Source organism: Chlorocebus sabaeus, chromosome 20, assembly GCF_047675955.1.
Source record: "Chlorocebus sabaeus isolate Y175 chromosome 20, mChlSab1.0.hap1, whole genome shotgun sequence".
Lineage (NCBI taxonomy): Eukaryota > Metazoa > Chordata > Mammalia > Primates > Cercopithecidae > Chlorocebus > Chlorocebus sabaeus.
The window spans coordinates 101,957,702-102,029,790 of record NC_132923.1 but is presented as its reverse complement, the minus strand read 5'-3'; the positions used below and the strand labels follow the sequence as shown (position 1 = coordinate 102,029,790).

Sequence of the window (72,089 nt, the reverse complement as noted above, 5' to 3'; positions counted from 1 at the left end):
GTTTTATCATCTTGGTCAGGCTGGTCTTGAACAACTGACTTCAAGTGATCCAACCACCTCAGCCTCCCAAAGTGCTGGGATTACAGGTGTGAGCTACTGCACCAGGATTGACCTTATCTTTTTTATTCAACCTCTTCACTTGGTTTTGTGATACTCTATTCCCCAAGTTTTCCTCATATCCCTTGGCTTATGAAGAAATATCCCATTTCTTCATAATCTCTTTCCGCGTTTCCATATCTATACCAGTTTTTTATCTATCAGTGTTCCTCAAGGTTTCTCTCTTTGGCCCTCTTTTCACCTCACTGTGCCATAATAGGGGTACACTTCTGTGGCTATAATCAACCCTATGGAATGACTCACAAAGCTATAACTCCTTCCCAGGCATTTCTTCTGAATTGTTTCTCCAGCTGCCTATTAAATATTTCCCTTCGGTTATTCCACGGCACCTCATCTCAATAGATCTAAAATTGAACCCATTATTTGCCCCAGGGCCCTGCCCCTTCAATTGCTCCTCCTCCTTGTTCCTATCTCATGGAATAATACTGCCATCCACCAAGTTTTCTGATCATCATAGTAAACCCCCTCAACTCCACATTCATCCACAGTGACTCTTTCTCTCAAATGTCTCTTTAATCTGTATGTATTTTTCCATTCCCACTTCCACCCTCCATGTTCAGGCCATCATCATCTATCCCGGCCCGCGGGATCGTCGAAGCAGGCCCTGGAGGAGGGAGTGGGAATTTGGGGAACAAGAGACACGAGAAATGGAGACAAGACAGTGCTCTGATCAAGTCTCGTTTAATGGCGGTAATGCAGTGCCTTATATACACTTGGAGAGGAAGGGGTTGGGCCAAGGTGGAAATGATCTCATTTCGGAGGGCATGGGCAGGCAGGTTTCGGTTTCAACGGTCGCACGTCATGTTGCGCCTGCGCTATAAAGTAACAACTTTCGCGCGGGCGGGAAAGATGGGTGAAGAAGAAGCAGGAAGAGCGCCATCTTGTGTGAGGTATTTAATACAGGGGAAAAGGACAAATCTAGGAAGGAGGTGAGAGGTGGAAATGAATAGCGCTCAGGCGTTTAATCGTCAATAATTACTTGCCATGGCCGGGGCGCGCAGCTCCGGACAATCATCTCTGATTTAGATTACAACAGTCTCTGAATTCATCTTCAGAAGTGTTCTCTGTGGCATAGTTTTTCTGCCCTCCCCACCCTAATCCCTAACAGAAACAGCCAGAGCAGTCTTTCTAAAATGCAAATCTGATCAAGTCACTTTCTCGATTAGAGCTCTCTTAGTCTTCCCACTACTCTTCCTACTTCCTAATGTGACTTATAAGGTTCAGTATGCTGTGGCCTCATCTGCCTCCAGCCTCAATTCCTTTTTTTTTTTTTTTAGATGGAGTCTCGCTCTGTCGCCCGGGCTGGAGTACAGTGATGCGATCTCGGTTCACTGCAAGCTCCGCCTCCCGGGTTCACGCCATTCTCCCACCTCAGCCTCCTGAGTAGCTGGGACTACAGGCGCCCGCCACCACGCCTGGCTAATTTTTTGTATATTTAGTAGAGACGGGGTTTCACCATGTTAGCCAGGATGGTCTCGATCTCCTGACCTCGTAATCCATCCGCCTCGGCCTCCCAAAGTGTTGGGATTACAGGCATGAACCACTGCACCTGGCCTCTTTTTTTTTTTTTTTTTTTGAGACAGAGTCTTGCTCTGTTGCCCAGTACAGCAATGTGATCTCGGCTCACTGCAACCTCCACCTCCTGGGTTCAAGTGATTCTTGTGCCTCAGCCTCCCAGGTAGCTGGGATTAGAGCATGTGCCACCACACCTGGCTAATTTCTGTATTTTTTGTAGAGATAGGGTTTCACCATGTTGGTCAGGAGTGTCTCTAACTCCTGCCCTCAAGTGATCTTCCCATCTCAGCTTCCCAAAGTGCTGGGATTACAGGTACACCCAGCCCAGCCTCAATTCTTGCAACTACTTCCACCTTGCATGATAGGTTACAATATGCCAAATTTAATTCCTCAAACACTTCAAGCTTTTTCCGGTTTCTAAGCCTTTAAATATGCTGCTTCTAGAATATCCTTCTCTTCACTTGGCTAAGTCCTACTCAGCCTTCTTGTGTCACTTTTTATGTCACTTTCTTCTGGAAGCCTTCCTTAACCTCCAAGCTCAGAATAAGTGGTCCTTGAATGGGCTTCCTAGCACACTGTGCTTCTACTCTCATAGTCTCATGTTGGCAATACCTATTTACATGTTCAAATACCCCTCTGGACCAGCTCCATGAGGGTATAAACTATATCTATCTTGGTTCTTCTTTTTTAAAAAATCCCCACCATCTAGTATAGTGATGGGAATTTAAAAATCCCCACTATCTAGCACACAGACAACACTCAACAGATGGATGTTAAATAATAATAATTACTGACATTTTTTTCAGTACTCTTCGCAGGGCAGCTATGCTTTCCATATATTATTCCATTTGATCTTCTCAGCAGCCCCATAAAGAAAGTACTATTGGCCAGGTGCGGTGGCTCATGCCTGTAATCCCAGCACTTTGGGAGGCTGAGGCAGGTGGATCACAAGGTCAGGAGATTGAGACCATACTGGTGAACACAGTGAAATCTAAAATACAAAAAATACAAAAAACTACTAAAAATACCAAAAAAATTAGCCGGGCGTGGTGGTGTGCACCTATAGTCCCAGCTACTCAGGAGGCTGAGGCAGGAGGATGGCCTGAACCCAGGAGGCAGAGCTTGCAGTGAGCTGAAATCACGCCACTGCACCCAGCCTGGGTGACAGAGCAAAAGACTCTGTCTCAAAAAAAAAAAAAAAAAAAAAAAAAAAAACCGACAGTGTATGTCAGGCAGAAGTGTAGAGCAAGACCTATACAGAAAGTTTCATTTGGCTTTGATAGCCAGCAAATAAAACTCAAAAAACCTTTCAAATGCTGTCCTGAGATGGGATGTTACACATAATTACAGTGCTTTTTAGTTTTTTCTTTAGCATAAAGAGCCTTGAAGAGAGAGAAGGGTTCTTCAAGGAGACAAACAGAATTATGACTCATTCTTACTCTCCCTATTGCAGATTGTTCCACTTATTGGCGATTAGCTGTGTGCTATCTGGTGAATTCTTTTTTTTTTTTTTTTTTTTTTTTTTTTTTTTTTTTTTTTTTTTTTTGAGACGGAGTCTTGGTCTGTCGCCCGCGCTGGAGTGCAGTGGCCGGATCTCAGCTCACTGCAAACTCCGCCTCCCGGGTTTACGCCATTCTCCTGCCTCAGCCTCCCGAGTAGCTGGGACTACAGGCACCTGCCACCTCGCCCGGCTAGTTTTTTGTATTTTTTAGTAGAGACGGGGTTTCACTGTGTTAGCCAGGATGGTCTCGATCTCCTGACCTCGTGATCCGCCCGTCTCGGCCTCCCAAAGTGCTGGGATTACAGGCTTGAGCCACCACGCCCGGCCTCTGGTGAATTCTTATATCTCTATTTTGCATCATTCTCCAGCTCTTGTTTTTTTCCCCCAGTAAATGTGTGGGGTGTTTCTTTCCATTATAAAGGTGGTACATTATTATGGTCAGGGATATCTATCTATCTATAGCTATGTAAGTATAGATATACAGATTTGTAAGTTAAAATGTAACAGAAAGAGAAATCCACCCTCAGTTTCATTGTCTCAAAGACACTTTAGATTTAATGTATTTCCCTCCCGCCCCCATCTTCTTTCTTTTTTACTTTTTTGAGACGGATCTCGCTCTGTCACCCAGGGTGGAGTGCGGTGGCATGATCTTGGCTCCCTGAAACCTCTGCCTCCAGGGTTCAAGAGATTCTCCTGCCCCAGTCTCCCGAGTAGCTGGGATTACAGGCACGTGCCACCACACCTGGTTAATTTTTGTATTTTTAGTAGAGACGGGGGTTTCACCAAGTTGACCAGGCTGATCTCGAACTCTTGACCTCAAGTGATCCGCCCACCTCAGCCTCCCAAAGTGCTGGGATTACAGACATGAGCCCACACGCCTGGCACCCGCCCCCATCTTCTTTCATGAGTTGTTTTTTCAAATGTATTTGACACTTTGGGAGGCTGAGACGGGTGAATCACCTGAGGTCAGGAATTTGAGACCAGCCTGGCCAACATGGTGAAGTTCCATCTCTACTAAAAATACAAAAACTAGCCGGGCATGATGCTGCATGCCTGCAATCCCAGCTACTCAGGAGGCTGAGGCAGGAGAATCTCTTGAACCCAGGAGACGGAGGTTGCAGCGAGCTGAGATCACACCACTGCATTCCAGACTGGGTGACAGAGCGAGACTCCATCTCAAAAAACAAAAACATAGAATAAATCAAATATTTGAAATTGTGCTACTTGTGCAATTCTCCATTCCAACACTTCTCACTCTGTGACAGCCATGTGCTTTGAATGGGACTGACACTACCTCCATCTAAGTCCGTGGTTGGGACCTGATTGGTACAATTCAGTAACAGTATCTCAACCTCCTTATCACACTTAATTGATTCAGAAGCAGCACAAGACCCCAGACAGGCCAGGTAGTCAAACCGTTGTGGAAAGAAATACCCTTGTTCTTCCTGGTTGTGAATGAGGAGGTATATATTCCATGATAACCACCTTACTACCACAAAGAAGCCAACTTGGGAATAAAGACAATCAAAGACGGCAGAGCTGAGAGAATTACAGAAAAATGCAGCCCAGCCCAGGTTGAGCCAAGTTTGGAGCTTGTCCTCTTTTCCTATTTTTCAATTAATGGGTCGATGTATTCCCTTTATTATTTAAATCTATTAAAGTTGAATTATATATTACTGGCAACCAAGCATGCTAAACAGATATACCCCCCACACACACACACGGGATAATCAAATGAAGAAATTTTAGCACTAGGCTGTTAAAAAGTAGATGAAGACTATTTTTGTGGATATAGAATACAAAGAATAAAAGGGTAGTATTAACTTCCATTAGTTCTCTACTAGTTGTGAACTCAAAAGAGTATACTCTTTCCCTTTTTTCTTTCTTTTTTTTTTTTTTTTTAGACGGAGTCTCACTCTGTCACCCAGGCTGGAGTGCATGGCGCGATCTCTGCTCACTGCACCCTCCACCTCCCAGGTTCAAGCGATTCTCCTGCCTCAGCCTCCTGAGTAGCTGGGAGTAGCTGGGACTACAAGCGCCCACTACCACACCCAGCGGATTTTTGTATTTTTAGTAGAGCTGGGGTTTTGCCATGTTGCCCAGACTAATCTCAAACTCCTGACCTCAAGTGATCCTCCCACCTAGGCCTCCCATAGTGCTGGGAGTACAGGCATGAGCCACTGCACCTACCCTCAAAAGAGTGTACTCTTAATGTCTGTGTATTCTCCTAAGAGTATGAATGTCACTGATGATGCATAAGATCCTGGGAACTCTTCTTGGATTATGATTTGGCTGCTACTTGGCCTCTCTCTTCAGATACTTATTCAAAAGAGATAAATCAAGGAACCAAGTTGGGTTCCAATGCTTCATTCTAAAGTAAAATAGGCCAGGCGTGGTGGCTAAAGCCTGTAATCCCAGCAATTTGGGAGGCCGAGGTGGGCAGATCACCTGAGGTCGGGAGTTCGAGACCAGCCTGACCAACATGGAGAAACCCCATCTCTACTAAAAATACAAAATTAGCCGGGTGTGGTGGCGCATGCCTGTAATCTCAGCTACTTGGGAGGCTGAGGCAGGAGAATCACTTGAACCCAGGAGGTGGAGGTTGCAGAGAGCCGAGATTGCGCCACAGCACTCCAGCCTCGGCAACAAGAGCGAAACTCCATCTGAAATAAATAAATAAAGTAAAATATACATTTTGGGGCAGACTCAGGTATGGAAGAAAGAATGTATTTCTTCCTTTTCTCATATTAAAATTAAATTAGAATCTGAGACCTTGTGCTGGTATACTGGCAGAAAATTTAATCTCAGTTGTTATTGGCATTCCTAAGAAGACTACCACTAGGGTTATGTACAGATCTCACAGTGAGTCTCACCACCAAAGCATCCCAGAGGCTCTGTAGCCATTGGCTCAATAGTCTAGCCTCTAGCCTGGTTACATCAAAGATGGCCATTGCTCCAACCTACATGTTATTATCAGGATCAGTGGCCTGGGGCATGAGCATCTTCATCAAGAACAGGACTCCGTGTGCTCAGGGTTCAGCCCTCTCCCCACCATGCTGTTAAAGAACATGGCACAGGTACCCTCAAATCACACAACCTATAGAACTTCACCCTCCTCCTACCGTTCTGAAATATTTTCTCCCTTAGTTTTCTCAAAAGTACTTGCCTATCTCCTCGGCCAACACACACATGCACACACACACACACACACAGACACACACACACACACACACACTCCCTCCCTCCTTGGATACTTTCATAATGTTTTCAGTCAGCTAAAATATTTGCAAAATTTAGGACCAGCTCTTGACTTCCATCAGCTTCTGCTTTTGGTCCTACCAAAACCCCTAAGACAAGGATGCAAGGGAGGAATGGTACACAGCAAACAACAAAAAATAATATTTCAAAACTTATGGCCAGGCACAGTGGCTCACACCTGTAACTCCAACACTTTGGGAGACCGAGGCAAGAGGATCACTTGAGGTCAGGAGTTCAAGACCAGCCTGGCCAACATGGTTGAAACCCTATCTCTACTAAAAATACAAACATTAGGCTGGGCTTGGTGGCTCAAACCTGTAATCCCAGCACTTTGGGAGGCCAAGGTGGGCGGATCACCTAAGGTCAGGAGTTCGAGACCAGCCTGGCCAACATGGTGAAACCCCATCTCTACTAAAAATACAAAAATTAGCTGGGTATGGCACGTGCCTGTAATCCCAGCTACTCAGGAGGCTGAGGTAGGAGAATCACTTGAACCCGGGAGGAGGAAGTTGCTGTGACCTGAGATCACACCACTGCATTCTAGCCTGGGAGACAGATCGAGACTCCATCCCCCCCGGCCCCCAGAAAAAAAATACAGAAATCAGCCGAGTGTGGTGGCGCTTGCCTGTAATCCCAGCTTCTCGGGAGGCTGAGGCAGGAGAATCAATCACTTGAACCCAGGAGGCGGAGGTTGTAGTGAGCCAAGATCACGCCACTGCACTCCAGCCTGGGAGACAGAGCAAAACTCCATCTCAAAACAACAACAACAACAAAACCGAAAACATACCTTGCCCCATGAACAAGCAGCTTATATCCAATGGAAGTCCTCACCTGAAACCAGGTTTCTATCTTTTTTATAGCATTTTTTCCCTCTCGCTCCTATCATCAGAAGCAGGGATGTATACTCACTACTCTAGTTCTCCTGTTTCGTGTAAAGGCGTTACACAAAAGTGCTAGGGCTTATCTCTCATTGATATTTTTTACTTGCAAGAACTATTCATTTATTGGAAACAGGAGCCTACATGTCTTATAGGGTCAACTGCTTTATCTTGCTTAGTGAAACAAACTCTATTAGTCTACAAACTAAAGCATACTTACTATCAGGAATCACTCATGAATATATATATATATACACACACACACACACATATATACAGTCATGCGTGGCTTAACAATAGGAATATGTTCTGAGAAATGTGTTGTTAGGTGATTTTGTCATTGCACGAACATCATAGAGGGTACCTACACAAACTTAGATGGTATAGCCTACTACACACCTAAGCTATACAGTATAGACTATTCTTCCTGGGCTACAAACCTATTACGGCATGTTATTGTAATGAATACTATAGACAATTATAACAAAATGGTAAGTTTTTGTGTATCTAAACATATCTAAACATGGAAAAGTTACAGTAAAAAATACAATGTTATAATCCCATGGGACCACCATTGTGTATGTAGTCTGTCCTTGATAAAAACGTCCTTATGCAGCATGTGACTGTTAGGATGACTGGCTGCAAATGACAGAAAACCAAGTGAAAGTAGGTTAAGTACAAGAGAGAATCTATTGGCTCACAGAAGTTAGAAGTTCACAGTTGTGCACTGTGGTTCACACCTGTAATCCCAGCACTTTGGGAGGCCTAGGCGGGCAGATCACCTGAAGTCAGGAGTTCAAAACCAGCCTGGCCAACATGGTGAAACCCCATCTCTACTAAAAATACAAAAATTAGGCCGGGCACGGTGGCTCACACCTGTAATCCCAGCCCTTTGGAAGGCCGAGGCGGGCAGATCACGAGGTCAGGATATCGAGACCATCCTGGCTAACATGGTGAAACCCTGTCTCTACTAAAAATTCAAAAAAAAAAAAAAAATTAGCAGGACATGGTGGTGGGTGCCTGTAGTCCCAGCTACTTGGGAGGCTGAGGCAGGAGAACGGTATGAACCCAGGAGGCAGATCTTGCAGTGAGCAGAGGTAGCACCACTGCACTCCAGCCTGGGTGACAGAGCAAGACTCCGTCTCAAAACAAACAAAAAAAATACAAAAGTTATCTGGGAGTGGCGGTGCACACCTGTAGTCTCAGCTACTTGGGAGGATGAGGAAGGAGAATCACTTGAACCTGTGAGGCAGATGTTGTAGTGAGCCAAGATCACGCCACTGCACTCCAGTCTGGTGACAGAGTGAGACTCCATCTCAAAAAAAAAAAAAAGTTAGACTTCACAAATGGCTAGATCAAGGGGATAAAAGGGTGGTTATCAAAAGTGTCATTATATGATCTAGACTAATGAATCTGAATACTCCATCTCCCAGGTATTGTGATTAGGTAAGTGGTAGTCACTATATGGTATCAACACCTTGTGGAAAATTTTTGCCCCTAAACTACTAGGACATACACCTCTTATCCAGTGAAAATATCCTTCAAGAATGGAAGTAAAATAAAGACAGTATCAGAGAATAATGAATATCCATTATTAGAGGATATTAGATTCCTCTAAAGTGGTAAAACATTGATTCCCAAGTGGACTATAAAAAGTTATCAGAGGATAATGGAATTCCTCCAATGAAGGGAACCTGATGAGGAAGAATAACAGAAATGGTAAATAGCTGGGTAAATATAATAGATTATTCCTCTTTTTAGTTTATATATATATATGTAAAGTATATATATCTAAATGTATATAAAAGTATATATACACACACATAAATACATATGTAAAAGTATGTGTGTATGTGTATATATATACAAAACTATAACAAAATATAACAAAATTATATAAAATTATAACAAAAATTATACAAAAATTATAACAAAATTATAACAAAAATTATAATACTATCTGATGGGGCTTGCAATTCTACTGTATAAGGTAATTATAACATAAAGTGTGGGGAAGGAGATAAAGGAACTTATATAGTGATAACATTTCTATACTCCCCCTAAAGTGGTAAAATACTGGTTCTTAAGTAGACTATAAAAAGTTAATATGTTTATTGTAATCCCTAAAACAAACACTAAAAAAAGATATACGGATATGTGAAAAACACAATAGATCAGCCAGGCATGATGGTGTACCCATGTACCCCTGTAATCCAAGATACTGAGAAGCTGAAGCAGGAGAATCGCTTGAGCCCAGGAGTTTCAGAGCAGTCTGGACAACACAGTAAGACTCCATCTCAAAAGAAAGAAAGAAAGAAAGAAAGAAAGAAAGAAAGAAAGAAAGAAAGAAAGAAAGAAAGAAAGAAAGAAAGAAAGAAAGAAAGAAAGAAAGAAAGAAAGAAAGAAAGAAAGGAAGGAAGGAAAGAAAGAGAGGGGGAGAGGGAGGGAGGGAAAGGAGAGAAAGAAGGAAAGAAAGAAAGAAGGGAGGGAGCAGGGGAGAGGAGGGGAGGGAAGGAGGGAAAGAAAGAGAAAGAGAGAGAAAGAGGAAGGAAGGAAGGAAGGAGAAACACAACAGAAGAATTAAAATGGAATAGCTACAAATGTTTAATTAGAAAAAAAAATAAAGGGAGGAAAGGGAGTAGAGCACAAATAAATTAAATGATACACCTAAATCTGACCATATCAATAATTACCTTAAATTTTACTGACCTACAAATGTCAATTAAGCAAAAGAAATTATCGTAATGGAATTATTTACTTATTTATTTATTTGATTTTTTTGAGACAAAGTCTCACTCTGTCATCCAGGCTGGAGTGCAATGGCACAATCTTGGCTCACCGCAACCTCCACCTCCCGGGTTCAAGCAATTCTCCTGCCTCAGCCTCCCAAGTAGCTGGGACTATAGGCATGAGCCACCACACCCTGCTAATGTTTGTATTTTTAGTAGAGAGGGGATTTCGCCATGTTGGCTAGACTGGTCTCAAACTCCGACCTCAGGTGATCCGCCTGCCTCAGCCTCTCAGAGTGTTGGGATTACAGGCATGAGCCACAGCGCCCAGCCTATCATAATGAAATTTTTTAAATCACCCAACTATATACTGCCTACAAGAAACATGCTTCAAATAAAATGTTACATAAAAGTTTAAAGTAAAAGGATGAAAAAGATATATCAAGCAAACATTAACCAAAATATAACAGGAGTAACTGTAGTAATATGAAACGAAGTAGAATTTCAGAGCAAAGAAAATTACCAGAGATAAAAGGGGGCCTTACACAGTAATAAAAGGGTCAATTTACCAAGAATACATAATAATCCTAAATGTATATGCACCTAATAACTAACTGAACTTCAAAATAAACGAAGGAAAAACAGACAGAACCGGCTGGGCATGGTGGCTTATGCCTCTAATCCTGCACTTTGGGAGGCTGAGGCAGGAGGATTGCTTGAGCCCAGGAGTTCAATGCCAGCCTGGGAAACACGGTGAGATCCTGTCTCAAAAAAATAATAATAATAATAATAAAATAACTGAAAGGAGAAACAGACAAATCCACAATTATAGTTGGAAACGTCAACACTCCTCTCAGAGTAGTTGATAGAAATAGTAGACAGAAAATGAGCAAGGAAATAGAAAAATTGGATAACATCAAATAATTGGATCTAATTTACATTTATAGGACACTCCACCTGTTATACCCAGACCGTTTGTTCCCCAAAGAAGACCACCAGAGTCCAGAGTCAAAGCCAAGCGGCAAGGATCTTTACTACAAGTTCGAACTTGGTCCCTCCATTTTACAGCATACAAGAGGGCCTCGAACAATGAGAGCGCTTGCTTTTTATAGCCCAATGTAAACAGGATATGTAAAGTTACAGGGAACAAGGTAGTTCTCTCGGTTACTGCATTACAATTGGTTAACATTATACATTTAGCATTCCTTATCGGAGATCTCCCAGGTGATGTTTTTCTGAAGTTTGAAAGAAATATGGAGGAATGTGTTTGTGCTGGGCTCAGGAAGTTGGGAGATATATGGGGGATGTGCCTCATTCCTTTCATTCCCCCCTTCTTTTCAGGTAACTCTAGAGCCAATCTTGGGTCTTATAAGTCTGACTCTGTTTCAGCGTTTACAGGTTGGTATTGGGCTCTGAGGACCATGAGCTGAACAGTGTCAAACCTTTCTCTGACAAACTGCAAAATTCTGTTAACAACACAAGGTCCTACGGTTAGCAGAAATAGTAGACTCAGCAGGGGTCCAAGGAAGGGGGCTAACAGAGAAAACATAGAGGAATTCCACCATTGGTCTGCAGCTGAAGCAAACTGCCGTGTTTTTACTTCAGTGCTTAACTTGCTTAACTGTTGGACCCGGTCTTCTACAAGCCCTGATTCATTTATGTAGAAACAACAGTCTTCTTTCAGAAACATACATGTACCACCTTTTTCCACAGTGAGTAGGTCTAGGGCCCTCCGGTTCTGCAAGGTTACCTGGGCTAGGGACGTGAGCTGCCGCTGAAGGGAGGCAAGGGACTCAGCTGACTCCTCCATAGCAACGGCAAATTGTTGGTACAACTTGTTGCTTTCTATGAGGGTGTGACCTAGGGCTCCCCCCGCCATCCCGGCCGCAATGAGGGATGCGGTGAGGGAGATTCCTGCAATGAGGGGGAGAAATATGGCTCGTGCAGGTCTTGGTCTAGGGACTGGGTGAATAGCAGTACTAGTCCAGTTACCGGTGTACCCTAGGAACTCGCCAGAAGTTAGTAGAGTCAACCGGGGAACTAATGTGACAGGAAGACACAGTAGGTTGGTAACAGAGGGACTAGATAGGTCCTTAGATAATGTCCCATTACACCAGAAGAATATGCCCGGCGGAGCCCTTAGGGTGATATTAGGGGGCACTGCAGTGATGCTGCAGAGGCTGGAATTGGCTCCTGAGAAACAGTAGGGAAACTTCTCCTGACTGGGGTTGTTCTTAGCTCTGTCCACAGTCCACGTGGCTGGTGCTTTAGCCGCTGCCGTGATTGGTCCCAGAAGGTCGGAGGTTGGGTCTACTGGCTTGACGTGGGTGTAGTGGATCCACAACGTGATGCCTTCTACCTTTAGGGTGGTGGGTGTGGTCAGGAGTACCTGGAGTGGTCCCTTTTACCTGGGTTGTAGGGTCTCTTGTCAGTGTCGCTTAACCAGGACCCAGTCTCCCGGCTGGTATGGATGGGGTGTCAGTGGGGGACCGGTCTCATATAGTTCCTTCAGTTTGGGCCAGATTTCTTGATGAATTTTCTGCAAGGCTTGTAGGGAAAATAAGAATTCAGAGACATTTTCTGTTTCAGACTTAAGCAGATCATCTTTTAAGCTGGGAACCAGGGGTGGAGGTCTGCCATACATGATTTCGTAAGGGGTAAGGCCCAGTCTGTAAGGGGTATTACGGGCCCGGAACAGAGCGTAGGGGAGAAGGACCACCCAATTAGCGCCAGTCTCCATAGTCAATTTAGTTAAGGTCTCTTTTAAGGTCCGATTCATCCTCACTACCTGTCCTGAACTCTGGGGCCTGTAAGTGCAATGTAGTTTCCAATTTGCCCCAGGGATGGAAGCCAAATCCTGACTTACCTTAGCGACGAAGGTGAGCCCATTATCTGACCCTATCTGTACGGGGAAGCCATACCTGGGAAGGATATCTTCCAGAATTTTTTTTTTTTTTTGCTACGACCTGAGCAGTTTCTCTTTTGGTTGGGAATGCTTCAGTCCACCCTGAAAAAGTATCTACAAAGACAAGTAAGTACCGATACCCGTACTTTCCTGGCTTTATTTCAGTAAAATTTATTTCCCAGTAAATACCAGGCCTGGTTCCCCTGAGCCTTGTTCCTGATGCAGTCTGGGATTGGGGGTAGGCGTTGTTAAGCTGGCAGACTTTGCAACTTGCCACGATGCTGCTGGCCTTCTCGGCTGTATGTCTGAATTTGAGCTTAGAGCATCTGATCAGGTCTATCATCCGCTGAGCACCCAGGTGGGTGGTTCGGTGGATGTGTTCTAATACTTGTTGTCCTAATTTTTCTGGTAGGATGGTTTGGTCATTAGTATCAGTCCACCACCCATTCTGGATCTGTTTCAGGGGAAGTTTGTCAATCCCCTGGAGATTTTGTTCAGAATAATCAGGGGAATATGGCAAGTCCCGGGGGCCTGGGTCAGGGAGCTGGAGTGCAAGGAGTTGGCTGGGAGCCTTTGCCACATTTCTCGCAGTTTGGTCTGCCAGAAAGTTGCCTTGAGCAGTTGGAGTGGTTGGTTTCTGATGCCCTGGGCAATGCACAATGGCTAACTTTTCTGGCTTCCACAGCGCTGTTAACAGGGCTAGGATCTCTTGCTTGTTTTTTATCTCTTTTCCTTTAGCCGTTAGTAACCCTCGCTCCCTGTAAATGGCCCCATTTATGTGCGCTGTAGCGAAAGCATATCGGCTGTCTGTATATACTGTCAGCTTTTTCCCTGCCCCTAAGGTGAGAGCTTGGGTGAGCGCTATCAGTTCGGCCTTCTGGGCTGATGTCCCTGGGGGCAGGGGTTCTGCCCAGATTACCTCAGTCTCTGAAATCACTGCCGCTCCAGCGTACCTCTGGCCTTGATGCATGAAGCTGCTCCCATCAGTGAACCAGACGAGGTCAGCGTCAGGGAGTGGGCGGTCCTGCAGGTCCTCTTGAACTCCGTGCACCTGAGCTAGTATCTCGGTGCAATCATGGAGTGGCGCGTCCAGGTCCGGGTTGGGCAGCAGCGAGGCAGGGTTTAAGGTCGTTGGGGGCAGGAAGGTTATCCTGATAGGCTTTAGTAGTAGTCCTTGGTAGTGGGTGAGCCAGGCGTTACTTATTCATCGATTAGGTGGCTGTTTGAGTACACCTTCGATGGCATGTGGGGTGACAACCCACAATTCTTGACCCATGACAAGTTTATCAGCATCTTGTACCATCAGAGCCGTGGCCGCAATCATTCAGAGACAAGGGGGCCACCCGGCAGCCACTGGGTCTAACTTCTTTGACAGGTAGGCAACTGGCCTCCGCCAGGGGCCTAAGTTCTGAGTTATTACCGCCTTGGTGACACCCTTACTCTCGTCCACGTATAAGTGGAAGGGCTTGGTGACATCAGGTAGTCCCAGTGCAGGCGCAGAGAGTAGGGCGGTTTTGATCTGTTGGAAAGCCGACTCGGCTTTGTCTGTCTAATTAAATGGCTGCTGCCCCCCGTGTGTTGCTTGAGACAAGGGTTTAGCCAGTTCTGGAACCCAGGTATCCATAGTCTACAAAATCTTGCCGACCCCAGGAATTCCCTCACTTGTCGGGTGGATTGTGGCCTGGGGATCTGCAGAACAGTCTGCTTCTGAGCATCTGTTAACCAGCGCTGCCCTCCTTTTAGCAGGTACCCCAGATATGTTACTTCTGGTTTACAGGTTTGAGCTTTCTTTGCCGAGGCTTGGTAGCCTAGATTTCCCAGAGCTTGTAAGAGACTTTTGGTCCCTTGAATACAAGCTTCTTGGGTCTCAGCAGCAATCAGGAGGTCATCAACATGCTGTAGTAAAGTTATTTTAGGGTGTTTACATCGGTACTCACCCAGGTCTTCATGGAGGGCCTCATCAAACAGGGTAGGAGAGTTTTTGAATCCCTGCGGCAGCCTGGTCCATGTCAGTTGGCCACTTATGCCCCTTCCAGGGTTATTCCACTCGAAGGCCAAGAGCTTTTGGCTCTGAGGGGCTAAAGGCAAACTGAAGAAAGCATCTTTCAAATTTAAAACAGTGTCCTGATTTACGAAAGACATTACAACAGCTGCCTGACTTCCTGTAGCCTGTGGGTCTATGGGGGTGTACTGTCTAAAAGCTTCCATTAATCTTTCTAAGTAGGTAGCTGGGCTCTATGTCTTTTCCTGCAGAACAGAGTATACTTTAGCCAAATTAGTGGGCTTGCGAGCAGCTGCCCGGAGACCCGCCATTAGAGTCTGGCGATAAAGGCGTAGCCGTCCCCTACCTTCTGCCATGTTGTAGTCCCATGCGGGCCTGGTCAGAGGAAAAGTCGCATTTATGAGGTCGGGGTTGGCAGTCGGTTGACCGTCGTCCCCCAGGACCAGCTTTCTAGCTTCTACCTGTATTCTCTCTCGCTCCTCCGTTGTGAACAAGATTCGGAGGAGCTGCTGACAATCATCCCAAGTGGGCTGGTGGGTGAACATGACACTATCCAGTAAAGCCATTAAATCTTTGGGGTTGTCTGAAAACCGAGCACTCTGGGTCTTCCAGTTATACAGATCACTGGTAGAGAACGGCCAGTACTGGAGCCTGGGGATTCCCGTGTCATCTGGGGGTCCTATTTCCCAAAGGGGTAGAGCCACTGTGGAGTCAGGCAGCTGGGGGGCGGCTAGCCTGCGAAGTGCGCCCTCGCTTCCGCCCCACCGGCCCTTCAGAGTTACTTTCACTCTCAGCGGGTCCGTGTGTGCCGGCCGCCTCCCGTCCGCCTGCTCCCTCCCACGGCTCAGCCCGGGGGGTGGGGGCCTGTGGCCCGGAGGGGTACAGAGGGGGTTCTGTGAACAGTGGGTCCCCACTATCAGGTAAAACAGGATGGGGGGGGGCAATCGGCTGCTTGGATTTTAGTCGTGGAGCAACCAGTGCCTTACAAGGTTCAGGGGCTAATTGGAAAGGTGACAGTCAAGGAGGCAGGTTCTCAACTAGGTCCTGCCATATGAGGATATATGGGATTTGATCCAAGTGGCCCGCAAGCCCAGGTAGGAAAATCTTGGACTTTACTCTAGTGATGACAGCAAGTCCGAAGGTCCCTTCGGGTGGCCACCCCACATCAAAGGCAGGCCATTCGGAGCAGTACAGAGTAATTAGCTTTCCCTTCCTGATCTCTATACTAAGATTATGGCCCCTTGCTCTTGCTTCCTTGAAATTACTTGTAAGGAGAGATAGAGGAGTGCTCTGGGTATTACCCATCCTGTAATAATTTGTAGTCTCTTCCTGTAAAGGAAGGTGGGTTAGAATCCCTGTAAAGGAAATCTGACTGATATCTAGTTGCAAGCACGCCCCGGCAGCCCAGGTCAGAGACAGCCGCCGCCCAGACCGCAAACGCGCTCCGGCGGCCCAGATCGCGAGCGCACCCCGGCAGCCCGGGTCAGAGACAGCCACCGCCCAGACCGCAAACGCGCTCGGGTGGCCCAGATCGCGAGCGCGCCCCGGCAGCCCGGGTCAGAGACAGCCGCCGCCCAGACCGCAAACGCGCTCGGGCGGCCCAGATCGTGAGCGGGCACCGGTAGCCCGGGTCAGAGTTAGCTGCTCGGATGGCGATGGCGCTCCGGCAGCCCAGATCGCAAGCGCGCACCGGTAGCCCGGGTCAGAGTTAGCTGCTCGGATGGCGATGGCGCTCCGGCAGCCCAGATCGCAAGCGCGCACCGGTAGCCCGGGTCAGAGTTAGCTGCTCGGATGGCGATGGCGCTCCGGCAGCCCAGATCGCAAGCGCGCACCGGTAGCCCGGGTCAGAGTTAGCTGCTCGGATGGCGATCGCGCTCCGGCAGCCCAGATCGCAATTTAGATCAGACGAGAGCCAGGGGACGTCTCCCACCAGTCTCCACTGGCTGTCCTATAGTGCGTCCGCCAGGACAGTGCCAGCTCCAGTTTCAGACCTCACGAGTCACAGATTCAGATTCAGATTCAGAACAGACACAGACAGACAAACGGAGAGGAGCCGGCTCACCTATCAGTAGATCCATCCTAGTGATCCGTTGACCAGGGGTCTGGTGGGCTTGGGGGAATCCGGGACGAGCCCCCAGATGTTATACCCAGACCGTTTGTTCCCCAAAGAAGACTACCAGAGTCCAGAGTCAAAGCCAAGCGGCAAGGATCTTTACTACAAGTTCGAACTTGGTCCCTCCATTTTACAGCATACAAGAGGGCCTCGAACAATGCGAGTGCTTGCTTTTTATAGCCTGATGTAAACAGGATATGTAAAGTTACAGGGAACAAGGTAGTTCTCTCGGTTACTGCATTACAATTGGTTAACATTATACATTTAGCCTTCCTTATCGGAGATCTCCCAGGTGATGTTTTTCTGAAGTTTGAAAGAAATATGGAGGAATGTGTTTGTGCTGGGCTCAGGAAGTTGGGAGATATATGGGGGATGTGCCTCATTCCTTTCACACCCAACAACAGTAGACATACATTCGTTCAAGTACATGAGGAACGTTTACCGAAATAGACAATATCCCGGGTTATAAAACAAACCATAACAAATTTAAAATAATTCAGATAATAAACATTTTCCCTGGTCATAAATTAAATTAGAAATCAATAACAGAAAGATAACAGGAAATCTCCAAACACATGGAAATTAAACAACATATTTCTAAAACTTCTTCTTTTTTTTTTTTTTTTTTTTTTTGAGATGGAGTCTGGCTCTGTCGCCCAGGCTGGAGTGCAGTGGCCGGATCTCCGCTCTCTGCAAGCTCCGCCTTCCGGGTTTACGCCATTCTCCTGCCTCAGCTTCCCGAGTAGCTGGGACTACAGGCGACCACCACCTCACCCAGCTAGTTTTTTGTATTTTTAGTAGAGATGGGGTTTCACCGTGTTGACCAGAATGGTCTCAATCTCCTGACCTCATGATCCTCCCACTTCGGCCTCCCAAAGTGCTGGGATTACAGGCATGAGCCACTGTGCCCAGCTCTAAAACTTCTAAACACACTGACCATGGATTAAAGAAGACTCAAGTAAAACTAGAATATTTTAATTGAACAAAAAAATACAATTTATCGAAATTTGTGGGATACAACTAAAGCAGTACAGTTGACCCTTCAACAACATGAGTTTGAACTGCATGGGTCCACTTTTATACATAAGTTTTCTTCCCCCTGCCACCCTTGAGATAGCTAGACCATTGTCTTCCCTTCCTCCTCCTCCTCAGCCTACTCTGCCTGAAGATGAGGAGGATGAAGACATTTATGACTGGTTCATTCCTGGCTTTCGGCACCAAAAAAAAAAAAAAAAGACTTTTATGACTCATTTACACATAATGAATAATAAACATATTTTCCCTTCCTTTTGATTTTTTTAATACCATATTCTTTTCTCTAGCTTACTTTATTGTAAGAATATAGTATACAATACATATACAAAATATAGTTAATTGACATTTATGTTATTGGTAAGGCTTCTGGTCAATAGCAGGCTATTAGTAATTAGGTTTTGGGGGATTCAAAAGTTACACATGGATTTTCAACTGTGCAGGGTGGTTGGCCAAGAGTCAACCACCTGTATTTCCTGTATTTAAAGGGAAATTTATGGCATTAAGTCGTTAGAAAAGAAGAATGATCTCAAATAAATAATCTAAGCTTCCATCTTAAGAAATTAGAAAAAGAAAAGGAAAATAAACCCAAAGCAAACAGAAGGAAGGAAATAAAGAGCAGAAATCAATGAAATTAAAATAGAGAAAACTGATAAAACCTAAACTTAGCTCTTTGGAAAGATCATAAGATGGATAAACCTCTAGCAAGACTGGAAAAGAAAAATTAGAGTAGCCACAACTTATTAATATCAGGAATGAAAGAGGGGATATTGCTACAGGGCACACAAACATTAAAAGGACAAAAATACCACAAACGACTCTACCCATAAAAATTCAATAATTTAGGTGAAATGGGCCAAGAGCTCAGAAAACAAAAACTAGCAAAACCCATCCAAGATAAACCAGATAAGCTGTACTATACAAATTAAATACATTGATTTCACAGTTTAAAATTTTCTAAAATAGAAATTTCCAGGCCCAGATAATTTCACTAGTAAACCTTACCAAACATTTAATGAAAAAAATAACATTTAAATCTTCAAAGTAGCCTCTAGAAGATAGAAGAAAAGGAAACAGTTCTCATCTCATTCTATGTAGCCAGAATTATCCTGATTCTGAAGCAAGACAAAGACAGATAAGAAACCAGAAGCCGGCCAGGCGCAGTGACTCATGCCTGTAATCCCAGCATTTTGGGAGGCCGAGGCGGTTGGGTTGCCTGAGCTCAGGAGTTCGAGACTAGCCTGGGCAGCATGGTAAAACTCTGTCTCTACTACAAACACACACACACAAAAATAGCCTCACATGGTGGTGGGCACTTGTAATCCCAGCTACTCAGGAGGCTGAGGCAGAGACTTGCTTGAACCCGGGAGGCGGAGGTTACAGTGAGCCGAGATCGCACCACTGCACTCCTGCCTGAGCCACAGAGCAAGACTCCGTCTCAAAGAAAAAAAAAAAAAAGAAACTACAAGCCAATATCTGTCATCAATATAGACACAAAAATCCTCAACAAATAATCTTAGTAAATATTTAAAATATTATTAAATATAATATATAAAAAGAATAACACACCATGACTAAGTCACCATAACTAATTGGGGTTTAATCCAGGAAGTCTGGTTTTATATAATTTTATATAACATAATATAATTTTTATAATTATATATTATATACATTTATATATAAATGTATGTGTATATGTATATATAAATGTGGAAGGGTTTTTTTTATTTTTTTTTAAAGAGAGAGGATCTCACTCTGTCACCTGGACTGGAGTAAAGTGGTGCAACCATAGCTAGCTCACTGCATCTTTGAACGCCTGAGCTCAAGCCATCCTCCATGTCGGCCTCAGGATTATAGGTGTGAACCACCTCACCTAGCCTGGTTCAATATTTGAAAATCAATCAGATTGATTGTTATTAATCACATATTAATAATCTAAAGATTGTTACTAATCACATATTAATAATCTAAAGATGAACCGCATGATCATATCCATTTCCACAGTTGATGTTCTGCACCAGATACCTTTCTAGGTATCTGACAAAATTCAGGGTCCATAATTTTAAAAAAAGAAAAATAACTCTCAGAATAGTAGGATAGAGAGGAACTTCCTCAGCCTGATAATAGGGATCTGCAAAAACCTATAGTTAACATGATGCCTAGTGGCAAAAAGCTGAATGCTTTTCCCCTAACGTCAATAAACCGGGATTGTCTACTCTCACACTCCAATTCTACATTGTACTGCAAGTCCTAACCAATATAAAAGGCATACAGATTGGAAAGAAATAAATACAACTTTTCTTTCTTTCTTTCTTTCTTTTTGTTTTTTTTGAGATGGAGTCTCACTCTGTTGCCCAGGCTGGAGTACAGGGTGCAATCTCAGCTCACTGCAAGCTCCGCCTCCTGGGTTCAAGCAATTCTCCTGCCTCAGCCTCCCGAGTAGCTGGGATTATAGGCACCTGCCACCACGCCTGGCTAATTTTTGTATTTTTAGTAGAGACGGGGTTTCACCATGTTGGCCAGACTGGTCTCGAACTCCTGACCTCATGATCTGCCTGCCTCAGCCTCCCAAAGCGCTGGGATTACAGGTGTGAGCCACCGCGCCCAGCCACTTTTCTTTTCTTTTCTTTTCTTTTTTCAAATCAAGCAGCCTCCTGAGCCATAATAGGTGCAGAGAGACTCTCATGCAACATGATTTTATATGCACATAATCCCAAGGAATCTATAAAAAACCTCCTACAACTAATAAATGTGCTTAGTAAGGTTGCAAGGTTAACACACAAAAACCAATTATATTTTTATACACTGGCAACAAACAATTAGAAAACCTTTTTTTTTTTTTTTTTTTTTTGAGACAGAGTCTCTCTCTTGTTGCCCAGGCTGGAGTGCAGTGGCCTGATCTCGGCTCACTGCAAGCTCCACCTCCTGGGTTCAAGCAATTCTCCTGCCTCAGCCTCCCAAGTAGCTGGGATTACAGGCATACACCATCACACCCGGCTAATTTTTGCATTTTTAGTAGAAATGGGATTTCACCATGTTGGCCAGGCTGGTCTCGAACTCCTGATCTCAGGTGCTCCCCCCGCCTGGGCCTCCCAAAGTGCTGGGATTACAGGTATTAGCCACTGCGCCTGGCCAAAAATAAAAATTTTTAAATGGCATTTACAATAGTTCAAAATATGAAATAATTAGATACAAATCTAATAAAATATGTTCTGTGTTGTATGCTGCAAAGAATAATGAAAGAAATTAAAAGAAGATTTAAATAAATGGTGAGCTATAGGTGTTCGTGATTGAAAGACTTAATGTACTAAAGACACTGATTCTTCCCAAATTGATCTATAAATTTCACACAATCAAAATCTCAGCAAAGGTGGTAATTGCACCTATTGAACCTGCAGTTCCAACTTCTGAGGAAGGTAAAGTCGGAGGATCACTGGAGCCCAGGAGTTTAAGGCCAGCCTGGGCAACATGGCAAGACCACATCTCAAAAAAAAAATCTCAGCAGAATTTTTTTGTAAATGTAGACAAGCTGATTCTAAAATGTTATGGAAAATTAAGAGAACTAAAATAGTCAAAACAATTTTGAAAAAGATCGAAGTATTTAAATATTTTTATTTACTTATTTAATTATTTTGAGATAGGGTCTCACTTTGTCACCCAGGCTGGAGTGCAGTGGTGCAGTCTCGGCTCACTGCAACCTCTGCCTCCCGGGTTCAAGCAATTCTCTTGCCTCAGCCTCCTGAGTAGCTGGGAATACAGGCACGCACCACCATGCCTGGCTAATTTTTGTATTTTTAGTAGAGATGGGGTTTTACTATGTTAACCAGGCTGGTCTTGAACTCCTGACCTCAAGTGATCTGTCCACCTTGGCCTCTCAAAATGCTGGGATTACAGGCATGAGCCACCACACTCGGCCTAAATATTTTTATTTAAATAAAAATAAAACTCAAGGTCTCCTTCTGCTGCCCAGGCTGGAGTGCAGTGGTGTGATCACAGCTCACTGCAACCTCTAACTTCTGTGCTCAAGCAATCCTTCTGCTGCAGCCTCCTAAGTAGCTGGGACTACAGGCATGCACCACCATGTCTGGCTAATTTTTTTTTTTTTTTAATTTTGTGGAGGGGACTTAGGGGGAAGGTTGGGAGTGGGGGTGAGGGATAAAAGACCACAAATAGGGTTGCAGTGTATACTGCTCAGGTGATGGGTTCACCAAAATCTCACAAATCACCACTAAAGAACTTACTCATGGCCAGGTACGGTGGCTCACGCCTGTGGTCCTGGCACTTTGGGAGGCCGAGGTGGGTGGATCACCTGAAGTCAGGCATTCGAGAGCAGCCTGGCCAATATGGTGAAACTCCATTTCTACTAGGGATGCAGAAATTAGCCAGGCGTGGTGGTGCGCACCTGTGGTCCTGGCTGCTTGGGAGGCTAGGGTGGGAGAGTCGCTTGGACCCAGAAGGTGGAGGTTGTGGTGAGCTGAGGTTGCACCATTGCACTCCAGCCTGGGCAAGAAGAGGAAAGCTCTGTCCAAAAAAAAAAAAAAAAAAAAAAAAAACACCTTATTCATATAACCAAACACCACCTGTACCTATGGAAAAATTTTTTTTTAAAAATTTAAAATTGTAGAGACAGGTTCTCGCTATTTTGCTCAGACTGGTCTTGAACTCATGGTCTCAAGTGATCCTCCCTCCTTGGCCTCCCAAAGTGCGGGGATTACAGGCGTGAGCCACAGAACTCAGCCTAAAATTTTTAAGACTTACTGTATAACTACTGTAATGAAGAAATTGTGGCCGGGTACAGTGGCTCATGCCAGTAATCCCAGCACTTTGGGAGGCTGAGGCGGGCAGATCACAAGATCAGGAGATCGAGACCATCCTGGCTAACACGGTGAAACCCCATTTCTACTAAAAATACAAAAAATAAGCTGGGCGTGGTGGCGGGCGCCTGTAGTCCCAGCTACTTGGGAAGCTGAGGCAGGAGAATGGTGTGAACCCGGGAGGCGAAGCCTGCAGCGAGCCAAGATGACACCACTGCACTCCAGCCTGGGTGACAGAGTGAAACTCCGTCTAAAAAAAAGAGAAAGAAATTGTGTTGGCCGTGTGCGGTGGCTCGTGCTTGTAATCCCAGGACTTTGAGAGACCAAGATGGGAAGATCATTTAAGGCCAGGAATTCAAGAGCAGCCTGGCAAACATGGCAAAACTCCGTCTCTACTAAAAATACAAAAATTATCCAGGTGTGGTGTCAGGTGCCTGTAGTCCCAGCTACCTGTAGTCCCAGCTACTCAGGAGGCTGAGACACAAGAATTGCTTGAACCAGGGAAGCAGAGGTCACAGTGAGCCGAGATCACACCATTGCACTCCAGCCTGGGCAACAGAGTGAGACTCTGTCTCAAAAAAAACAAGAAGGAGAAGGAGAAGAAAAGAAATTGTGGTATTTGCAAAGGGATAGACACATAGATTCATGTAACAGAGAGTAGACAGTCAAGGAGAAATGCAGACGAATATGGCCAATTGATTTTTGACAAAGGTAAAAAGGGAAATTCAGTGGAGAGACAGCAGTCTTTTCAACATATGGTGTTGGAACAATTGGAAATCCATATGCAAAAAAATTATATATATATATATGTAGAACTACACCTCTCATCTCACACAAAAATTAGCTCAAAATGGATCCTAGATCCAAATATATAAAATATAAAACTATAAAATTTTTGGAATAAAGAATATGAGAAAAATCTTCATAACATGGAATTAAGCAAAGAATTCTTAGACATGACATCAAAAGCACAATACATAAAAGGAAATATTCATGAATTGGACTTCATCAAAATTAAAAGCTTTTTCTCGATTTATAGGCACTGTTCAGAGAATTAAAGAAAAGAGCAAGACTGGGAGAAAATATTTTTGAAACATATATCCAACAAAGAACTTGTATCCAAAATATATAGAATGCTCAAAACTGAACAATAAGAAAACAACCCAATTTTAAAATTTAAGTATTTGTAAGTATTTATTTTTTATTGATACATAGTACTTGTACATATCTATGGGGTGTGATTTTATATCCCATATTGATATGGAAGAGGGGCAGGGAAGTGCAGGGAAGGGAAGGGCGTGGTCCCTGACTAGGGCTCCATCCCTGGGCCTGGGCCTGCGGACCTAGGTGAGGACAAGCATTTCTGTTTTTCTGCCCAAATGTTGCATTTCCCAAGACCATCCTGGCCCACCACGCCCCCATCCTGTGCCTATGAAAACCCCAAGACCCTAGCAGGCAGGCACACAAGTGGTTGGACGTCAGAGGATCACATCAGCAGAACACACATGTGGCTGGACGTCGAGAGGAGCACATCAGTTGAAGAGCCTGCCGACAGACACCAGCAGGCCGTCGACCGCGGAACTACTCAGAGTTTGGCCGCCAGGGCGGTTGGAGGAGGGCGCGGGCTGAGGGGAAAAGCACCTTCCCACTCCATCTGCCTTCTGGCTCCCCCATCTGCTGAGAGCTACTTCCACTCAATAAAATCTTGCACTCATTCTCCAAGCCTACGTGTCCTCGGATTCTTCTAGTACGCCAAGGCAAGAAACCCCAGGACACGGAAAGCCCTCTGTCCTTGTGATAAGGCAGGAGATCTAATTGAGCAAACACAAGCCCCCTGTGGACGACTAAAGTAAAAGAGGACACAGTAACACATGTCCACTGGGGCCGCAGGAGCGGTAAACACTTACCCTGGACACTGCCATAGGGGAGAGCCCCACAACCAACCCATCTGCTTGCTCCCCCTAGGGGTTTGAGCAGCAGGGCACTGAAGAAGCAAGCCACTCTCCCATTGCATGCTTTGTGAGGGGGATAAGGGAATTTTTCCCATTTCAATATATATGTTGTGTGTGTGTGTGTGTGTGTGTGTGTATCTATATATGTACGGTATAATTGTATGTGATTATATGCATGGTATACATGTAATTGTATATGTATATGTATGATGTACATATAATTGTATATGTATATATGTATGCATACATATATACATATAATTATATCATATATATACATATAATTATGACCATAGATATGTACAATTACTTCTATGTACATATAAGTATACATACATATGGTATACTTATATGTATGGTACATTACTTATATGTATGGTATACATATAAGTACATACATATAAGTAATATACCATATGTATAAGTCATTGTATATAATTATATATACATATAATTATACTCCATATATATATAACATACATATATATGTTTTATAATGATCAAATAAGGGTATTGAGTGTGCCCACAACCCCATGCATTATCATTTATTTGTGGTGAGAACATTCAAAAGCCTCTCTTCTAGCTATTTTGTAATATACAATACCATACTGTTAACCTTTGTTGCAACAGAACACCAGAATTTATTCTGCCTGTCTAATTGTAACTTTGTACCTGTTGACCAACTTATCCCATCTTCCCGCCTTCCTCCCCTCCCCAGTCTCTGGTAACTCTACTCTCTGCTTCTACGATATCAACTTTTTTTTTTTTTAATCCCACATAGGAGTGAGATTATGCAGTATTTGTCTTTCTGTGTCTGGCTTATTTCACTGAACATGATGGCCTCTGGGTCCATCCATGTTGTGGCAAATGACAAGATTTCATTCTTTTTTATGGCTGAATAGTATTCCATTGTGTACATACACCACATTTTCTTCATTTATTCATTGTTGGACTCCTGGATTGATTCCATATCTTGGCTATTGTAAATAGTGGCTGCAATAAACATGACAGTGCAGATATCTCCCTGATGTACTGATTTCATTTCCTTTAGCTATGTACCCAGTAGTGGGATTGCTGGATCATGTGGCAGTCCTTTTTTTCTTTCTTTCTTTCTTTCTTTTTTTTTTTGAGATGGAGTCTTGCTCTGTCGCCCATGCTGGAGTGCAGTGGCATGATCTTGGCTCACTGCAACCTCTGCCTCCTAGGTTCCAGCGATTCTCCTACCTCAGCCTCCCAAGTAGCTGGGACTACAGGCACGCCTGGCTAATTTTAGAGATGGGGTTTTTTAGTAGAGACAGGGTTTCACCATGTAGGCCAGGCTGATCTCGAACTCCTGACCTCAGGTGATCTGCCTGCCTCGGCCTCCCAAAGTGCTGGATTACAGGCATGAGCCACCGTACCTGGCCTGGAAGTTCTATTTTTAATATTTTGAGGAACTGCTATCCATTTTTCTATAGTGGCTGTACTAGTTTACAGTTTCACCATGGTGTGTAAGTGTTCCCTTTTCTCCATATCCTCACTGACAGTAATATTAGCTGTGGGTTTGTGATATATGATGATGTTAGTGGTAGGTTTGTCATATATGGCATTTATTGTGTTGAGTTACATACCTTCTATGCTTAATTTGTTGAGTTTTTTTTTTTTTTAATCATGAAGGGATGTTGAACTTTGTCAAATACTTTTTCTGCATGTATTAAAATAATGGGTTTTTGTTTTTTGGGTTTTTTGAGACGGAGTCTCACTCTGTTGCCCAGGTTGGAGTGCAGTGGCACGATCTTGGCTCACTGCAAACTCCACCTCTTAGGTTCAAGCAATTCTTGTGCTTCAGCCTCCCAAGTAGCTGAGATTACAGGTGTACACCACCACACCCAGCAAATTTTTAATTATTTTTTGTAGAGATGGGGTTTCACCATGTTGGCCAGGCAGGTCTTAAACTCCTGACCTCAGATGATCTGCCCACCTCAGCCTCCCAAAGTGCTGGGAATACATGCGTGAGCCACCAAGCCCAACCTTTTTTTTTTTGTTAATGTGATATATCATATTGATGTGCATATATTGAACCATCCTTGCATCCCTAGGATGAATCCCATTTGTTCATGGTGAACTATATTATTGATGTGCTTTTGAATTTAGTTTGCTAGTATTTTTTTTTTTTTTTTTTTTTGAGTCAGGGTCGGGTCTTACTCTGTCACCAAGACTGGAGTGGAATGGCGCAATCATGGCTTACCACAGCTTTGACCTCCCAGGTTCAAGTGATCCTCCCACCTTAGCCTCCTGAGTTGTTGGGACTGCAGGTGCATCTTCTCTAATTTTTTGTAGAGACAAAGTCTTACTATGTTGCCCAGGCTGATCTCTAACTCCTGGCCCCAGCAATCCTCCCACCTCAGCCTCCCAAAGTAGTGGAATTATAGTCATGAGCCATTGCACCCAGCCTTCCAGTTTGCTAGTATCTTCTTGAGAATTTTGCATCTATGTTCATCAGGGATATTGAACTGTAGTTTTGTTGTTGTTGTTGTTTTGTCTTTGTATGGTTTGGAATCAAGGTAAAGGTAGCATCTTAAAATGAGTTTGGAAGTATTCCTTTCTTTTCAATTTTCAGGAATAGTTTGAGAATAATTGACATTAGTTCTTCTTTAAATGTTTGGTAGAATTCAGCAGTGAAGACTGGGTGCAGTGGCTCATGCCTGTAATCCCAGCACTTTGGGAGGCTGAGGCGGGCAGATCATCTGAGGTCAGGAGTTCAAACCAGCCTGACCAACATGGTGATACCCTGTCTCTACTAAAAATATCAAATAAGCCAGGCATGGTGGTGCATGCCTGTAATCCCAGCTACTTGGGAGGCTGAGGCAGGAGAATTGCTTGAACCCAGGAGGTGGAGGTTGCAGTGAGCCAAGATTATGCCATTGCACTCCAGCCTGGGCAACAAGAGATAAACTCCATCTCAAAAAATAAAATAAAATAAAATAAAATTAAATTAAATTAAATTAAATTAAAAAAAGAATTCAGCAGTGAAGCCATTGGGTCCTGGATGTATTTATGTTTTGGAGTCTTCTGATGGCAGACTTTTTATTACAGTTTCAATTTCTTCACTCACTATTGCTCTGTTCAGATTTTCTACTTCTTCATCATATAATCTTGGCAGGTTGTATTTGTTCAGGAATTCAATCTTCTAAAGTTTGTTGGCATATAGTTGTTCATGATAGTCTCTTATGGTCCTTTGTATTCCTTTTTTTTTTTTTTTTTTTTTTTGAGACGGAGTCTCGCTCTGTTGCCCTGGCTGGAGTGCAGTGGCCCAGATCTCAGCTCACTGCAAGCTCTGCCTCCCGGGTTTATGCCATTCTCCTACCTCAGCCTCCCGAGTAGCTGGGACTATAGGCGCCCGCCAACTCGCCCGGCTAGTTTTTTTTTTTTTTTTTTTTTTTTTGCATTTTTTAGTAGAGACGGGGTTTCACTGTGTTAGCCAGGATGGTCTCAATCTCCTGACCTTGTGATTCACCCGTCTCGGCCTCCCAAAGTGCTGGGATTACAGGCTTGAGCCACCGCGCCCGGCCAAGGTCCTTTGTATTCCTGTGATATCAGTTGCAGTGTCTTCTTTTTCATCTGTCATTTTATTTATTTGAGTCTTTTCTCTTTTTTGCTTAGTTAGTCTAGCTGAAAGTTTGTTAATTTTTTTTTCAAAAAACCAACCCTTCATTTCATTGATCTTTTGAATTTTTTTTTAGTCTCTATGTTTTTATTTCTGCTCTGTGCTTTATTATTTCCTCCCTTCTATCAATTTTAGGTTTCATTTTTTCTTGTTTTTCTAGTTTCTTGAGGTGCATGGTTAGGTAGTTAGAAATATTTCTTCTTGGTCAGGCATGGTGGCTCACACCTGTAATCCCAGCTCTTTGGGAGGCCAAGGAGGGTAGATCTCTTGAGGCCAGGAGTTCAAGACCAGCCTGGTCAACATGGTGAAACCCCATCTCTACTAAAAGTACAAAAAAGGCTGGGAGCAGTGGCTCACGCCTATAATCCTAGCACTATGGGAGGCCAAGGCGGGTGGATCACCTGAGGTCAGGAGTTCCAGACCAGCCTGGCCAATATGGTGAAACCCCGTCTCTACTAAAAATACAAAAATTAGCCTAGCGTTGTGGCGGGCGCCTATAGTCCCAGCTACTTGGGAGGCTAAGGCAGGAGAATTGCTTGAAGCCAGTACCCAGAACCCCGTAGCCCAGCTACTCAGGAGGCTAGCAGGGGATCACGCCATTGCACTCCAGCGTGGGTGACAGGGAGCTAAGGCATGAGAATTGCTGGAGCCTTGGAGGTGAAGGTTGCTGAGATCGCGTCACTGCACTCCAGCCTCGGTAACAGAGCAACAGAGGAAGGAAGGGAGGAAGGAAGGGAGGAAGGGAGGGAGGGAGGGAAGGAGGGAGGGAGGGAGGCAGGCATAACTCCACATATAAAGGAACAGTTAAAAGTCATCCCCCATCAATGCTCTATTTGCCAGAAAGCTTCACCCCACTGCAACACTAGACCCCCTTCTTTCCCAACTCATCAAGCCAGGGGACACCTCTCAGGACAGGACTGGCAAATTGATTTTACCCATATGCCCCCAGTAAAACAAGGTTTGGTTTCTGGCTGGATGCGGTGGCTCACACCTGTAATCCCAGCACTTTGGGAGGCCGTGGCAGGTGGATCACCTGAGGTCGGGAATTCGAGGCCAGCCTGACCAACATGGAGAAACCCCATCTCTACTAAAAATACAAAATTAGCTGGGCATGGTGGCGCATGCCTGTAATCCCAACTACTCAGGAGGCTGAGGCAGGAGAATCGCTTGAACCAGGGAGGCGAAGGTTGTGGTGAGCCAAGACTGCGCCATTGCACTCCAGCCTGGCAACAAGAGCAAAACTCCATCACAAAAAGAAAAAAGAAAGAAAGAAAGAAAACAAATGAATCAGCCAGGCACAGTGGCTCACACCTGTAATCACAGCACACTGGGAGGCCGAGGCAGGCAGATTACTTGAGGTCAGGAGTTCAAGACCAGCCTGGCCAACATGGCGAAACCCCATCTCTACTAAAAATACAAAATTAGCTGGGCGTGGTGGCGCACACCTGTAGTGCCAGCAACTTGGGAGGCTGAGGCAGAAGATTTGCTTGAACCCAGGAGGCAGAGGTTGCAGTGAGCCACCAAGATCATGCCATTGCACTCCAGCCAGGGCGACAAGAGCAAAACTCCATCTCAAAAAAAAAAAAAAAAACAAAAGAAAAAGAATCAATCCAACTTCCTATCTCCCAGAGTTCTCCTCCTATTCCTTAGGACTTAGGACTTAATCTTTCAGCCAGTATAAACTATTGAGACTTCAGGGCAAGAAAGACACATGTAACTTGTGACTGACATCTACTGCTTGAAATATTGAGACAAATTTTCAGATCTATCTGTGGGGGTGGTTGGAATATCACATCTCAAAATTATCACACATCCTTACAATTTTTGTGATATCATGAATTCTATCATTTTTTCAACTCCCAAGGAAGTTAGTAGTGATGATGAAACCACCTTTGCAAAATTATGACTGAGACCATGAAAGAGATCCAACCTAAAGGACTCCATCTTGCTTCTAACCTTTAAACTGTCCTTGTTCCTTCCTGGGCATAGGCTGAACTAACTTTGGGAGGAATTTAGTTTATAGTTTAAAACAAAGACAATAATAGCCCTTTCCCAATACAAACCTCCTTCTTGCCTGGGGACTAGACTGCCTTTGTAGGACTAACAAATTAGCCACAAGATTAGAAATTATGGTTTAGGAGTCATGCAGCTGGAGGCCAAGATTCTGACCCTCCCTAAACTGCTCCTAAGATCAGTGCTTGAGATATTTTGCAGACCCTGCACTTGATGGATCAGCTGGTACTACCCAGATCGATAAACAGGCTCATCTGATCTTGTGGCCCCCTTCAGGGAACTAACTCAGCACAAGAGGACAGCTTCAATTTCCCATTATTTCCTCTCCTATCTAGCCAATCAGCACTCCTGGCTCACTGGCTTCCCCTAACCCACCAATTGTTCTTAAAAACTCTTGATCCCCAAATGTTCGAGGAGACTGATTTGAATAATAATAAAACTCTAGTCTCCCGCACAGCTGACTCTACGTGAATTACTCTTTATTGCAATTCCCGTCTTGATAAATAGATTCTGTTTAGGTAGCAGGCAAGGTGAGCCCACTGGGCAGTTACAATGACATCACTTGCCTTTGGATGCCCACTGAACCAGGACTGATTTCTGGGTTCCAATCTAATCCCAGTCACTGAGTTGCTGTGTAACTTGGGGCAAATTACCTTTAGCCTCTTGCCTTCAGCTTTTCCTTTGGTAAGAAGGGAGTATTAGAGGAGAGATCATTTCAGTAAGGTCCCTTCTAATCCTAACAGTCTAAATAGATTATTATGAATATTAGAAGGTAATAATAAATGTTGGAGAAATTAACTTCAGTTACTCGTATAATATTTCAAATTACCAAAGGGTTTATATTAGATTTGAGGCTAACACCAAAGGATGTTTAAGGACCATAGCAGCAAGGATCAGGAGGCCCTTTTGGTCTGGACCTCACCTTCACAAGGGCCTCAAATTTAGATTTTTGAGAATATCTCCTTTAAAAGTAATTGTCAAATACGATTATAATAAGTTCATCATTCAACTTTATATATACATATTTTAGAATCCTCTCATGCCTTTAGGAATAGCACAGTTAGTTGATCCTATACTTTTTTAGATGTTGAAAGTATTGTTAAAAATATTTAAAATATACCATAATTTTTGACACGCAGTTTAAGATTTTTTTTTTTTTTTTTTTTTTTTTTTTTTTTTTGAGGCAGAGTCTCTGTCGCTCAGGCTGAAGTGCAGTGGTGGGATCTCAGCTCACTGCAACCTCTGCCTCCTGGCTTCAAGCAATTCTCCTGCTTCAGACTCCCAAGTAGCTGGGATTACAGGCGCCTGCCACCATGCCCTGCTAATTTCTGTATTTTTAATAGAGACGGGGTTTCACCATGTTGGTCAGGATGGTCTTGAACTCCTAAACTCAAGCAGTCCACCCGCCTCGACCTCCCAAAGTGCTGGAATTACAGGCGTGACCCACCACGCCCAGCCTGGGGTCATTTTAATTTTAATGTACTAATGAAAGAAGTCTGAACTCCCTACCTCTGAGGATAATTTCCTTTTACTGGAAATTTACTCTGCACCTGGCACTTCACTAACATTGCCTTTTTTTTTTTTTTTCTTTTTTTGAGTCCAGCTTCTGCAGAAGCCTGCTGAATCTTTACAAAACTACGATGCAGCCACTACAATTATCCCCATTTCAAGGACGAAGAAATTGAGATTTATAGAAGTTGTCAAATCGCTTACTAGCACACAGCTAATAAGTGGTAAAGCCATCTCTCAAACACAGGAAATCTAACTGCCTTGCCTGAGCTCTGAGTCAAGGGTCCCACTTTGGCTGCCAGCCAGCGACAACTTCAAGGGTAAAATCCTATGCGGGCCGTAAGGACTCTTCCCCTCCCTCTCTCCCACGTTTTCAATCCCAAGGTCGCCCATCCCAACGCAGGGAGTTGGGACCACCCTGGGCCAGCGGCCCTGCGCATGCTCAGCCGCAGAGCACGACGGGAGAGGGGCGTGGCCGGCGGGGCCGTTTCGCTTCGAGATTGAGAAGCTTTGCGCGGCGGGCGTCTCTGAGAGAAATTAGTAAGCCTCCTCATGCGGCTCTGGTTTCGGTCTTTACTCCTGCGCCTTACTCGAAAGGGGCAGGGTTTCTCCTGTCGGTCGGAGGGAGGATGAGGCGTCGGGTCGGGGTTTTAGAGACGGGACTTTGAGTGCAGATTCCGCCAGATGGGGGTCGGGAACTCCGGGCCAGGCCCTGACCTGGATTGTGTTTGTCGCCTCCTTTAATCTTACTCTTACAGATTCGGGGGGTTACTGCTCCCCGCTTCCAGCGATTCTCGCCGCCTCCTGCTTCTGTGTCGTAACTGGGCCTTCAGACTTTGATCTCCCTCCGCAGCCTCCGTTTCAGAAGCCCTCATCACACCTGTAGCTCTCCTTCATTAAGCAGTGATTTTTTCAAAAGTTTGACTCCTGGCCGGGCGCGGTGCCTCACGCCTGTAATCCCGACACTTTGGGAGACCGAGGCGGGCGGATCACTTGAGGTCAGGAGTTCGAGAACAGCCTAGTCAACATGGCGAAACCCCGTCTCTACTAAAAATACAAAAATTAGCTGGGCTTGGTGGCAGGCGCCTGTAATCTCAGCTACTCAGGAGGCTGAGGCAGGAAAATCGCTTGAACCTGGAGGCAGAGTTTGCATTTAGCCGAGATCGCGCCACTGCACTCCAGTCTGGGCGACAGAGCGAGACCCCGTCTCAAAAAAAAAAAAAAAAGAAATGTTTGCTGAACCCCAAAAGCACAGTTTGAACGCTGCTGATTTACAAGATTAATTTTAAGGTATTTGGTATCAGGGACCTTCCTGACATGACCCATGGCCCTTGTCTACTTTTCCAGCTTTCCAGTTCCTTCTACTGGCACTCTTGCACTTGTACTTTATCTGCAGCAATAGTCCCGCTCCTAGTTCCCATGTATTTGTGCTTTTTTTTTTTTTTTTTTTTTGGAAGACAGGGTCTCGCTCTTTGGCCCAGGCTGAGTGCAGTGACAAGATCACGGCTCACAAGCAGCCTCAGCTTTCCGGGCTCAAGCGATCCTCCCACCTGAGACTCCAGAGTAGCTAGGACAACAGGTGCTCCCCACTACGCCCAGCTAATTTTTATATGTTTTGTAGAGACCGGTTATCTCCATGTTGCCTAGGCTGTCTCGAACTCTTGAATTGAAGCAACCCACCCGCTTCGGCCTCTCAAAGAGCTGGGATTACAGGCTTGAGCCACTGTGCCCGACTATTTGTGGTTCTGTGCATGCTGTCTCTATACCCGGAATATCCCCCATTATTGGTTGATAGTAGACACTTTAAAACCCAGCTCAAATTTCACCTCCCAGAAGACTGACCGTCTTCTTTCCTCATTTCTTCTCAGTACCTTGTGTATACTTACTGGTTGGGACATCCTGCTCATCAATGTAACCCCGTACCAAGGCACTTCTGAAATGATGGCTCCCCATTGCCTGCAGAATTAACCATGGACATTTTAGTTTGGTTTGAAAAGCATATAGCCTTCTGCCTCCAGCCTTCCCATCAGGCTAGTAAAAGACCTTGCAGAACTCAGTTGAATAAGATAATTTTTTTGGAGACAGTTTCACTCTTGTCGCCCAGGCTGGAGTGCAGTAACGTGATTTCAGCTAACTGCAATCTCCACCTCCTGAGTTCAAGTGATTCTCTTGCCTCAGCCTCCCAAGTAGCTGGGATTACACCACACTTGACTAATTTTGGTTTAGTAGAGACAGGGTTTCACCATGCTGGCCAGGCTGGTCTAGAACTCCTGACCTCAGGTGATCCACCTGCCTCGGCCTCTCAAAGTGCTGGGATTACAGACAGGAGCCACCGTGCCTGGCTAAATAAAATAAATCTTAGCAAAGTGTAATGTATAAAGAAGTGGTATAATGCAAAGAAATAAGAGGAGTATATCTGCTTCCGGACTCTATGTTTTGTTTTTGCTTGTGTCCATACCACACTATCTTAATTTACTGTAGCTTTATAAGCCCTTCCAACTTTTTTTTTTTTTTTTTTTTTGAGATTGTCTTGGTTATTCTAGGCTCTGTATGCACATTATATATACATTAGAATTACCTTGCAAATTCCACAAAAACCTCTGCTGGGATTTTCTTCTACAGCTTAATTAGGAGAAAAATTAACTTAATATTGACTCTTTCCATCAATGAGCATTTATTTAGATCTTCCTTAATTTCACTCAGCAATGTTTTGTTTTCACTGTAGAGTTCTTTAATAGCTTTCATTAGATGTATTCATATACTTGATATTTATGATGCTGTAGAAATGGTTATTTTTATATTTTTCTGTTCTGGTGCAAATAAATAAAAATGATTTTTTTTTTTTTTTTTTTTTTTTGAGACGGAGTCGCGCTGTGTCACCCAGGCTGGAGTGCAGTGGCGCAATGGCTCACCACAGCCTCCGACACCCACATTCAAGTGATTCTCCTGTTTCAGCCTCCTGAGTGGCTGGGATTACAGGTGCCCACCACCACGCCCAGCTAATTTTTTTGTATTTTTAGTAGAGATGGGTTTCACCATGTTAGACTGGCCTTGAACTACTGACCTCAGGTAATCTACCCGCCTCTGCCTCCCAAATTGCTAGGATGACAGGTGTGAGCCACTGTACCTGGCCAAAATTGATTTTCAAATGTCTTGCTAAGCTTAATAATTTGGAGATTCTTTTGAATTTTCTTTGTACAGAATCATGTCATCCATGAATAATAACAATTTTACTTAATTTTCAAAGTTTGTCTTTTCTTTTTTCTTGCTTTATTGATCTGACTGGAACTTCTACTGCAATGTTGAAGATCAGCAATAAGAAAAATTCTAAAATGCGGATCTTGTATTATCCTATGATTCTGCTGAATTCACTTACTCCAGTAGTTTCTTTTACCGGCATTGAGTTGGGGGAGGTTCCTTAGAGTTTTCTATATGCAGTCATGCCTACAAATAAAAACAGTTTTCTTCCTTTCCAACTTTTTTTTTTTTTTGAAACGGAATCTTGCGCTGTCACCCAGGCTGGAGTGCAATGGCGTGATCTGGGCTCACTGCAACCTCCACCTCCTGGGTTCATGGAGTTCTCCTGCCTCAGCCTCCCGAGTAGATGGGATTACAGGCGTGCACCACCATACCCAGCTAATTTTTGTATTTTTAGTAGAGATGGGGTTTCACCACATTGGCTAGACTGGTCACGAACTCCTGACCTCAAGTGATCCGCCTGCCTCAGCCTCCCAGAGTGTTGGGATTACAGGCATGAGCCACCATGCCTGGCCTCCTTTCCAACTTTTATGCTAAATTCCCATCTACTATTTTACTTTAGCTTAAAGAATTTCCTTTAGTGGCCGGGCATGGTGGCTCACGCTTGTAATCGCAGCACTTTGGAAGGCCGAGGCAGGTGGATCACCTGGGGTCAGGAGTTCCAGACCAGCTTGGCCAACATGGTGAAACCCCTTTTCTCCTAATAACACAAAAAATTAGCCGGGAGTGGTAATGCATGCCTATAATCCCAGCTACTCAGGAGGCTGAGGCAGGAGAATCCCTTGAACCCGGGAGGTGGAGGTTGCAGTGACCTGAGATTGTGCCATTGCACTCCAGCCTGGGCGACAAGAGTAAAACTCTTGTCTCCAAAAAAAAAAAGAATTTCCTTTAGCATTTCTACAGTGTTTTCATTTATCTGAAAGTGTCTTTATTTTGCTCTTAATCTTGAAGGATATTTTTAGTGAATATAGAATTTTAGGTAGATTTTCCCCAGCACTTTAAAGATATTACATTGGCTTCTGAGGTTTCATTATATTATTTTCTTTTCTTTTCTTTTCTTTTTTTTTTTTTTTTTTTAGACAGGGTCTCACTCTGTCCCCCAGGCTGGATGCAGTGGCATGATCACAGCTCACTGTAGCCTCACCCTCCCAGCTTAAGCAATCCTACCACCTCAGCCTCCCGAGTAGCTGGGACTCCAGATGCACACCATCACACCCAGCTAATTTTTAAATTGTTTTTAGAGATTGGGGGTCTCACTATGCTGCCAGGGGCTGGCCTCGAACTCCTGGGCTCAAGCAGTCCTCTGTCCAATACCTCCCAACATGTTCAAATTGCAAGTGTGAATCACCATACCCAACCTTCTTACTGCTTTTAAGATTTTCTTTTTGGTTTTCACCAGTGTGACTATGATATGCCTACTCGCTTTTTTCTTTATATTTGTCTTATTTGTGATTCACAGAACTTCTTGAATTCATGTGGTTTGATGTTTTTCTTCAGTTTTGGGAAATTGTCCCAAAAAATTATAGGTATTTTTTGTTATTTTTTTTTCGAGACAGTGTCTCAGTCTGTTACCCAGGCTGGTGTGCAGTAGTGCGATCATAGCTCACCATAACCTGGAACTCTTTCCTGGGCTCAAGTGATCCCCCAGCCTCAGCCTCCCATGTAGCCTGTACTACAGGCATCCACCACCATGCCCAGCTAATTTTTCTAATTTATTTATAGAGATGAGGGTCTCACTATGTCACCCAGGCTGGTCTCAAACTCCTGCCTGGGCCTCCCAAAGTCCTGGGATTACAGGCGTGAGCCACCTTGCCTGGTATTTTCTTTCAAATATTGCTTCTTTTGCCTTGTCTATTTTCTCCTATTCTAGAACTGAATAAGAGATCCCACATGGCACATTATTCTAGATTCTTATTCTAGAACTGAATAGGAATCCCACATGGCACATTATTTCAATTTTCCATCCTTTTAGCTCTGTGCGTCAGTCTACCTTCTAGCTTGTCTTCACTAATTTGATATTCATCTATTGAATTCTTAATTTCCTCACTGTGTTTTCCAATTCTAGATTTTCCATTTAACTCTCTCTCTCTTTTTTTTTTTTTTTTTTTAATGGATTCCAGGTCACTGCAGAACTTCGCCATCTTTTCCTCTATTTTCTCAAACATAACCGAGTCCTTGCCTGACAAGAACAATATCTGAGTCACCTGTGGGTTTGTTTCTGTTGCCATTTTTTTTCAGTCAGTTTTGGGATTTTAAAAATTCCTCTTGGTCCATAAATTGTTATTAGGTTCTGGACATTTTGGATGAACATTATTAGCATCTGGATGTACTTCCTTCAGGCTAAGGTTGCCATTAGGCAGGTGGATAGTAGTAGCAGATGACATTGATCCTGTTGATTACAGGCCTTGTTAAGGCTGTTCTATTTCAGTTTGCCCTCTCTTCTTGGAAGTGGTCTCTTTTCTTCTTGGGGCATGGCCATTACTCCTAGAGCAAGGCCCTCCTTGAGTCTCAACCAGAAATCCAGGTCTTTACCAAACCCCTCTATCTTGCTAGTCTTAAATTTCAACTCTCAACTCAGCATAGCTACTATAATCTTATCAGCTCTTTGACGTTTAACTGCTGTGTTCTGTTAAGTTTTTGAAGTCTCACTCTGTAAATGTGCAGTTTAGGAGTCAGCCAATGACTTGGAGGAGAGGAGATTTGTATGCACATTATTTTTCTGTGGTTTCCTCCCAGAATTGTGCCTCTTGAGTTCCAGCTACTTTAGAATCCAGTACTGCTAACTGTCTCCTGCTGTTTTCTGCTTGGGTTTCCACTATTTTGTCGTGTAAAGTCCCCTTACCAGTAAATAAAGTCTGTTAAATTTTGTAATTGATTCTAGTGAAAGGATTTAGTATGCTAAAGGCTACTCTACTATGCCTGGGTTTATCCATTTTTTGTTTTGTTTTGTTTTGGGTTTTTTTGGAGACAGAGTCTCCCTCTGTTGCCCAGGCTGGAGTGCAGTGACGTGATCTCGGCTTACTGCAACCTCCGCCTCCTGGATTCAAGCAGTTCTCCTGCCTTGGCCTCCCAAGTAGCTAGGATTATAGGTGCCTCCCGCCATGCCCAACTTTTTTTTTTTTTTTTTTTTTGAGACAGAGTCCCAGGCTGGCACAGTCTCAGCTCACTGCAACCTCTGCCTCCCTAGTAGCTGAGATTACAGGCATGTGCTACCATGCCCAGCTAATTTTTGTATTTTTAGTAAAGATGGGGTTTCACCATGTTGGTCAGGCTGGTCTTGAGCTCCTGACATCAAGTGATCCTCCCACCTTTGCCTCCCAAAGTGCTGGGATTACAGGTGTGAGCCACTGTGCCCGGCCCTGGCTAATTTTTTTTATATTTTAAGTAGAGACAGGGTTTTACCATATTGGCCAGGCTGGTCTTGAACTCCTGACCTCAGATGATTTACCCGCATTGGCCTCCCAAAGTGCCGGGATTACAGGTGTGAGCCACCATGCCCAGCCCCATTATTATTATTTTTTAAGACAGTCTGGGCCGGGCGCGGTGGTTCAAGCCTGTAATCCCAGCACTTTGGGAGGCCGAGACGGGCGGATCACGAGGTCAGAAGATCGAGACCATCCTGGCTAACACGGTGAAACCCCGTCTCTACTAAAACTACAAAAAAACTAGCCGGGCGAGGTGGCGGGCGCCTGTAGTCCCAGCTACTCGGGAGGCTGAGGCAGGAGAATGGCATGAACCCGGGAGGCGGAGCTTGCAGTGAGCTGAGATCCAGCCACTGCACTCCAGCCTGGGCGACAGAGCGAGACTCCATCTCAAAAAAAAAAAAAAAAAGACAGTCTCGCTCTGCGCCTAGGCTGGAGTGCAGTGGTACAGTCTTGGCTCACTGCAAGCTCCGCCTCCAGGGTTCACACCCTTCTCCTGCCTCCGCCTCCCGAGTACCTGGGACTACAGGCGCCTGCCACCACACCCGGCTAATTTTTTGTAATTTTAGTAGAGACGGGCTTTCACCGTGTTAGCCAGGATGGTCTCGATCTCCTGACCTCGTGATCCACCTGTCTCGGCCTCTCAAATTGCTGGGATTACAGGTGTGAGCCACTGCACCCAGCCCCCATATTATTTTTAATTCTTGCTAGTCTGATAAAATCTGGAGTTCAGTTGGTTTACAAACTGCGTAGGATCTGATTAGGCAGAAATGACTTGCAGGAAGGAAAGCAGTATGGGGACAAGTAAAGTGAGGAGATTAAGGTGCAGCTGATTCTTTGCCTTGACATCTGTCTCTCTTTCCCTCTGGCCCAAAGAGGAGGATGGTGTTTTCTCCTGTGGTTGTTGTAGATCTCCCTTTGGCTGCAGCTGTCATTTGCTGACCCTGAAAGCACCTCCTTGACTACATTCCAGCTAGAGGGACAATAGCCTCCTTCCTTGAACAGTCATTCCTAGGGCTCTCCTGGGCCTGCCCACTCCTGCCTTTGGTGTGGCACATGCCAGCCACCTAGCTCTAATAGGGAATTGTTGTTAAATCAGTATTCTGCACCCCTCATTCCCAGTCTAGTTTTGAAACATACTTGTGGTTGGGGTGCTAGGTTCACACTGGCCCCTAGCCTTTGTGGGGTCCTTGCTAAGATTATGAACTCTGTGTCTAAATATTTAAAAGTTATAAATTAAGCTAACACATCACGGAATAAAATGAGTTCCATCCTCCTACCGTGACAAATACACCTTTGTAATGACCAAATAGAAAAATACATGTAAAGCTGTGGTTTTCAGGACTGAAAGTAAGCAAATTATCAATGATGTCAGAATTCAATTTTGTGTATTATGTTTAAACATTGTATTTCGGTCACTCATGGTAAATTGTTATCACAGAAAATATAGAAGATTTGAATTTCATTATATAAATCACTGTCATCCATAATATGACTTTTTAAAAAATCATTTCTTCAAGTTATATTTATAGTCATACAGAATTTTAAGGTTTTTCCCCAAAATTTTCAATATTGGGTTATTAGTTTATTTTATTTATTTATTTTGAGATGGAATCTTACTCTGTCATACAGGCTGGAGTGCGGTGGTGCAATCGTATCTCACCGCAACCTCTGCCTTCCAGGTTCAGGTGATCCTCCTGCCTCAGCCTCCTGAGTAGCTGGGACTATAGTCTGGGCTATTACTTGTAAAAAACAGGAAGTTTGTTGCTAAATTTGTTCAGATCTCTCTCCAATCAAGATTATAACTTTATCTGTAGCAGTAAAAAAATCGTCTCTATATAAATTAGTTTTGAGATTATATGTCTGTGCATCTTACTCATCGTCATGCAGTTTCCTTTCATTATTGTAACTGCCTTATATTTCATTGAAATCTCATGCAAATTTTTTTTTCAATTGAAAAATTTTTTTTTTTTTTTGAGATGCAGTTTTGCTCTGTTGCCCAGGCTTGAGTGCAGTGGCCCGATCTCGGCTCACTGCATCCTCCACCTCCTGGGTTTAAGAAATTGTCTGCCTCAGCCTCCCAAGTAGCTGGGATTACAGGCGCCCACCACCACGCTCGGCTAATTTTTTTTGTATTTTTAATAGAGATGGGGTTTCACCATCTTGGCCAGGCTGATCTTGAACTCCTGACCTCGTGATCCACCCACCTCAGCCTCCCAAAGTGCTGGGATTACAGGCGTGAGCCACCGCGCCCGGCCTTTTGTTTGTTTGTTTGTTTGTTTTGAGATGGAGTCTTGCTGTGTTGCACCCAGGCTGGAGTGCAGTGGCACGATCTCCGCTCACTGCAGCCTCCGCCTCCCAGGTCAAGAGATTCTCCTGTCGCAGCCTCCCAAGAGCTGAAACTACAGGTGTGTGCCACCACACCTGACTAATTTTTCGTATTTTTAGTAGAGATGGGGTTTCACCATGTTGGCCGGGCTGGTCTCGAACTCCTGAGCTCAGATAATGAGCTCAGAAAATGCAAGTTTCAAGAGTTATTTCCAGATACACATATAGACCTCCAGGGGATATCATCCAGATTCTTCCTGGAAAATTAGTCAATAGTATTTATATAACCCTGATGGTTCAAACTACTGTTAAAAAATGAATTTTTGGCTCACCTCTGTAATCCCAGCACTTTAGGAGCCTGAGGCAGGCAGATCACAAGGTCAGGTGATAGAGACTATCCTGGCCAACATGGTGAAAACCCGTCTCTACTAAAATACAAAAATTAGCTGAGCGTGGTAGCACATGCCTGTAATCCCAGCTACTCAGCATGCTGAGGCAGGAGAATTGCTTGAACCTGGGAGATAGAGGTTGCAGTGAGCCATGATCACACTACTGCACTCCAGCCTGGTGACAGAGCAAGACTCCATCTCAAAATGTGTGTATGTGTATATATGTATATATATTTTATATTACTACCAAGTGGTATTGCTCAGCAGGAAGATGTGCAGCATTCATCCTTTGACTATTAATACCTGTACTCTGTCATACTATGATTTAGCCCTAGTTGGGGAAGATGAGTAGGGCTATGTTAAAAGGAAGTCTGTAGGAATTATTTTACTCTAATGTGCATCTTGTTGTAATGGATCTGTCACTAATACATGTTTTGCTCTTCTTATAGCCAAATGTTGCATTGCATTTTCCCTTGCCTCAGAAATTTTCAGGATGCTTTCCTTTTTTTCTTTTTGAGACAGAGTCTCACACTCTTGCCTGAGCTGGAGTGCAATGGCGAGATCTTGGCTCACTGCAACCTCCACCTCCCAGATTCAAGCTATTCTCCTGCCTCAGCCTCCTGAGTAGCTGGGATTACAGGTGCCCACCACCACGCCCAACTAATTTTTTGTATTTTTTAGTAGAGATGGGGCTTCACTATGTTGGTAAGGCTGGCCTTGAACTCCTGACCTCCTGATCCACCCACCTCAGCCTCCCAGAGCTCTGGGATTTCAGGTGTGAGCCACTGCACTCAGTCTCCACTATTTTTATGTTTGTATGATGACATGTTTGAAGGGGTTGCAAGATGCCAAAGCTCATAGGTACTTTGTTTTGTTTTACTTTGTTTTGTTTTGTCTTACAAATAGCAGTAATTGTACCTCACGTAAACTTCATTGGCTATGATACCACCACTGCACAAAACTCGGTGCTTTCTTTTTAACTGATGTTTAGACTTGCATGGCATATGTACTTTCAGGTGAAGGGAATCTACCTAATGACAAATAGTTAATTATTAGTGAGTTTTGCTTTACTACTTGTGTGTAGTGCTCAAATGGGCTGGACAGAGGCTGTATGAACTATTTATTGCACTTGACACTCAGGCCTTATTTAACTTTCTGTGTTGGGATAGGAACTTTCAGCAAAAGTTGAGCTAAAGATGGAAATGAGGGAAGGTGGTTGAGCCCCAATCACAGAAATAAAAAATAATGGCAGGATTACTTGGGTCTTTCGTGTACTAACCCAGAATAAAACCGTAGTCCTGGAATTACTCCTATAAGAGATTTTTTTTGTTTGTTTTTTTCTTTTTTGGAGCCCATTATTCTAAGTGATCCTGTAAGAACTTCAGCTTCTCCACATTTGTGTTAGTTATCATCTGCCCTCCATAATGAAGGCTTTTTTTTTTTTTATTTTTCTGAGACAGAGTCTTGCTCTGTCACCCAGGCTGGAGTGCAGTGACGCAATCTCGGCTCACTGCAAGCTCCGCATCCTGGGTTCACACTATTCTGCCTCAGCCTCCCGAGTAGCTGGGACTACAGGTGCCTGCTGTAAGGCTCTTTTTTTTTTTTTTTTTTTTTTTTTTTGAGACGGAGTCTCACTCTGTTGCCCAGGCTGGAGTGCTAAGGAACCAATCTGTCTTTGAAAAAGAGACCTTGCTGGGAGGGATAGCATTAGGAGCTATACCTAATATAGGTGACAGGTTGATGGGTGCGGCAGACCACCATGGCATGTGTATACCCGTATAACAAAACTGCATGTTCTACACATGTACCCCAGAACTTAAAGTATAATGAAAAAAGTAAAAGAGACCTTGCTTTCGTAGTTCCTCAAAAATTGTAAGATGGAATTTTTTTAAAACCTGAATGCACAACAGTCTTTTATACTGTGAGTTTGGATTTTAGCTGCCTATTGACCAAAAATGAATCTACTGATTTGGATAGTGAGGAGAAGCAGGCAGGCATGTGTGATGGGAAAATAGACTTAAGACTTATTTGGCTGGTCGTGGTGGCTCACGCCTGTATTCCCAACACTTTGGGAGGCCAAGGCAGGCGGATCACCTGAGGTCGAGAGTTTGAGCCCATCCTGACCAACATGGAAAAGCCCCATCTCTACTAAAAATACAAAATTAGCTGGGCGTGGTGGCACATGCCTGTAATCCCAGCTACTCAGGAGGCTGGGGCAGGAGAATCGCTTGAACCCAGGAGGCTGTGGTTGCAGTGAGCCGAGATGCATGCCATTGCACTCCATCCTGGGCAACAAGAGCAGAACTCTTATCTCAAAAAAAAAAAAAAAAAAAAAAAAAAAAGACTTATTTAAAGGGTAGTAGATTGATCTAATTTCATGATTAGATTTAGGGAGAATAATAATTCCAGGTTAATCCTAGATTTCTGGTATAGGAAATTAGGTATATGACACTGCTATTTACCAAGAAAGGGAATATCTATAAAGCAGGTTTGTGGGGGTAATAAAAGAATATAGTGTTATTGAGGCAAGAGGATTGCTTGAGACCAGAGTTCAAATCCCTTGAGTTTGAGGGACCTGTGGAACATTCAAATGGAGATATCTATCTATCTATCTATCTATTTATTTATTTATTTATTTATTTTATTATCAAGACGGAGTCTTGGTCTGTCACCTAGGCTGAAGTGCAGTGACTCGATCTCTGCTCACTGCAAGCTCCGCCTCCCATGCTCACGCCATTCTCCTGCCTCAGCCTCCCAAGTAGCTGGGACTACAGGCACCTGCCACTGCACCTGGCTAATTTTTTTTGTATTTTTAGTAGAGACGGAATTTCACCATGTTAGCCAGGATGGTCTCAATCTCCTGACCTCGTGATCCACCCGCCTCAGCCTCCCAAAGTGCTGGGATTACAGGCGTGAACCACCACCCCGGCCAAGTGGAGATATTTAATAGGCAATTAGGTATATGGACCGCAGCTTAGGAACGTAAGGGAGAAACAGCCCATAGGTGATAGTTGAATCTGTGGTTGTGATCATAGGCCGGGCGCAGATAGACACCTGTCATTTGAGCACTTTGGGAGGCTGAGGTGAGAGGATCACTTGAGCCAGGAGTTCGAGGTCAGTCTGGGCAACATAGTGAGACCCTTTCTCTTAAAAAAAAAAAAAATTAGCTGGGCATGGTGGCGCATGCTTGTGGTCCCAGCTACTCAGGAGACTAAGATGGGAGAATTGCTTGATCCCAGGAGGGTGAGGCTGCAGTGAACTGAGATAGTGCCACTGTCTGAGTGACAGAGCGAGACTTTGTCTAAAAAAATAATAAAAATAAAAAAAGACTTGGTTTTTGTTTGTTTTGTTTTTTGAGATGGAGTCTCGCTCTGTCTCTCGGGCTGGAGTGCAATGGCACGATCTTGGCTCACTGCAACCTCTGCCTCTCGTTTTCAAGTGATTCTCCTGCCTCAACCTCCCGAGTAGCTGGAATTACAGGCACCTGCCACCATGACCAGCTAATTTTTGTATTTTTAGTAGAGACAGGCTTTTGCCATGTTGACCAGGCTGGTCTCAAACTCCTCACCTCAGGTGATCCACCTGCCTTGACCTCCAAAGTGCTGGGATTACAGGCATGAGCTACCACGCCTGGCCAAAGACTTGGTTTTTTTGTTTGTTTGAGACAGCTGGAATGCAGTGGTGCAATCTCAGTTCACTGCAGCCTCCACCTCCTGGGTTCAAGTGATTCTCCTGCCTCAGCCTCCCGAGTAGCTGAGATCACAGGCACATATCACCACACCTAGCTGATTTTTTTTTTTTTTTTTTTTGTATTTTTCGTAGAGACAGGGTTTCGCCTTGTTCGCCAGGCCAGTCTCAAACTCCTGACCTCCGGTGATCCACTCGCCGTGGCCTCCCAAAATGCTGGGATTACAGGTGTGAACTACCGCACCCAGTTAACAGGTTTTTCTTTCTTTCTTTCTTTCTTTTTTTTTTTTTGAGACAGAGTCTCGCTCTGTCACCCAGGCTGGAGTGCAATGACGCGATCTTGGCCCACTGCAACCTCTGCTCGCAGGTTCAAGCTATTCTCCTGCCCTAGCCTACCGAGTAACTGGGATTACAGGTGTATGCCACCAAGCCTAATTTTTTGTATTTTTGGTAGAGATGGGATTTCAGCATGTTGACCAGACTGGTCTCAAACTCCTGACCTCACGTGATCCACCCTCCTCAGCCTCCCAAAGTGTTGGGATTACAGGCGTGAGCCACTGCGCCCAGCCAACTTGGTTATTTTTTAAAAGCCAGGAGTTCAAGATCATACAGCAGGCAAGAAGAGTACTGGGAAATTGTGTTTTTGAGGAACACAAACATTTTAGAAGCGGTAAAATAAGTATTTGTGAAAAATACTGCCAAAGAGGTAAAATGAGAAACAGGAGACATCGGACTAAGAAAAATCAAAGGAATTTCAAGAATGGGGAAAGGGGTGGTCAGAGAGACGGTGGGTAGCTTTAGATTCTAGAATGTATTTAAATGCTTATATCCTGGAATGGAAGAGAAATCGAAGAAGCAAATGACAAGGATAACTGGAGGGCAGAGAGGGGTAGTGGGTACAGATTGGGTTAACCTCAGATAGAAAGCTTTACATTTCTTTTTTGTTTGTTTGTTTGTTTGTTGAGGCACAGTCTCACTCTGTCTCCCAGGCTGGAGTGCAGTGGCTCAGTGTCTGTTTAATGCAACCTCCACCTCCCAGGTTCAAGCGATTCTCGTGCCCCAGGCTCCCAAGTAGCTGGGATTACAGGTACGTGCCACCATACCCGGCTAATTTTTGTATTTTTAGTAGAGATGAGGTTTCACCATGTTGGCCAGCCTGGTCTCGAACTCCTGACCTCAGGTGATCCACCCACCTAGGCCTCCCAAAGTGCTGGGTTTATAGGCATGAGCCACCGCCCCCGGCTGAAAGCTTTACATTTTCTACTATTGAAAAGTTAAAAATAAACTTGTAAGTTTTGGTGATTTTATGCTGCATTCAGGCTTGGGGGAACAGAAATGGAGACTATTTCAGAAGAAAGCACAGAGTTGGTAGTAGCTACCAGAGAAGTATACAGCAAAACTATATTGAAGAATAATGAATGAAAGGAAAGAAGCCAGTGTTCTTACAGTGAAGGAACCTTGATGCCAAGCTGTCTAAAGACCCTTTTGTGGTTCCAGAAAATTACTGTATTTAAAAGGACTAATTTTAAAATCAAACTCTTTATCAATATTTTATTTTAGGAATCTGGAAACTGTTCTTCAGGAAGAAACCCATTAGTTTGGAACTGGAGAATTCCTTTGCATCAGATACTAAAATGAAAGAACCACTGTTAGGTGGTGAATGTGACAAGTCAGTGGCATCACAGCTGGGGCTGCTAGATGAAGTTAAGACAGAACCCGACAATGCTCAAGTAAACACTTTTCCCTTATTTCCATTATTTCTAGAGCACATTTAGTTATAAATTTTAGTTATAAAGGTGCTGAAATTATTCACTGAAAAACTCAAATCTTTGTCTCCTCCAAAGCAGTTAATGAAATAATATAAGGTATATGGTGTTAAGTGCCATTACAAGTATATGTAAGAAAATGATTTGAGGAAAAATTAGACTGTTTGGAATTGGGTTTTTGTGTAGATAAAAGGATTGTTTAAGGTGTTATGGGCCTAGCTAAGGTTAACACTTTTTTTTTTTCCCGCCAGAGTCTACTTCCAGAGGTTAACACATTTTATTTTTGTTTTTCTTAACTTGAAACAATACAAATTACAATGTTTTAATCTAAATTAATTTTTTATGTAAATTTTTAAAAAATTTTATACATATCGCTTACTAAAGAACCCATAAAGGATGAACTGACTTGAGCTGTGAGTATTGTTTAAGTAGAGAAAACATTCCTTAGAATGTTTGTAATATATGGCCGGGCACAGTGGCTCACTAGTAATCTCAGAACTTTGGGAGGCCAAGGCGGGACGATCACTTGAGCCCAAGAGTTTGAGACCAACCGGATGACGAGACCTTGTCTGTATAAAAAATACAAAGATTAGCCAGGCATAGTGGTGCACACCTGTAGTCTCAGCTACTTGAGAAGCTAAGGCAGGAGGATTGCTTGAGCCCCGGAATTCAAGGAAGCAGTGAGCTATGATTGTGCCATTGCACTCCAGCCTGGGTGATGAAGCGAGACCCTGTCTCTTAAAAAAAAGAAAAAAAAAAGAATGTTTGTATATGAACTGTGAACCAGCTGAAAGTTCTAATGAAAGAAAAATGGCTAAAAAGAGTAATTTATTTGTAGTATTCTATTTAGAAATAGCCTAAAGTAGAGTAATATTAAATAAGATTAATTAAAATGTTAAATATAAATAAATTTAATATTAATATTAAATAATATTTAATAAAATAATTAAATATTAATATTTAATATTAAATAATATTAATATTAATAAGGGTATGCTTACCATTGAGTTGTTGACACTGGGGAATGTTATTCATCTAGGAACTATCTATTGCTTCTTCATCCCATGGACTTTCATGCATAGATCAAGTTTAGATATAGCAGCTATGAAATTGCCTCCTGCTCTGAAAAAATTGTCCTTTGTAAGAATCATTCTGTCCAATTAACAATTTCTGGGGTTAAGGTCTTTATGAAAACAATTGGCTGTTAATGATTAGAACAAGCAGGGAAGACTGAGTGTGGTGGCTCATGCCTGTAATCCCAGCATTTTAGGAGGGTGAGACAGGCAGATCATTTGAGGCCAGGAGTTCAAGACCATGGGCACATGGTCAAACCATGTCTCCACTAAAAATTCAAACATTAGCCGGGCATAGAGGCACGTCCTTGTAGTCCCAGAGGCTGAGGCATGAGAATCACTTGAACCCAGAAGTAGGAGGTTATAGTGAGCCGAGATCGCGTCACTGTATTCCAGCCTGGGTGACAGAGTAAGATCTTGTCTCCAAAAAAAAAAAGAAAAAAAAAGTAGGGAAAATAGTTGTAATTCAATATGTCTGCTCCCTATTGGTAGTGACTGGAAGGATTTTGTTGACAAAAGATTCTGATGTCACACCTGGATACCACAGAAAATAATGTATTAGGTGATTGGTATTGTCAGCCAAAGAGCACCAAAAGGGTAGTGCATACCCATGTATTTTGGTTCAATTCAGTTTACAATTCATTGACCAGACCTGACCACAATTTATCATTTTCTGTTGAATGAGTGGTTGTCTTAAATTCATTGTATTCATTATTTTTAATTCTTTTCTTTTTTTCTTTTTAGGAGTATTGTCATAGGCAACAATCCAGAACTCAGGAGAATGAACTGAAAATAAACACTGTGTTTTCAGAGAGTGGTAATAGAATTATTTAAGTCAATTATGTTTATTCAGACCAATATGATAGCTGATTCATTCTTTTTTAATGCCTTTGAATATTGCTCTGTTTGTGTTGGGTTTCAAGTCCAGGAGAAGTAACCTGTAAGAAAATTAAAGAGAGGCCATGCACAGTGGCTTACACCTGTAATCCCAGTACTTTGGGAGACCAAGGCAGGTGGATCATGAGGTCAGGAGTTCGAGACCAGTCTGGACAACATAGTGAAACACCGTCTCTACTACAAATACAAAATTAGCCAGGCGTGGTGGCACATGCCTGTAATCCCAGCTACTCAGGAGGCTGAGGCAGGAGATTCACTTGAACCTGGGAGGTGGAGGTTGTGGTGAGCCGAGATTACACCACTGCACTCCAACCTGGGCAACAGACCGAGACTCTGTCTCAAAAAAAAAAAAGAAAGAAAATGAAAGAGCCTGGGCATGGTGGCTCATGCCTGTAATCCCAACATTTTGGGAGGCCAAGGTGGAAGGATCGCTTGAGGGCAGGAGTTTGAGACCAGCCTGGGCAACATAGTGAGATCCCGTCTCTACAGAAGATTTATAAACCAGGTGTGGTGGTGCATGCCTGTAGTCCCAGCTACTTGGGAGGCTGAGGCATGAGGAATTTTTTTTTTTTTTTTTTTTTTTTTTTGAGATGGAGTTTCCACTCTTGTTGTCCAGGCTGGAGTGCAATAGCACGATCTTGGCTCACTGCAACCTCCGTGCCCAGGTTCAAGCAGTGCTCCTGCCTCAGCCTCCCAAGTAGCTAGGATCACAGGCACGTGCCACCACACCCAGATAATTTTGTTTTGAGACAGGGTCTCGCTCTGTTGCCAGGCTGGAGGGCAGTGCGCGATCTCGGCTCACTGCAACCTCCACCTCTCAGGTTCAAGTGATTCTCCTGCCTCAGCCTCCCGAGTACCTGGGACTACAAGTGTGTGCCACCATGCCCAGCTAATTTTTGTATTTTTAGTAGAGACAGGGTTTTCCCATGTTGCCCAGGATGGTCTCGATCTCTTGAACTTGTGATCCACCCACTTTGGCCTCCCAAAATGTTGGGATTACAGGTGTTAGCCCCCGTGCCTGGCTAATTTTGTATTTTTTATCAAGATGGGGCTTCACCACGTTGGCCAAGGCTGGTCTTGAACTCCTGACCTCAGGTGATCCAGCCGCCTCGGCCTCCCAAAGTTCTGGGATTATAGTCGTGAGCCACCGCACCAGGTGGCGAGAGGGTCATTTGAGTACAGGGTGTCAAGGCTGCAGTGAGCCATGATCATATCACTATACTGCCTAGAGTGCAAAAGAGGGCAACTAGAGCAAGACCCTGTCTCTAAAAAAAGAAAGAATGAAAATAAAAGAATGCCTACTTAATTTTGTGTAACTCGATTTTTTTTCTCCCTCTTCTGTTTTTATAGCTTCACAGTTGACTACAGGCATTCAGCTTTCTCTGGCATCATCTGGCATGAATAAAATGCTTCCTTCAGTTTCAACCACAGCTATTCAGGTTTCCTGTGCTGGTTGTAAAAAAATTCTTCAGAAGGGGCAAACTGCTTATCAGAGGAAAGGATCTGCTCAACTTTTCTGCTCCATACCATGCATCACTGAATACATTTCATCTGCCAGTTCATCAGTTCCTTCTAAGAGAACTTGTTCAAACTGCTCAAAGTATATAATTCTAAATTATGCTCCCTTTTATTTCCCTACCTTGTTCTTGATCATAGTCTTAGTTGTAATTTCTACATTTCCTTTTTTTATTTTTTGAGACTGAGTTTCACTCTTGTTGCCCTGGCTGGAGTGCAGTGGCACGATCTCAGCTCACTGCAACCTCCTCCTCCTGGGTTCAACCAGAATCTCCTGCCTTGGCCTCCTGAGTAGCTGGGATTACAGCTATGCACCACCACACCCGGCTAATTTGGTAATTTTTAGTAGAGATGGGGTTTCGCCATGTTGGCCAGGCTGGTCTTCAACTCCTGACCTCAGGTGATCTGCCAGCCTTGGCCTCCCAAAGTACTGGGATTACAGGTGTAAGCCACTGCGCCCAGCCATTTTCATTTCTTTTGAAGACGTCTTCTTGGTTGAGTAAAAAGTTTTTTCTACTTTTAGTTCCTCTGATGGATTCTCTAGAAATATTTTTTTTGCAGAAATTTAACATGTGAAAAGTTCTGTTTCTGTTCACCTTTAAGTAATGTGACTTCCAAAACTTACTTTCCTACTCTTTTCGTTTGAAATTCTCTGTAAGTGGGATTATTGTTTATCCATTCTGTTCTATTTAACTGTATAGGGAGCAACCTACTAAAAAATTAATCCTATGACAGTTATTTTGGATTTTTCAAGATGTAGAATAATACTACATTTCTTTTATAATGGTAAATGAAGTGATTCTTTTGAAAAATTGATGGCCATAGATAAACCTACATGACTGTATGTAATCTTTTAAAAACTTATGTGAGAATATGTGAAGAATCAGTGTCATTTTGGCTTTGAGAGTCCTAAGGCAGTATAATTATGATTGTTAGCACTTAGGATACGCTAATTTTTAAATGTTCTTGTTCAGAACAAGAAAATTCATAGGCAACCACAGTGCTTCTAAATATAACAAATTTCTTCCAAATAATACTTGTTTTGGACTCAGGTTGCCATAATTTGAATTTTGCTGCTTCTGTTTAGTTATATTTTACTACTCAAAGTTTCATACCTGAGTTGCTAGATCGGCATCACCCAAGAGTTTATTAGAAATGCACTTTTTCAGGCCGTGCACGGTGGCTTATGCCGGTTATCCTAGCACTTAGGGAGGCCAAGGCGGGCAGATTGCCTGAGCTCGAGTTTGAGACCAGCCTGGGCAACACGGTGAAATCCTGTCTCTACTAAAATACAAAAAATTAGCCGGGTGCTGTGCCGTGTGCCTGTAATCCCAGCTACTTGGGAGGCTGAAGCAGGAGAATTGCTTGAACCCAGGAGGCGAAGGTTGCAGTGAGTTGAGATCGGGCCACTGCACTGTAGTCCGGGCGACAGAGTGAGGCTCTGTCTCAAAAAGAAAAAATAAGAAATGCACTTTCTCAGGTCTCACCCAGACCTACTGATTCAGAACTGCATTTATCCCCATGTGATTCCTATACATGCCAAATTTGGATCACTATTGAGAACTTCTTTGTTACTTAGTATTCGTATCTGTTTTTATAAATGTACAAAAGAATTATGAGCATTAAATAGTATATTTAAGTGGTCAGAATAATACTAGCAGGTAATAAGAACTCAATAAATGTTAACTTATTATTTTCTTTTTCTTTTTTTTTTTTTTTTGAGACGGAGTCTCGCTCTGTCACCCAGGCTGGAGTGCAGTGGCCGGATCTCAGCTCACTGCAAGCTCCGCCTCCCAGGTTCACGCCATTCTCCTGCCTCAGCCTCCCGAGTAGCTGGGACTACAGGTGCCCGCCACCACGCCCGGCTAATTTTTTTTGTATTTTAGTAGAGACGGGGGCGTGTTAGCCAGGATGGTCTCGATCTCCTGACCTCGTGATCCGCCCGTCTCGGCCTCCCAAAGTGCTGGGATTACAGGCTTGAGCCACCGCGCCCGGCCTAACTTATTTTCTTAACAAACTCACAAACCCTTTTGATGGGTTGCTTCAGCTTCTCTGGCTGCTGCTTCAGTTCTTATCTGTTGCTTCAGGTCTTATGGAAGGTTACTTACATTCTCTTTTGCTTTTCAACCCTTCAATACTATACTAGCCTTTTGTCTTTTTACTTTCTTGCTATGGGCCATATAGTACTTTCTTCAGCCTGCTTTCTTTCCCTGCAGAATCATAAAACTGGAAGGGACCTTAGAGACTCACTACACATCTTCAGCAGATGTCCCAGACAGATTGAAAAAGGCTGAAGCAGGAAAGATTTAGTGTGTAAGTTCTCCTAGGCATGAAAATCCAATATGAGTAAAAATAAGATAAGTTTTACTTCCTCTAGAATAAAATTTTTAAATTAAAAATACTATATTGTAGTGGGTAGAAAGATGGTAGTAAATTTTAGGCTGGGAAACGCCATCCATGATTCAGAGTAGACTGTGCTTTTTTCAAAACTTAAAATTTCCACATTAATTAGCCTTTTATATAAATTTTAGCTAGTCTTCTGGGGTTTTTTATCTTCCAGTGAAACTATCCTGAACTGAAAATAATTTTCAGTTACTTATTTATTTATTTTTGCAGAGACAGAGTCTCACTGTGTTGCCCAGGCTGGTCTCAAACTCCTGAGCTCAAGTGATCCTCCTGCCTTGGTCTCCCAAAGTGCCGGGATTACAGGTGTGAGCCACCGTGCTGGTTTTCGGTTTTGTTTGTTTGTTTTGTTTTGTTTCATTTGAGACAGAGTCTCACTCTGTCACCCAGGCCAGAGTGCAGTGGTGTAATCTCGGCTCACTGCCACCTCCACCTCCTGGGTTCAAGCAGTTCTCCTGCTTCAGCCTCCTAAATAGCTGGGATTACAGGCGTACGCCACTGCGCCCAGCTAACTTTTTTATTTTTAGTAGAGATGCACTTTTGCCATGTTGGCCAGGCTGGTCTCAAACTCCTGACCTCAGGTGATCTGCTTACCTCGGCCTCCCAAAGTGCTGGGATTACAGGCATGAGCCACCACACCCTGCCTGATTTTTAATTACTTTTTAAGATTTCTGTTATAGGAATGATTTAATATCTGTTTTGAGTCAATGCAGTTTTTATTCTATTTCATGGACTAAATGGAAGATCACTTTGAAGATAACATTTTAAATCTTACTAGAAAGATGCAACTTGTGGGCCAGGCAAGGTGGTTCACTCCTGTAAAGCCAGCACTTCGGGAGGCCAAGACAGGAGAATCACTGGAGGTCAGGAGTTTGAGATACTCCAGTGACTGAGGCAGGAGAATTGCTTGAACGCAGGAGGCAGAGGTTGCAGTGAGCTGAGATTGTGCGACTGCACTCCAGCCTGGGCAACAGAGTGAGACCCTATCTCAAAAAAAAAAAAAAAAAAACGATGTGACTTGTTCTTGGGAACTGTGTATTTAAGTGTCATTTCTTCACTTTAGTGTCTCAGTTGGAACCAACCAGAAATCCTGAATGCAATCAATAAAGCCCAAAATTGGCCCCTGCACTAGGTTTGATTTATTTATCAGAAAGTTGTTCCTAATTTGTTGGCGTTTCTTTCTTTCTTTTTTTTTTTTTTTTTTTTTTGAGACAAGATCTCTGTCTGCCACCCAGGTTGGAATACAGTGGCACCATCTTGGCTCACTGCAGCTTCGATCACCTGGGCTTAAGCAATCCTCCCACCTTTACCCTCCCGAGTAGCTGGGACTGCAGGCACATGCCACCCTGCCTGACCAGTTTTTGTATTTTTTTGTAGAGATGGTTTCACCATGTTGTCCAGGCTGGTCTTGAACTCCTGGGCTGAAGTGATCCTCCTGCCTTGACCTCCCAAAGTGCTGGCATTATGGGCGTGAGCCACTGTACCCAACCAACATTCTCTTTTTTTTTTTTTTTCTTTTTTTGAGGCGGAGTGTCCCTCTTTTGCCCAGGCTGGAATTCAATAGCAGGATCTCGGCTCACTGCAACCTCCACCTCCCAGGTTCAAGAGATTCTCCTGCCTCAGCCTCCCTAATAGCTGGGATTACAGGTGCCCATCACCATGCCCAGTTAATTTTTGTATTTTTAGTAGAGACAGGGTTTTACCATGTTGGCCAGGCTGGTCCCCAACTCCTGACCTCAGGTGATCTGCCTGCCTCGGCCTCCCAAAGTGCTAGAATTACAGATGTGAGCTACCGTGCCTGACCAACATTCATTTTTTAATTTTTTATAAAGCTTTAGTAGATCACTAGAAGCCAGCAATCTAGTATGCTGATAGCAATAAAACTAGGAAGCATTTTCAGACGTCCATGCGTCGTTGATGTAGTTTCTTCTTCTCCCTTCCCATCTGACTGGTGTCTTTATTCTGTCTGAAAGGTATGCCTCAAATATCTTTACCTTTTGTCTATTCCCACACCATTCCTCACTCTCCTTTTACAACCACCCGCTCCCCAAATTAATTCTTCTGTGGTCTGTGATTTTACAGTGTTGTGTTCATAACTCCCAAAACATTGATCACAAAATACTAATGGTTTTAAATATTTTTAGTAGAGATGGGGTTTCACCACGTTGGCCAGGCTGGTCTCGAACTCCTGACCTCAAGTGATCCGCCCGCGTTGGCCTCCCAAGATTAAAGGTATGAGCCACCACGCCTGGCTGTTAAGTATATAGATATTTTCTATAGTGGCAGTTCTCAAACTTTCTGGTCTCAGGACTTCTTATACCCTGAAAAATTATTGAAGACCCAAAGAGCTTTAGTTATGTAGATTATGAATATTAACTGTATCAAAAATTAAATGACATTTTAAATGAAAAATACCCATATTTTTAAAAAATTGATAAATATCATTGTTTTATCAGTTTTGCAAATCACTTTACATCTAGCTGGATTTTTCTATCTGTTTCTGCCTTCGCTTTATCGCAAAATGTCGTTTAGGTTGAAGTCTGAAGAAAATCTGGCCTCACAAATATGTGATTGGAAAAGCAGGGAGTGTTTTAATAGGCTTTTAGATCGTTGTGGGCGTTCTTTGATACTTTTGATACTACAACCAAAAATCAAGTGGTAGTTTCTTAAAGGCTAGTTGCAATGTGGGATCAAACTTTTTGTACCATGTGGATCAGTGAACTTTTTGCACTCTGTTATGTTAAAATTCATTAATTTATCTTGTACTTTGAATGAATCTTTTACACGTGAATGATTTTTATAATATGCTATTGTAATTTGGAAAATATTGGTTCACCGAGTTCTGCAGATCTTCTAAATGTTCTCATATTTTATTATGCAGTATTTTAAAAATCACCACTAGTCTCAGAAAAGTTTTTAAGTTTTGGGTATCGATCAAGTTGAATTTGGAAGATACAAGATTTCCAAATTCTACTTATCACTTGAAAGCCAACATTTTGTTGTTGGCGATAAATACTGTCAGTTGTTTTACTTGAAGTGGCAGTCTCATTTTTTTTCATTTTCAAGAAAATATCTGCAGATACCCACTTATGGGTAATAGTTTGTCTTTAAACTATTTACAGTAAACTGTTTATAGTACTTTGAAGTAAAAATGTTTTGCATGAAAAAAGTGGCTAATCCATTTATAACTCAACATTTCCATGTGGGCTTTTCCTTGAGACAACCATCATCCTTTGGTGTGCAGAAGTACTTTATGCTTATGTCCCATGTTGTCACACAGAATTTTTTTTTTCTCACCCTACCACTTGGCCAAGACAGAATATTTTTTAAATGTACTTAAGGATGAAGTTTAAATAATCTAAAATATTTTGCTATTTCATTGAGTACATCCTTAAGTGAAACTGATACTTCCAAAAAAATTTTTTTTGGCAGCGAATGTGTAGCAGGGAATAACATGAATACTAGTACATTTTGATGCCACTGCCTTGATTTCTGCTAAGGCTCTGACAGTTTTACCCACCATTGCCTTTTTTCTTTTCCAAATTCATTGAAGTGAAATTTGTATACCAAGAAATTAACCATTTCATTGGCATTTAGTATATTCATAATGGGTGACTATCACCTCTATCTTGTTCCAAAACATTTCCATCACTTCAAAGTAAAACACCTTAAACACTAAACAGTTTCTCCCAAGTTCGCACTACCCCCAGTGCTTGTCAACCACCAGTATGCATTATATCTATAGATTTCATCTATTCCGAATATCTCATATAAATGGAATCATATATGACTTTTTTGTGACAGGGTATTATTACTCTGTTGCTCAGGCTAGAGTGCAGTGACTTTGTGTCTGGTTCTTTCCCTTAGCATAATATTTTCAAGGTTTGTCCATGTTGTAACATGTATCAGTACTTTATTCTTTTTGTTAATAGGCGAATGATACTCCACTGTACGTATGTAACACAATGTGCTTATTGATTCATTCACTTACTGATGAACATTTGGGCTGTTTTCATCTTTTGACTATTGTGAATAGTGCTGTTATGCATGTACATGTGCTTGTTTACCTGTTTTTAGTTTTTTTGGGTGTTTACCAAGGAGTGGGATTGCAAGGTCCTACCGTTAGCTTTGCAACATCAGTGGCAAAGTGATGTTGCAAACATCAACACAGTGAAAAGGCAAATAACATCTTATGAAAATAGTTTTGATGTTGGGGACTCCCCCCGCCCAGGTATTTGAAGACTATTCTTTGAGATTCTCTGTCCTGTAGATTCTAGAGTTGCTCGTGTGAATATGTGATCCCTTGGTTTTCACTAGCACCACCTAATACTACAGGCTGGCTAGTCTCCAAAACTGCACCATCAAAGTCAGGCATGGTGGCATTATGTGCCTGTAATCCTAGCTACTTGGGAGATTGAGGTGGGAGAATCTCTTGAGCCCAGGAATTTGAGGCCAGCTTGGGCAACATAGCAAGACCCTATCTCTTAAAAAAAAACAAAACTGCACTATTAGATGTGCTTTATATATGAGAAAATTAAAATTTAGGGAGTATAAATGTGACAGAACTGGATACCAAATTCAGGTTTTCTCATTTCAAGGCTAATGTTCTTACTCTATTTTGAGAGGTTATTTTGTTTATAAAGAGGAAGAAGTTATAATTGTGTTTAAACTGTTTAATGGTGTCCTTGTTATTTATTCTTAGAGACATTTTAAATCCAAAGGATGTGATCAGTGTTCAACTGGAAGACACTACCTCATGCAAAACTTTTTGCAGCCTATCTTGTCTTTCATCATATGAAGAAAAAAGAAAACCATTTGTTACCATATGTACTAATAGCATTATGACCAAGTGCAGCATGTGCCAGAAGACTGCTACTGTAAGTTCCAATTATAACCTTTACAGGGATTCTGATGATTCTGCTTAAATATCAGAGTTTTTACTGAATCTTTTTATTAAATCCTAGATTCAGTATGAAGTAAAATACCAGAATGTGAAACATAATCTTTGCAGTAATGCCTGCCTTTCAAAGTTTCACTCTGCTAACAACTTCATCATGAACTGCTGTGAGAACTGTGGCACTTACTGTTACACCAGCTCTAGTCTGTCTCACATACTTCAGATGGAAGGACAGTCTCTTTACTTTAATAGTTCAAAGAGCATTACAGCATATAAGCAGGTATGAATAAAGACCTATGGTTTCTTCTATTAACTGGCCTATGAATGGTTTCACTCTAGGAAAATGTGGGAAGTAGTTTTTGGTACCCTTTGGAATAATATCAGTTGGTAAGTTGATGAAGATGAAATAGAAGACTTTTTAACAGTTTCTTCTTGCATAAGAATTCATGATAAATGCTATATGGAGATTTTCCTAAATCTCAGATTGATTATGTTATCTTAAAGAAAAGGCAAGCAGGCTGGAGCCAGTTTATAAACTACAAATAAGTATAGCAAAAATAACAAGTCTGCTGGTCAATAAAACCCAAACATGAAAGTATTTTTGTTTTTATTTTTTTTTTTTTTTTTGAGAAGGAGTCTCACTCTTTTGCCCAGGCTGAAGTGCAGTGGCACAATCTTGGCTCACTGCAACCTCTGCCTCCCGGGTTCAAGCAATTCTCCTGCCTCAGCCTCCCAAGGAGCTGGGACTACAGGCATGAGCCACCGTGCCCAGCTATTTTTATTTTTTTTATTTTTTTGAGATAAGGTCTTTCTCTTCTGTCAGCCAGCTTGGAGTGCAGTGGCAATCATGGCTCACTGTGGCCTTGACCTCCTTAGCTCAAGTGATCCTCCCACCTCAGCGTCCCGAGTAGCTGGGACTACAGGCACACGCCACCACACCTGGCTAATTTTTAAATTTTTTGTAGAGACAAGCTTTTACTGTGTTGCCCAAGCTTGTCTTAAAACTCCTGAGCTCAGCTGATCCTCCTGCCTTGGTCTCCTAAGGTGCTGGGATTACAGATGTGAACCTAGCCATGTTTTTGTTTTTAATTCCACGTGTTTAACTCTTTTTTTTTTTTTTTTTTTTTTTTTGAGGCGGAGTTTCACTCTTGTTGCCCAGGCTGGAGTGCAATGGCACGATCTCGGCTCACCACAACCTCCGCCTCCCAGGCTCAAGTAATTCTCCTGCCTCAGCCTCCCTAGTAGCTGGGATTATAGGCATGTGCCACCATGCCCAGCTAATTTTGTATTTTTAGTAGAGACGGGGTTTCTCCATGTTGGTCAGGCTGGTCTCGAACTCCCGACCTCAGGTGATCCACCCGCCTCGGCCTCCCAAAGTGCTGGGATTACAGGCGTGAGCCACTGCGCCCGGCAAGTGTTTAACTCTTATACCAAACAATGCAAAGATGAATCAAGAATGTCACATGTGGTCAGGCATGGTGGCTTACACCTGTTATCCCAGCACTTTGGGAGACCAAGGCAGGAGGTTCAGTTGAGCCAGGAGTTCAGGACCAGCCTGAGCAACATATCAAGAACCCATCTTTAAAAAAACAAACAAAAAATATCACATGCTTTTTCTGAATCAGTCATAGGAGGAAATAATCCAATGAGATGTGGATTATTTGTCCCTATTTCTGATGAGACGAGCTCTGGGTGGGTGCTTCTGAGAACAGAGAAAGAGCAAATGAGATGAGGTGGGACTTCTTAGATATGTTGCTTGTTCATATCATGTTTTGAGACCCAACTCTTTCCCTATACAGATTTCCTTAAAAACAAGCAGTTGACCTGGTGCGGTGGCTCACGCCTATAATCCCAGCACTTTGGGAGGCTGAGGTGGGCGGATCACCTGAGGTCAGGAGTTGGAGACCAGCCTGGCCAACATGGCGAAAACCCGCCTCTACTAAGAATACCAAAATTAGCTAGGCATGGTGGCGGGCACCTGTAATCCCAACTACTTAGGAGGCTGAGGCAGAAGAATTGCTTGAACCCTGGAGGCGGAAATTGCAGTGAGCCGAGATGGCACCATTGCACTCCAGTCTAGGCGACAGAGTGAGACTCTGCCTCAAAAAAAAAAAAAAAAAAAAGCAGTTGAAGATGGGAGTCAAAACAAGCCATAATTCAAATAGATCATTTGTGACTCACATCTTTTCTATGGCAGAATGCCCCCATCTTGAGAGTATCCTGCCTTGGGACCAGAAAATTTTTAAATTTTGTAAAAATACAAAAATTAGCTGGGCATGGTGTCACATGCCTGTAATCCCAGCTACCCAGGAGTCTGAGGCAGGAGAATTGCTTGAACCTAGGGAAGGTAAAGGTTGTAGTGAGCTGAGATCACACCACTGTACTCCAGCCTGGACAACAGAGCAAGACTCTGTCTCAAAAATAAATAAATAAATAAAAATAAATGGCGCCACTATTGTTGATTAATGTTAAAGATTAGTAAATTGTTAAGATTTCTCAAAATATAAAAGTTTTTCATACTAATAAAGGATAAAAATAGAAATTTTCAAAATTATCCTTTTTGTTTTGTTGTGCCTTTGCCAATATCCTGTTCTCTCACAGAAAAATAAAACATATGTATTTTTTTGTCTGTGTACTTTGGTGGGGTTTTTTTTGTTTTGTTTTTGTTTTTGTTTTTTTGAGACAGAGTCTTGCTCTATTGCCCAGGCTGGCGTGCAATGGCACGATCTCAGCTCACTGCAGCCTCCGCCTCCCGGGTTCAAGCAATTCTTCCATCTCAGCCTCCCAAGTAGCTGGGGTTACAGGTGCCCGCCACCACACCCAGCTAATTTTTGTAGAGACAGGGTTCCACCATGTTGGCCAGGCTAGTCTTGAACTCCTGACCTCAGATGATCTGCCTGCCTCGGCCTCCCAAAGTGCTGGGATTACAGGTGTGAGCCACCGGCACCCAGCCTGTCTGTGTACTTTGTATCTCCGAAAGCAGTTTTATTCCATCAGTGACTTTTTTTTTTTTTTTTTTTTTTAGACTGAGTCTTGCTTTTCCACCCAGGCTGGAGACTGGAGTGCAGTGGTGTGAGCAAAGCTCACTGGAGGCCCAACCTCAGGTGTTCAAGCAATCTTCCTGCCTCAGCCTCCCATGTAGCTGGGATCACACGCATGCGCCACCACACCTGGTTAATGTTTGTGTTTTTTGTAGAGATGGGTCTCACTTTGTTGCCCAGGCTGGTCTCGAATTCCTGGGCTCAAATGATCTTCCTGCCTCAGCCTCCCAAAGTGCTGGGATTACAGGCAGGAGCCACCATACCCAGCCTGATGTTTAATTTTTCTTTTTTTCTTGTTTTGAGACGGAGGCTTACTCTGTTGCCCAGGCTGGAGTGCAATGGCATGATCTCAGCTCACTACAACCTCTGTCTTCCTGGGCTCAAATGATCCTCCCCACCTCAGCCTCGCAAGTAAATGGGACCACAGGCGCACGCCACCACACTAGGCTAATTTTTTATTTTTATTTATTTATTTATTTATTTATTTATTTATTTATTAGAGATGAGGTCTCACTATTTTACCAGTCTGGTCTCAAACTCCTGGGTTCAAGTGATACTCCTGCTGCAGCCTCTGAAAGTTGAGATTACAGGCGTGAGCCACTGTGCCTAGGCTCTGACATATTCTGAAATCCAGGAATATTGGTTCCTGTTTGACTAGAAAGAATAGATGGTGAGCATAATCTTTGCAGTAATGCCTGCCTTTCAAAGCTTATATCCTTTCTTTTGCACAGTTACTACTTACTCAACTCAGAATACTCTATACTCTCTATTGCTTATATGCTGCTTTCTTACAATATGCTTGTAATTTTTACCATGAAGTTAGCCTAGAAAAACAGTTATTCCCACAGTATCTTATAAAGTGTGTTAAGCACTCCTTCCTGGCTCCTCCTCAGCATCAGTAGACATCTTCCCAAGTTAATTCCCAAGCTACCATTGAGGATAGATCTATAACTATATAAGGGCTTTGTTTATCCAGTAGGCTTTGACTGCCTGAAATGATTAACTTCTTCTGTGACCACTTTCTTCATTGCTTTTTCTTTTTTTCCTTGAAATGGAGTTTCGCTCTTGTTGCCCAGCCTGGAGTGCAGTGGTGCGATCTCAGCTCACTGCAACCTCTGCCACCCAGGTTCAAGTGATTCTCCTGCCTCAGCCTCCTGAGTAACTGTGATTACAGGTGCTCACCACCACACCTAGCTAATTTTTTGTATTTTTAGTACAGACTCGGGATTTCACCATGTTGGCCAGGCTGGTCTCAAACTCCTGACCTCAGGTGATCTGCCTGCTTTGGCCTCCCAAAGTGCTGGGATTACAGGCGTGAGCCACCACACCCAGCCTTATTGCTTTCATAGGTATTATTATTATAATTGCTGTTAAATATATCTGATAAATAATAAAGATAATTTTCAAATTTGCCAGTTTTCTTCATTTTAGTTATTGCAATCTGTAGTGTCTTTTTTTAAGAAAATGTAAAAACTATCTTGTTATTCTTTTTAATATTCCAACTAAAAGCAGTGGTGATAGGTTCTTCTTCATTAACAATATATCACATACCAGAAATATGAATATTATTTTAATCTCTAAACAGAAACCTGCCAAACCACTTATATCTGTTCCTTGTAAACCATTGAAGCCCTCAGATGAAATGATTGAGACTACCAGTGATTTGGGGAAGACAGAGCTTTTCTGCTCTATTAATTGTTTCTCTGCATACAGTAAAGCTAAGATGGAATCTTCTTCAGGTAATGTTTGTTTAGCAATTGTAGGGGTTTAGTAATTATTAATAAATAATATTATTTGGCTTTAATTTATAACCTTGATTCATTTTCAAATTAAACTGACTTTTAAAAGTCAAAACAATCTAAACCTGTTGCAAAGAACTATTTTTCAGTATTTTTGTATAAAAGGAAGGCTACTTTACCACCAGAGAGTTAATATTTGTAGGCCAACCATGGTGGCTCATGCCTATTTGGGAGGCCAAAGCAGGCAGATCGCCTGAGGTCAGGAGTTTGAGACCAGCCTGGCCAACATGGTGAAACCCCATCTCTACTAAAAATACAAAAATATTAGCTTGGCGTGGTGGTGGGTCCCTGTAGTCTCGGCTACTCAGGAGGCTGAGACAGGAGAATCACTTGAATCCAGGTGGTGGAGGTTGCAGTGAGCCAAGATCGCACCATTGCACTCTAGTCTGGGCAACAGATCAAGATTGCATCTCAAAAATAATAATAATAAAAATTAAAAGATACATGTCTTTATTTAGATTCTTTAGTAAATGAACATATGTATGTTTACATCAATATATATTGAGCACCTACTGCAAAACATGGTACATAGGAGGCACTCAATATAGAGTTGAATCCATTTACAAGACTGCTTTTATTAGAATATAGAATGTTTTACTTATCCCTGCTTTGTAAAAATAAGAGTTTTCATTACATTTTTCACATGAAATAGAGGTGATTGTAAATGCTTTAGGACTTAATAATAAAAAAGCACAAATAATCTGAGCCAACTAAGTATTCCATCAAAAAGCCCCAGGATAGGACCAGTGGTGCTATTTACATAAACCATAGAGTGACTGCTGCCTCTGGGATTTGTAAGTCATACAAACTGGCTTGTTACAGAAATTTCTGCAATAATAGCTGGGACACCAACCTAGCACCCTATTGATGTTAAGGTTTATGAATCCTGAAAGAGTTTGAAATTGATGCCCATTAGGAGATTCTATCAGAATCTCTTTTCTTCATGAGTAATTTCACAGAAAAATTTTCTCATAATTTAAACTTTTAAATTGTTTAAAAGGACTGGGAAATTGTGCACAAAGGTAAAAGACATAAAATATTGGAGAAGTGTAAATTTTCAGTGTAGTGTTGTAATTATAAATATGATACTAAAGAACCTGGCTATTCCTAAGCCCTAATAAAAATTACTTCAGTAACTACCAATTCCTTAAGCTATTAGATGCTTGCATTATTTCTTGAAACAATATTACTATAACAGTACTTTCTGATGATTGTTTTCGCTTAGTTTATAAGAAATCTTTTTGTTTTTGTCAGTAAATGTTGTTTCCATGGTGCACGATACTTCAACAGAGCTTCTCTCTCCAAAGAAAGATACGACTCCAGTTATAAGCAATATAGTGTCACTGGCAGACACCGATGTTGCCTTGCCCATCATGAACACTGATGTCTTACAAGGTAAAAGTTGACGTTAAGATATTTGACATAAATATTGTTTTGTCACACTTGATAAATCTGTCTATATGCTAAATTTCCTTTTTGTTTCTTGTATGAAATAAGCAATTATAGTTTATGATGCTATTTTATAGGTTATAGTATGTAAGATCTTGAATTTATGCTCTATTTTAACAGATACAGTTTCTTCAGTAACAGCAACAGCAGATGTCATTGTGGAGGTAAGTTTTATTTTAACCTTTTTTTTTTTTTTTACCACTGTCTGTTTTTAATAAGCAGAATTTTTTTGTTTGTTTGTTTGTTTGTTTACAGACAGAGTCTCGCTCTGCCACCCAGGCTGGAGTTCAGTGCCATGATCTCAGCTCACTGCAACCTTTACCTCCTGGGTTCAAGCGATTCTCCTGCCTCAGCCTCCTGAGTAGCCGGGATTACAGGCACCTGCTACCATGCCCAGTTAATTTTTGTATTTTTAGTAGAGAAGGGGTTTCACCATGTCGGCCAGGCTGGTCTCAAATCCGCCCACCTCAGCCTCCCAAAGTGCTGGGATTGCAGGCGTGAGCCATTGCACTTGGCCCAGATGTTTTATATATATATATTTATGCATATAATATATATATTTCTATATTTTATATATTTCTTATGTATTTTTAAATGTATGTATTATATGTGTGTAGATTGTTTTAAACAGAAGGATTTTTTTCCTCTGGGTTCTTCTTTTAAAAAAATACTACGCAATTTGAGTCATCTGAGCAATAAAAATTATTTTTATGACAATTACATACCAAAAGGTCCTTCAAACATTTAATGCTGAATCTAGATTGCAAATAAATAAGTTATATGTAATTGTTAATGTTTCCCCCTAGTGGAGCTCATACTGTAACTCAGCCATTTATTTTACTATGTTATTAGAGTAGATATATTTGATATTTTAATTAATTTTTGAAAACTCTTAAATGTTATTTTCCCATTTTCTCCCAAAGCTTTCTAAGAGTTCACCTAGTGAACCCAGTAGTGCTATTGCTAGTAGTAGTATGGAACAGCCAAGCCTTTCACCATCTTCATCAGTATTCAGTCAGCATGCAATTGGTTCCAGTATAGAAGTACAAAAAGACAATATGAAATCTATGAAAATAAGTGATGAACTATGTCACCCAAAATGTACATCCAAAGTACAAAAAGTTAAAGGTAAATCAAGAAGTATTAAAAAATCTTGTTGTGCAGATTTTCAGTGTTTGGAAAACAGTAAAAAAGATGTGGCATTCTGTTATTCATGCCAGTTGTTCTGCCAAAAATATTTTAGCTGTGGAAGAGAGTCATTTGCAACGCATGGAACCTCTAATTGGAAAAAAACTCTGGAAAAATTCAGAAAGCATGAAAAAAGTGAAATGCATTTGAAGTCACTGGAATTTTGGAGAGAATACCAATTTTGTGATGGAGCTGTCAGTGATGATTTATCTATTCATTCGAAACAGATTGAGGGAAATAAAAAGTACCTAAAGCTTATAATTGAAAATATTTTATTTCTTGGAAAGCAGTGTTTACCCTTAAGAGGAAACGACCAGTCAGTTTCATCTGCGAATAAAGGCAATTTTTTAGAATTGTTAGAAATGAGAGCAAAAGATAAAGGAGAAGAAACATTTCGACTTATGAATTCACAAGTTGACTTCTATAACAGTACACAAATTCAAAGTGATATTATTGAAATAATAAAGACTGAAATGTTGCAGGATATTGTGAATGAGATCAATGACTCCTCAGCGTTTTCAATAATATGTGATGAGACAACCAATAGTGCCATGAAAGAACAGCTTTCAGTTTGTGTAAGATACCCACAAAAATCATCAAAGGCTATCTTAATTAAGGAAAGATTCTTGGGTTTTGTTGATACTGAGGAGATGACTGGGACCCACTTACATAGCACCATCAAAACTTATCTGCAGCAAATTGGAGTAGATATGGATAAAATACATGGCCAGGCCTATGATAGCACCACTAATTTGAGAATAAAATTTAATAAAGTAGCAGCAGAATTCAAGAAAGAAGAACCAAGAGCTTTGTACATACATTGTTATGCACACTTTTTGGATTTATCAATAATTAGGTTTTGTAAAGAAGTAAAAGAACTCCGAAGTGCTCTAAAAACTCTCAGTTCTTTGTTCCACACTATTTGTATGTCTGGGGAAATGTTGGCAAATTTTCGAAACATTTGTAGGCTAAGTCAAAACAAAACATGCAAGAAACATATATCACAATCATGTTGGACAGTCCATGATCGTACATTACTATCTGTGATTGACACTCTTCCAGAGATTATTGAAACACTGGAAGTTATAGCAAGCCATTCTTCAAATACAAGTTTCGCTGATGAATTGAGTCATTTGCTGACATTGGTTTCCAAATTTGAATTTGTCTTTTGTTTGAAATTCCTGTATCGAGTGCTGAGTGTTACAGGAATTCTTTCCAAAGAGCTTCAAAATAAAACCATAGACATTTTTTCTTTGTCTTCAAAAATAGAAGCAATTTTGGAATGTTTATCATCTGAAAGAAATGATGTATACTTTAAAACAATCTGGGATGGAGCAGAGGAAATATGTCAAAAAATAACCTGTAAAGGTTTTAAAGTTGAAAAACCTTCTCTTCAGAAAAGAAGAAAAATTCAGAAATCAGTAGATCTTGGCAATTCAGATAATACGTTTTTTCCTACTTCAACAGAAGAACAATATAAAATTAATATCTATTACCAAGGATTAGATACTATATTACAAAATTTAAAGTTATGTTTTTCAGAGTTTGATTATTGCAAAATAAAGCAAATTTCAGAACTGTTATTTAAATGGAATGAGCCATTAAATGAATCAACAGCAAAACATGTTCAGGAATTTTATAAACTTGATGAGGACATTATCCCAGAACTTAGATTTTATCGACATTATGCAAAGCTCAACTTTGTCATAGATGATAATTGCATAAACTTCGTCAGTCTCGGCTGTTTGTTTATTCAGCATGGTCTTCACAGTAATATTCCTTGTCTCTCAAAGCTATTGTATATTGCTTTGTCTTGGCCAATTACTTCAGCAAGTACTGAGAATTCATTTTCTACCCTGCCTCGTCTTAAGACATATTTATGTAATACCTTGGGACAAGAAAAGCTTACTGGCCCAGCCCTAATGGCTGTTGAGCAGGAGTTGGTAAATAAACTAATGGAGCCTGAAAGACTCAATGAAATTGTGGAAAAGTTTATCAGTCAGATGAAAGAAATATAATATTTGTTCATTTGAACTTACCTAAAAGACTTGTATATCTGTTGGAATGTTTTTATTTCACAATTGTTCAAAATTCAAAAGACACAGAATGATACACAGTGAAGTTTTCTTCCCTCCTTTAGAACTCATTTTCTCTTCCCAGAAAGTGTTATCTTTTCCTTAAATATCCCTCTAGAGATATTTTTCCTAAGTGGTATTGTACAGTGTATACTGTTTTTAGCTTGTCTTCTCTGTGTAACATATTTTTGAGATTGTCCCATGTCGTTACATGAAGAGTTTCTTGATTCTTGGTCTATAACTGCAGATGTTATTGTATGAATGTACCATAATATATTTGAGCAGTCCCTGCTGACAGACATGTTTTTTCCTAACCTTTTGCTAGTATAAATAATGATTCATTTTTTAACCTTTTATATAGGTCATATTGCACTCGAGTGAGTTACTGTAAGCTGGAGATCTAAAGTTAGAATTACTAGGTTAAGATATGTGCATTTTTACTTTTGATAGATATTGGCAAATTGCCATCTATAAGGATTGTGCCAATTTACAGTCCCACCCACAATGCATGAGAGTGCCTATTAAATTTTTGTAAGTGTTATCAAATGTTTTGATCTTTCCCAATCTCTTACTTTAAAAACGGCATTTTAATCTCAGTAGAATTTTGTATATTAAGAATAAGGTTGGGGACTGGGCATGGTGGTTCACACCTATAATCCCAGCTCTTTGAGGGCCTATGCAGGAAGGAAGATCACTTGAGAGCATGAGTTCAAGATCAGGTTGGCAACATAGTAAGACCCCATCACTACAATTTTTTTTTTTTTTTTAAATTAGCAAAGTGTGGTGGTGCATACCTGAAGTCCCAGCTACTTGGGAGGCTGAAGCAGGAAGATTACTTAAGCCCAGAAATTTGAGGCTGCAGTGAACCATGATTGCACTACTATGCTCCAGAGCCTAGGCAACAGAGTGAGACCTTATCTCTTTAAAACAAACAAGAGCCGGGCGCGGTGGCTCACGCCTGTAATCCCAGCACTTTGGGAGGCCGAGGCGGGTGGATCATGAGGTCAGGAGATCGAGACCATCCTGGCTAACACGGTGAAACCCCGTCTCTACTAAAAATACAAAAAATTAGCCGGGCGTGGTGGTGGGCGCCTGTAGTCCCAGCTACTTGGAGGCTGAGGCAGGAGAATGGCGTGAACCCGGGAGGCGGAGCTTGCAGTGAGCCGAGATGGCGCCGCTGCACTCCAGCCTGGGCGACAAAGCGAGACTCCGTCTCAAAAACAATAAAAATAAATAAAACAAACAAGAATAAAATTAGGTATCTATTTGTTTGAGCCATTTGTATTTCCTTTTTTGTAAACTGTCCTGTTTAAATGTTAAAGTCATTGCTGTGTTTTTTGGTTTATACATCTCAGCTGGATGACACAATAAATTACTAAGCCACGTTATGAAAATATAACTATATTTAAGTAACCTCAAAAGAAAAGACTATTTATACTAGAGAAGAGTTTTTTTTTTGAGACAGTTTCGCTCTTGTTGCCCAGGCTGGAGTGCAATGGTGTGATCTTGGCTCACTGCACCCACTGCCTCCCAGGTTCAAGCGATTCTCCTGCCTCAGCTTCCCAAGTAACTGGGATGACAGGCGCATGCCACCACGCCCAGCTAATTTTTGTATTTTTAGTAGAGGTGGGGTTTCATCATGTTGGCCAGACTGGTCTTGAACTCCTGACCTCAGGTGATCCGCCCGCCTGGGCCTCGCAAAGTGCTGGGATTATGGCGTGAGACACCATGCCTCGCCAGAAAAGTTTAAATAACAAAGAAAATGTGTTATTCAAAAATTTGAAAGAATCAAATGGTGTATATATCTAGGCCTGGAATTTTTTTTTTTAAGACTATTTCTCTGGCACTTTTCTCCAGCTGTTTCTCCTTTACCCTCTCATCAATTTTGAAAACATACTTTTTCTAGGAGAACATCCATTTCATTGAGGCTTTCTTTCAAATGCATTTGCCTAGAGTTGCAGAAAAAATTCTCTTAGTATCTTCTATATACCTGTTTTACTTTTTTTTTTTTCTTTTTTTTAAAGATGGCGTCTCCCTCTGTTGCCCAGGCTGGAGTGTAGGGTGCGCAATATCAGCTCACTGCAACCTCCACCTCCCGGGTTCAAACGATTCTTCCGCCTCAGCCTCCAAGTAAATGGGATTACAGGTGCCCATCACCACACTTGGCTCATTTTTTTGTATTTTTAGTAGAGACGGGGTTTCACCATTTTGGCCAGGCTGGTCTCGAACTCCTGACCTCAAGTGATCCACCCACCTTAGCCTCCCAAAGTGCTGGGATTACAGGCATAAGCCACCATGCCCAGCCCTAATTAACTGATTTCCACCTTAAGAAAGAGAAAACAGGCCTGGCGCAGTGGCTCACACCTGTAATCACAGCACTTTGGGAGGCCGAGGCAGGCGGATCACTTGAGGTTGGGAGTTCAAGCCCAGCCTGACCAACATGGAGAAACCCCATATCTACTAAAAATACAAAATTAGCCAGGCGTGATGGCGCATGCCTGTAATCCCAGCTACTCCGGAGGCTGAGGCAGGAGAACAGCTTAAACCCCGGAGACTGTGGTTGCAGTGAGCCAAGATCGTGCCATTGCACTCCAGCCTGAGCGACAAAAGCGAAATTCTCAAAAAAAAGAAAAAATAAATAAAATAGGCCGGGCATGGTGGCTCATGCCTGTAATCCCAACACTGGGAGGCCAAGGCAGGCGGATCACAAAGTCAAGAGTTCAAGACCAGCCTGGCCAACATAGTGAAACCCCATCTCTATTAAAAATACAAAAAAATGAGCCGGGCATGGTGGTGGGTGCCTGTAATTCCAGCTACTCAGGAGACTTAGGCAGGAGAATCACTTGAACCCAGGAGGCAGAGGTTGCAGTGAGCCAAGATCAAGATCACGCCATTGCACTCTAGCCTGGGCAATGAGTGAAACTCTGTCTCAAAAAAAAAGAAAATAGAAGACAGTTAACTCTAGTATTGAATGCTTATTGCATATATTTTCATTCTTTTAATGGAAGTGCTTTAGACTATGAACTTTCCTCTAAAGTCACCTTGGTCAACCATGTGTGTTTTTCATCATTTTCCAGCTGTTTTTAGTTGTAGTTTCTACCTTGTCATAAAATCAAGAGGTTGGTGTTCTTATTTTCATTTTCAAGTGTTTTCTACTCTTTTGTAGTCTATTATAAAGCCAATAATGTAAAAAAATAAACTTAAGTATAACAGCTATCTTTGTTGAATGCCTATTAGCCTATTAAGTAACCTAGTACTTCCCTCAGTGTTTTACATATATTATTTCATTTAGTTCTCACAACGACCTATTATTTTACAGAGGAAACTAAAAAAAAAAAAACAGACATTATGGATTACACAACTAATACGGGGGAAACTAGGATTTGTACCCAGGTAGCCTGACTCCAAAGCCCATCCTATCAATCACCATGCAGTACTACCTCTTAGACAACCATTATCACTTATAAATATTCCTAAATAAAAGATTACCAGAAGTCCATTAAAAAATAGATGGCTGGGCGTGGTGACTGACTCACACCTGTCATCCCAATATTTTGGGAGGCCAAGGCGGGTGGATCATCTGAAACCATGAGTTCAAGACCAGTCTGACCAATATGGTGAGACCCCATCTCTACTAAAAATACAAAAAAATGAGCCAGGCGTGGTGGTGCACACCTGTATTCCCAGCTACTTGGGAGGCTGAGACAGGGGAACTGCTTGAACCTGAGAGGCAGAGGTTGCAGTGAGCCATGATTGCACCATTGCACTCCAGCCTAGGTGACAGAGCGAGACTCTGGTGCAGAAAAAAAAAAAAAAAAAAAAATGTAGATGTCAGAAATAGTTGTGTCATTTGTTAATCTCCCCAAATCCCTTCATAAAAACAGCAACTAGGAGACTTAAAGCAGAAATCCATGCACGGCATCTACTGCTAATCTTTGTGACAAGGTATCCACAATTCCAAAATATGATCAGATAGTGATAAACTCAAAAGCAGCTATAAGATCTGCTTGGGACATCTGTGTAGAAAGCCATGGAGGAAAGGCAGTGGGACATCTGATGGTCTTAAGAATAGGAGAGCCCCCAAGTCAACATGTTTTCACTGGAAAGCATGGTAGGCCAAAAATAAAATTTAAAAAATTGGAACCAGGTGTGGTAGCTCACGCCTGTAATCCCAGCTCTTTGGGAGGCAGAGGCAGGTGGATCACCTGAGGTCAGGAGTTCGAGACCAGCCAGGCCAACATGGTGAAACCCCAGCTCTACTAATACAAAAATGAGCCAGAGGTGGTGGTGGCAGGCGCGTGTAATCCAAGTTACTCAGGAGGCTGAGGCAGGAGAATCTCTTGAACCCAGGAGGTGGAGGTTGCAGTGAGCCGAGATCCTGCCACTGCACTCCAGCCTGGGCGACAGAACGAACAAGACTTCCATCTCAAAAAAAAAAAAAAAAAATCTAGCAACAGCCAAAACACAGAAAGTTTCTATCGACTCCAATTTGCCCGTGAGTTTGTGGGGACAGTGCTAAGTTCTGAAGATATTGTAGTGGTCTAGGTTCTCATGAACTCTTGAAACTAACAAATTTGAGCTTCATTCCAAAACAAAACTCCTCTGAGGTTGTAGACTCCAAATTGAGCAGGACAGTGACAGTAAGAGGTAAAGGAAAGAAAAGGTACAGACAGAAGTGAGAGAGAAGCAGAGGAAACATCTCAAAGTATTAGGCTATTTTAGTCACTTTGTGAAAATAATAGAACTTCATGAGCCTTTAGGCTAGAAAAGCTATTCTGGCCCGTCTCTCCCAATAAGTACAGGAAAATGCATTTCACATGAAAGTAAGCAACAAAAAAGGATTATGAAATATAATACAAAATTGCATAGAAAACAGCAAAGTAAATCCCTACCAAACAGGTGAAAATTAACATGATGT

The 72,089-nt window shown here is 42.5% G+C and overlaps 1 protein-coding gene across 10 annotated transcripts; it reads left to right on the top strand.

Moving 5' to 3' along the window:
- Positions 1–32,456: 32,456 nt before the first annotated feature.
- ZMYM1 (zinc finger MYM-type containing 1) lies at positions 32,457–70,384 on the top strand. Of its 10 annotated transcripts, XM_073007511.1 has the most exons (12): positions 32,460–32,524; positions 46,034–46,155; positions 46,629–46,798; positions 48,652–48,724; positions 50,155–50,404; positions 57,425–57,599; positions 57,687–57,899; positions 61,161–61,330; positions 62,246–62,399; positions 63,714–63,854; positions 64,029–64,072; positions 64,832–70,384. In XM_073007511.1, the coding sequence occupies exons 8-12, from the start codon at positions 61,328–61,330 to the stop codon at positions 67,112–67,114; spliced, it is 2,625 nt and encodes an 874-aa protein (XP_072863612.1). In that variant the 5' UTR covers positions 32,460–32,524; positions 46,034–46,155; positions 46,629–46,798; positions 48,652–48,724; positions 50,155–50,404; positions 57,425–57,599; positions 57,687–57,899; positions 61,161–61,327; the 3' UTR covers positions 67,115–70,384. The 10 variants fall into 10 exon arrangements, with proteins under 10 accessions (XP_007977651.2, XP_072863612.1, XP_072863610.1 ...); XM_073007509.1 differs by lacking the exon at positions 61,161–61,330 and having other exon boundaries at positions 62,291–62,399; XM_073007507.1 differs by lacking the exon at positions 61,161–61,330.
- The last annotated feature ends 1,705 nt before the right edge of the window (positions 70,385–72,089 follow it).

Coding starts and splice junctions, on each gene's coding strand:
- ZMYM1 (XM_007979460.3), top strand. CDS start 46,703: ATGAAAGAACCACTGTTAGGTGGTGAATGTGACAAGTCAGTGGCATCA. Junction 50,405..57,424: donor ACTTGTTCAAACTGCTCAAA/GTATATAATTCT, acceptor ATTTATTCTTAG/AGACATTTTAAATCCAAAGG. Junction 57,600..57,686: donor TGTGCCAGAAGACTGCTACT/GTAAGTTCCAAT, acceptor ATTAAATCCTAG/ATTCAGTATGAAGTAAAATA.